Below are 72,089 nucleotides of genomic sequence, written 5' to 3'. Positions count from 1 at the left end.
TTAATATGAAAAATGTATGCCTTTGTTAATACAGACTTGGCCTTATTAAATAATCTATCATGTTTAATCTAAAATTTTAATTGTTTGATACTAATTATTGTAAGGAAAATGTTTATTTTTTAAGAATGTGTAATGACGGTCCTTAAGTTCAAATAAATAATAACATAAATGTATTATCAATTTACAATTTATATTAAATTTAATTATTTACATGTATTTACAAATTATACTTGCTTGTACTTTGCACGCCTTATACACTACTATTATTAGCAATCTCTTTTTGAGTTATAATACACATAGTCTAAATTAATTAATTTGTAGAAATTAATATAATGAGCTCTTAACTTAAAATTCGAGTATGTAAGATTTATTTCATCTTCCGCAGACTTTTAATAATTAGTTAAGAACATCATCTTTGAATTGGCATTTGAAATATGTTATGAAATTTAAAGTATATTTTAAAAATCGTGATTTATTCAATGAATTTCATTAGAAATTTTATTGTAAAATTTTAAATAAAATAAAATAAAATTAGTTTTTCACGAAAATTCTTATTTTATTAAACTTAATTAGTTAATGTTTAGTAGTATATTATTGTTAAATTAAGAAAATGAGTGAAATTTAATCATTAATGATAACAATGGATCAGAAAATTATTAATTAGAGAATAAATTATTTGTGATTATGAATTTTTATAATAAATTTAGCAAAAAAAGTGATATTGGACTGGACAAATGCCGTAAAATATCTTCTTTTGCTATATTATTGGTAATCTCTTTTTGAGTTATAGTTACATACTTTAAAATAAATAATTAAAAAGGCATTAATATAATCGACTCTTAACTTAATATTCCAGTATGTAGGATTTATTTCATCTTCTAAAGACTTTTAACAATTAGTTAAAAACGTCATTTTTATAAATACATAAAACAATAATGTTTACTTATATAGAAAGTTCGCTAAGTTAGTAGAGCTTGTTTTCGTATTACCGTAGATAATTAGTTTATAATACATACACACACACACATATATATATATATCTATATATAGATAATTAGTTTATAATACACACACACACACACACACATATATATATATATTGTGAAATAAAAACTAGGGTGTGTTAGTATTTAATGTTAGGGTTAGTGAGTTTCGAGTTTTAATGGTTGTTGTCGCGGTGAGTACTAGCTTTCCTCACAAGATGCCTACGTATCTCTGTGTTGTAGAGAATCAAACCAAAATGTAGTTCTAGGTTGAGGGGTAGAGCCCTTTATATAGAGATGTGTCTAAGGTTAGACTTGTGTTGAGAGACTTGGTGGACAAGTCTCCTACTTAGATGGTAATTAGGACTCCTGTAAGGGAAGGAATTCCAGATCCTTTCTTGTAAGAATTTGTGTCCGTTTTGGACACATGTCTCTATTCTTCTAGCCGTATTGGGCCTAATCCATGAACAACTCGTGCTCGTGGATCTTGACGACCTCTGATAGTGGGCCTTGACCGCTTGGGCCTTCTCTAGCCTGTTACGAGCCTAGACCAGCCTGGTCTGTATTGGTCTTTTGACAAGAATTCCAAGTATAATTAATGTGACATTTAGTGTGCATTTAGGATGTATTTTCTATCCATATCATTTGTCTCCCAACTTTTGGGGAAAACACTTGGGTTTTCCATGGAAGTTATAATAGTCTATTCGCGACTTGAGATACTTTCGATCTTTCCCGGGTATCGGCCCTTAATGGGTATCGACCCTTTCAGGCTATCATTGCTTTATCGTAAAGTGTGAAGCGATCTACACATTTACAACGACTTATATATTGCGAGTTCTCACATTTAAGGCCTTGCACAGCCTAATTGAATAGTGTTCGACACCAAAAAGTCTTATTCCGGACTAAAAAGTGAGCGTTTATGACCCTTTAACCTTCGTAAAGGTTAATTATAAGGCTAAAGCTGCTATCAGACCCTAATCGGGGCCAATCAGCCATAATCAGGGTTAATTTTCATGTATAAGCTGCTAATTAAGCTTAAAATATCCTAATTTAAAGCTAGAATTCACTGAATCGGCCTTAATCAAGGCTAATCTGCGCTAATCAGGGCTAATTTGTCTTAATCAGGATTAGTTAGTATGCACAAGACACTAATTATCCCTAATTCATACTAATCATATGCGTGATTAAGTAAAGCGGCCCTAATCGGGGCTAGTTATATTTCACGAACCACTAATTACCCTTGATTTAGGTTAATTACGTGTAACATACACTAATCGATCCTAATCGGCCTTAAATCTCACTAATCGGCCCTAATTGGGGCTATGTTTAAAATCTTGATAATTTTTTTAAAAATTGATTTTTTTTAATCTTTTTGCAAAAAAATTCAAAAAATTTCGCAGGAGGGTCACCAGAAAACTTACAAGACCCCCTGGACCATCCTCCCAGGAGGTCCTGCTCGGCCTCACTTCCCTAATAGCCTACTCGGATCCTCCTCGTCGGCTGGAGCTGAACCTCCTGCTGACTGGGAGGTGAACGTCCAAATTTTTTTATTTTTTGTTGCAGAAACTTCTACTCGATATATGCCCTTCATGTGGCCTACTAGGCTTTTTCTGCTCTTGGTGGTCCTAGAGCCTAGAGCCTCTTGTTGCTTCTACGTTCTTTCCTTTGTGAACATTCTGTACTTGTTCTAGTGGACGTCCTACTCTTTTCTAGTGGACGTGCTACTCTTTTCTTAGTGAACATTATACTTTTTTTCTAGTAAACATTCTGCTCCTATTCTCGTGAATGCTCTGTACTTCACGAAACTTTATTTCTTAAAACGACCCCTTAATCGAGCCGTGGCTATAGATGTCCATTTATATTGGATTAAGAGCTTGATCTTGCTCTAAACTTCATGCTTTTCACTAATTTTATTAATTAATATAATAAATCATTGAGTTAAGACTAACTTGTGCTTAGCCTCTGTCAGGCTTTTCTTGGAGGTCTGATACAATACGTGATGCTCTGCATCACTTTATTCATTTATTGTGCCCTTTCCTCTCACTTCTTGATTGTTTTTCCTACCATTCTTGGGTCTTTTTTTGAGGGATACCTGCTAATGCGAAGCAGGCAAAGTTATGACATGCTGTAGCAAGTACCCCTTCTCCTATAAAAGAAGATGAGAAGTGCTCATTTTCATTCACACTTTCATTTCTCTACTTCTCAAATTCTCTAAAGTTTGAAAAGCTCTCAACTTTTTAAATTTTTCAAGATGTCTCAAGGTGCTAGCAAGCCCTCCATCTCAACCAAGGAAGCCATGCACAAGAGAGCTACAATCCGATCATTGAAAGGTATAACCTTTGTTTATCCTTATTCTCTTAACATTTGTTCTAACAACTTAAAGAGTATGCTGGACGAGCAGTTTGATGGGTATCCAAACACCGATCACTTTGATGCATTCAAGCATAAGAGCGTGCTTGATGAAGATGACAGTCAACGAGATTCGGTCGAGCTACCCCTGGCCTGAATGTATAGAGGTTTGTAAGGTCAAGCCCAGCAAGAGGACCTGTAACCTGAGCACCAACATGTTGTATGTGTACAAGGCAGCTCTGAAATCCGGGCTTAGGTTTTCATTACACCCTTTCATTCTGAGACTTCTTGCCGAGTTGAAGGTTCACCCGTGCAAGCTCTATCCCAGTGGGTGGGATTTCATCATCGTTTTTATAGTGAGGTATAACGACTGGGGTATTCCATTGAGCGTGCCAATATTCCAAAGTATTTTCATGTTGAAGGCATCTCCTTCCAATAGGCCCGATTGGGTTCTTTTACAACACAGGCCTCGTGTTCCTCACATTCTGAACACATATTCTCTTCATGAATCTATTCTCCATTGGAACAAGAAGTTTTTAGTCTTGGAAAGGAAGGAGGGCGACCGGGGAGTATACTTCAGGCGTGACTTCAGCTGTCCTGTAAATAGTGCTCATTACATCCTTCATCTCACAGATGCTGAGCTTTACGACTGTGACCACCTTATTGATGATAATGGAAGAACCCCTTATTGAGAGTTTGTCTCAGGAGGCCAAGCTCGTCGATGCTGTCATTAGTAGCCTCTCGAAAGAGGGTATTCATTTATATTCGATCTCAAATTTGGCCAAGTTTGTTCTTATATCCATCTTTCTTTTATTTCGTTCCAGCTGCTGAGGCCCTGGATGCAATGACTAATAAGAGCGACAAGATTACGGGAAGGATGGCTAGGGAGGAATCCAAGCAGGTTAACCGTATTCCCAAGGTTCCGACGTTCTTTGAGGCCTCCGGCTCTAGCAAGACAAGAGTCAAATATTTTGATGGAAATGTAAAGATCCCCTTCGAACCTTCATGGGGTATATCTACTAACAAATCTGTATTCACGAGCTCGTCCCTTGCTCTTGAGTGGTTCAAGAAATGCATTACTCCTCCAGACCTTCTTCATGTCTCTTCGAGTGAGAAGTTGCTCGAGGCCAAGGTGTTAGGGACTCACGCCTTGTATCAGGTACATCTTAACTTGTTTATTTTTCGTTCAAGTGTACTTCTCTAAGAATTTTCATAAAGTTTTCCCAGGAAGGTCAAAGAAAATCCTTCAAAAGGCCATGGACCAAACTTAGAGGAGGTTGTAGTTGGCCTTAAGCCCTCCATGTGGCCTACTCGGCCCTTCCTGGCCTTGGTCAGCCAGGATCATTCTTTCGAGAAGGTTCCGGTTGACTGGGACTCTCTGTACCCTCTTGAGTCTTAGTCGGTCTTAATAGCTTAACCCTTATCTAAGTTATCCTTTTTATGACTCCTCTTTATGTTTTCTTTGTTAGGCCAATGCCTACTTTATCGCTTCCTCTACTCAAAGAATCAATTATGAGGAGTGACTATGCAGTGTTGCAGACTTCCATGAACAAGATGAAGATCTTCTTAGATGAATGGGAGTCTAAGGCTCATCAGGCAGAAGACAAGGTTGCTATCCTGGAAAAGAAACAGTCCAAGGAGATGATGAGAAGGAAGCTTGTGGATGTGTATCATAGATCCCAGGAGTTCACCCAGATGATGGACAACCATGATGACCTGATGTGCTCCGTGAACCTAGCCATAGGATGGCAAAGGGGCGTCAAAGACATTCACAACTTGTATGTGGACGTGGTCTATCCGATTCTCTTCTCTTACCTTTGGGAGAGTCCTATTATGGATCCATCTGGGCAGGACTCCGGGTCTATGCCCGAGACTTCCCCGTCAGTGGTCTCAATCTAGTTTAAGCCACAAGGATTCTGGTTCCAAGATTAAGGCTCCTTCAGAAAGTCCCAGCTCTAAAGCGACTCTCTATGGGAAGATCCAGGAGCCGGTTCCAGAGAGCAGCAGTTCTTCCACTGAGGCCGGTTTAGAGGAAGATGATGAAGAAGAGGAGGATGAGGTCGCTCGAGGTGATGAGAACGATGAGGAAGAGGATTATTCCAAGGAGTGATTATGATAGCCTTGCATGGCTTTAATTGCCATATGTGGCTTTTTATTGAGAACTTGTTTATTTGAACTATATTGGTTTATAACCCATCCGTCCTTTCGGACTAACTCATGATCCTTCGAGATCTTTATTTGCATATTATTTGGTTTATTTTCATATCTGTCTTTTATTTTCGGCATTTGGTCCTTCAGCATTTTCATTCTTTAAATAAATTGGTAGATAAGATGATAGAAACAAACTTGCATAAATAGATAATATCTCTGAAAATATGGGTTCAACCCTTACATAATATGGTTTCGTCTACCTTATTCATATATTATCTACTAAGTACTAGGGACACGTTACAGATGCCCTAAACATAATAAACATAGAGGTTTGAAATATGCCAAGTGCGAGTCACTTCATCACCGTTCAAGGACTTTAACTTGAAGGATTATCGTCCTAATGTCTTCCTAACCTTATAAGGCCCTTCCCAGTTTAGGCTAGCCTCTCTCCCCGACTCCTGACGCCTCAATATTCCTTAAGACCTAGTATCTTTGCTAAAAGAACCTTTCATTTACCCTTCTATCATAATAGAGGGAGGCTCTTTGTTGATATTCTGCATTGCGGGCATTGGCCTCATCTCTCTCCTCGTCAATAAGATTAAGAGCGAGCCTCATACCTTCTTCATTGGTTTCCTGGTTCATAAGCTTCTACCCTGTTAGGTCACACACACTGTAGAAGGGGGTTGAATACAGTGTTTACTACAATCAAATCGAATATAAGAACTCAAGTAACAAAACACAGATTTTATTTAACACAATAAACTCTGTTACAAAGAACTGTCCTCTCTCAGTGATGAACAAATTATCACGAGAGCTGCTAGAGTTACAACAAATAATAAACTCGATTTTGATAACACATATAGTGTAAACCCTATGCATGTGTTTATATACTACACAGTTACAAGATAATCTTCTAATTGATATCGAATATAATTCTGCTTCCTAATATATATCAATCAGTTATCTTTTCTTCCAAGTATTCTATTCTTTATAGAATTCTTCTTCATGCATATATCTTCTTGTATTTGTCTTGATCTTCTTTCCTTTCAATCAGCAGCCTTCCTTATCTGAACGTCTTCTTAAGTCCTGATATTATCTCCTGATAAATATCTCCTGATAACTTAAGTTCTGACAACTTAAGTTCTGATATCTAAGTCCTGACTTTAGTATAAGTACTGATTTCCAGTTAAGTACTGATTTGTCCTGTTAAGTAAGATTTGAAAACTAAACACAAATCATATTAGACATGACATCACAAATATATCTAACAATCTCCCCCAACTTATAAATTAGCATAATATACAAGTTTAACAGATATTTAATTATGTCAAAAACACTAAGTACAAATGCATGAGAATTTGACTAGATAACTACAACTTACAGTCCTTATAGTTTTACCATCCTCAAGGTCTGATTTCAGCTTCAGTCTGTATACACTTCAGAATTTAAGCAGTTGTAGATCTTTGACTTGGCTTCAATTTCTGATCTCTTTGATGTCAGGAGTTGTTCTGAGATAGTTCTTTAACAAACATCTCTCAGCATATTCAAGTTCATTGATCATCCTCCTTTTAGCATTCTTCAATTTAACTGTATCTTCACCAGTTTGAAAAATAGCAGCCCTGAGATCATTTATTTTAGCTTTCCTTATATCCTGATCTAGTCTGATGATATAGGCTTTATCATACTCTGGATTGAATTCAAGTCCCTTAATACCAGAAAATGTAGTGATAATTTTAGCAGTATTAGGCTTCATTTCAACAATTTCTCCACTGTGAGATCTGTACTTGGGACAGTATGGGCTGTCAGACTTTACAGAGTAAAGCTTCTCCTAGTCTTTGAATATTTGACTTTAAACACCCTGCAACACCATCTGTTGATCTGTTCTTAACTTGAAGTAGAAATATAACATATTCCAGTTCTTCAAAATACGTCAATGAAATTGCATTCCCCCTGATATGGAATACCCTCCCATCTTTCATAAAGTATAACATGATGTCTTCTTTCAAAATGGAATGGTAAACCATTTGTACAGATTCAAGTTGATTCAATCTCTCAGGAGTTGCTCCTACACCTGGTTCAGTTAAGGAAGTTGGATCATTGGTAGTGTTGCTTACTTTCTTCTCTTTAGAACTACCCAATCCAGATTTATCTCTTGCTTCCTTTTCTGTAACAACTCTTGCTTCAAAACCACTTGATATAGTCTTTAAAGGTTGAGTTTGTTGAGCTTTTGTGAATCCTGGTAGTAGCACCTTTGTAGGTTTAACATGAGCAATGTCAGAGGTTTCCTTTTCCTTATCTTCTGATATCAAGTCAACTTGAGCTATGTCAGAGGTTGCTTGCTTCACTGTCATATCAGAACTTACTAAGTCTTGACTCTGTACAACTTGAGCCATGTCAGAGGTTGGTTGAGAAATCTTCTTTTTCATCAGAGTAAGACTAGCATCTTCATTAGATTTATCTTCCAGATCCATGACTGGCACATATATCTTTACAGGTTCACCAATTTTTTCTTTGCCCTTGGATCTTGGATCTATCTCCACTTGTGATTTGGCTTTGGTTGCCTCAGAAATTGTCCTTTCTTTTATCACAATGCCCTTAGGCTTTGGAAGTTTCTTTTCAACAACATGAGCTTTAGACTTGGAGTTGACTTTTTCTGCTTTAAGTCTAGCTTCTTCTTCCTTTAGACTTTCAAAGTCCATTCCAGGATTTTCTTTAAGAAATAATCTCTTTGAAATCTCTTCATCAAGTTCCAGATGTTTGGTAGAACTTATCCTTTTACCAGTATCAAAACTTATTCTTCTCCCAGTATCAGAACTTGTTCTTTGACTTTTGCTTGATGAAAAACCTTTGCCTTGACCATGACCTCCACCCATTCCAGAGTTTCCCTGGTCATCATTTTTATCATCCTTACGCTTCAGTGCCTGAATAGATTTGCATTTGGACTTAATTACTTTCTCCCCCTTTTTGGCATCAGCAGGTAAAAGAAGAGAGACAAGCAATTCCACTGAGGATAGGATCTCATTGAGTTGAGTTTAATGAGAAACTTGATTCTTCAGAATTTCATCAAACTGAGCTTGCTGCTTCTCCTGAGTTTTTTCAATATACCCAATTCTGTCAAAGGCTGGCTTGAAAAAACCTGTTCTTTTCCAATTTTATATTCATATCTTGCTGGATCAAAGATTCTTGAATTTTATTCACCTTGTCATGAGTTATGGAGTGTTGACCTTGAAGGTGCCTTGTACTCATTGCAGTAACTCTCAGCTGTGCCTTGAAATCATCATTTATCAGCATTTCATCAGCTTTGGCAAGGTGCTCAGCAAGAATTTTTTCAGTAGGAACAAAACTAACTGAGTTCCATTCCTTAGTCCACTCCTTTCCTCTAGGAGTTTTACTCCAAGGTACTGGTGCATCCTCCCTAACAAACTTCTTGATCAAATCAGCTTTGCATGGAGCTTGTTGAGGTGCATGTCCTGATGGACCAGCTGTATCAGCATCTACATTTTCAGCAGCTTCACCACTAAGTTCAGCATTATCAACATCAGAACTTACAGAGCCTGCAATATCAGCATCCTCTGATAAAATAACAGTATGTGAGGTTATAGAGGCTTCAACATCATCCTCCAAGTTCTGATCTGCATCTAAGTTCTGATCAACAGCCAAATCTTGATGCCCACCTAAAATCTGATTCTCATCATCCAGATTCAGAATTGGTGTAGTTGGAATATCTTCGTTGAAATCAGCATCTTGAATTGGTGTTGCTGGTGGAGTGAATTAAGTTGTAGAGCTTCCAAGTACAGAACCTCAGGCACAATCAAGTTATGAATATCAATTTCAGCACTTTTACCTGGGTCTTCAGTATGTAATGGATCAATTATTGGAGACTCAGGAGGTGTAGACACTGTCTCTGGAATATCCTCTTGTTCTTGAATAGGAGACTTGTAAGCTGATTCAGCAGTAGGAAGTAATTCAATGACTATAGGTTATGTTGGGATCAGAGATTCCTGACCCCCTTCCGTAGCTGCTGCTTCCAGAGTGTCTTCAGAGTGTGATGATACACTTACAGTCCTCCTGGCTCTTTTCTTCTTAAGTCTCTTTGTAGAATTAGAGACTTTGGGAGATTCATCATCAGTATTTAGCTTTCTAAGCCTTTTGAGGGGCCTAGAACTCCCAGTTTCAGTATCTTTCTGAGAAGAGATCTTCTCAGCTTCTACAACAACAGGTTCTGATATTAGAACCTATTCCTCCATTTTTTTTCTCAAATCATCAAAAATTATTATTGACCATTATTAAATCAAAACATTCATCACAGGATAAAATTTAAAATTGATGAATTAAAGATTAACAAATTGCAATAGGTTACAGAATTTGAGAAACACAGATCAAATCTTGCAATTAAATTAAATTTCATTCACATATCAGATGATTACGTTTGATGAAATTTATCAATTACATGCAAAAAGTACAAGATAGACCTAATCTTAGAATCGTAACATCAACAGCCTTAATCCTAGTCTAGGAGGACCTAACGACTAGCTTCTTCTGCTGCTGACGAAGAGCACTGCAAGACGAATGATTCGTTCTTGCTGACGGAGAGCTTCTCTCCATTCCTCTTCCAGACGCTCACGATGGAGATGATAGTCCATATAAAAGAATAAGAGGTCTGTGTGAACCTCTTGTGGAACTGAGTTCCAGATCTCTTCAGGAATGACAGTTACATGCCACTCATGTCGCCAATCATCACATCTCAACTCGATATTAAAAGTGTCATAGTTCAGGAGCAAGTTGAAATGAACCATGTTTTTGATGAATATGTAAAAAGAGTGAGTTTGTGAGAAAATGAAAGATGTATTCGCTTGAATGAATAGTTGGTTTAAATAACCAATAGAATACCAAGAGATGCAAGGAGTATTTAATAGTTACAGGTAAAATTAATGATACCTCGTCTCCCCTAAACCAATGTGGTGTACTTAGATTGAAAAATTTCTTCAACAAATTTCTGGTGTACTTAGATTGAGAAATAAAAGTTCCTTCTTTATTCTGCTTGACTTGAAGGCCCAGAAAGTAGCTAAGTTCTCCCATTCATACTCATTTGATATATTGACTGCATTAGCTTGGCAAACCTTTTACAAAGTCTGTCATTTGTAGAACCAAAAATGATATCATCAACATATATATGCACCAAAAGTAAGTCCTTTCCATGGTTGAGATAAAACAATATTTTGTCAATAGTCCCTCTGTTAAATCCACTTTCCAGAAGAAACTGAGCTAATGTCTCATACCATGCTCTTGGAGCTTGCATAAGGCCATAAAGTGCTTTATCAAGTCTGTAGAAATGATTAGGAAATTTTGAATCTACAAAACCTGGAGGTTGTTCAACATATACTTCTTCTTCCAATTCTCCATTAAGAAAAGCACTTTTTACATCCATTTGAAAGACTGTAAACTTTTTGTGAGCAGCATAAGCCAAAAATATCCTTATGGCTTCCAATCTAGCAACTGGTGTAAATGTTTCATCATAATCAATTCCCTCCTGTTGAGAATATCCTTTTACAACCAGCCTTGCTTTATTCCTTGTAATTATACCATCACTATCAGTTTTGTTTCTGAACACCCACTTTGTACCAACAACAGATCTGTTCTTTGGTCTTGGCACTAGGGTCCAGACTTTATTTCTTTCAAATTCATTTAACTCTTCCTGCATTGCTTGTACCCAATCAGCATCTTGAAGAGCTTCTTTCACTTTCTTTGGTTCAGTCTGAGAAAGAAAAGAGTGATAAAGACATTCATTTGATGTTTCTGTTCTAGTTCTTATACCTGCTTCAGGATCTCCAATAATCGAGTCAGGTGTATGTGCTTTAGTCCACTTCCTTACAGATGGAAGGTTATCTATAGAAATAGATGCTCCCCCATGATCCATGCTGTCTTCATCAACATTTTCAGGGTCACACCTTCATCCTTCTCTTTCTCCTCTCCTTTTGGGGGTATTATCTCTTGCCCCTGACTTTTTGGTCATCAATGGTGCATTCGACCATAAGGTCTGCTAAAGCATGATCCTTGATGGTTGTTCGAGGCTTATACTTAATATCAAATCCTCTAAACTCAATTGCCCATTTTATGAGTCGGCCACTTACCTTCGTGCTGTGAAGGATATTCCTTAAAGGTTGGTTTGTCAGGACTTCGATCTTGTGCGCCTGAAAGTATGGTCTTAACTTCTTTGAAGCTGTGAAGAGAGCAAGCATGAACTTATTAGTGGTGGAATAGTTCAACTCCACTCCATGGAGCACCTTGCTCACATAATAGATAGGCTTCTGGAGTTTCTGTTCTTCCTTTATCATGAATGCACTCACGGTTTATTTAGATAGCGCGAGGTATAAGTAAGGGACATCCTCCAGACCTGGTTTGGCTAGCAACGAGGCTTCAGTCATGTACTTCTTCAGCTGCTCAAAGGCCTCTAGGCTCTTAGCCGTCCACTCGAAATTCTTCACCTTCTTCATGGTTTTGAAAAAAGGCAGGCATTTATCTCCAGACTTAGAGATGAACCTCCCTAGAGCTGTGATTCTTGTAGTCAGCTTTTGAACGTCCTTGATGGAGCGTGGTGGCTCAATATTTAGGATTAGGGCTGAGCATTCGGTCGGTTCGGTCCAAAACCGGACCGAACCGAATAGACCTAAAAACCGAATAGTCATTTTTTCTTGGACCGAACCGGACCGAAATTATATTATGGACCGGACCGAACCGAACCGAAATAATTCGGTTCGGTCCGGTTTTGGACCGAATAGACCGAAATGTTTTTCAAAAATAAAAATTGCATTAAAAATTAAATCACAAATTATGAAATTTAAAATATAATCAAAGTAATGTGATATGTAGAGTTCTAATACTCCATAAATGTAATTACAATTTAAAAATTTTGATTATAATTTTTAAGATATATGTAAAATATATATAATACAAAATTATAGTATTTATGATTTGGTCTATTCGGTCTATTCGGTCCAGACCGAAATATTTGTGAAAAGAACCGAACCGAACCGAATTTTATTTCGGTTTATTCGGTCCGGACCGAATAGACCGAATTTCTGAAAAATTTAGGACCGAACCGAATTAGCACGGTTCGGTTCGGTTTTTCGGTTTCGGTTCAGTTTTGCTCAGCCCTATTTAGGATGAGTTTGATCTTATCGGGGTTGGCCTCGATTCCTCTATTCAAGACTATGTGACCCAAAAATTTCCCAGACCCTACACCAAAAGGACACTTGGCGGGGTTCAACATCATTTTGTGGTGCCTCAGCACTTCGAATGCCTCTCTAAGGTGATTAATATGATCGGGTTTGGCTAGGCTTTTAACTAACATTTCATCGATAGAGACCTCCATGGTCTTCCCAGTTAGATGGGCAAATATCTTATTTACCAATCTTTGGTAGGTAGCTTCTACATTCTTAACTCCAAAAGCCATAACAAGATAACAAAAGACACCAAAATCAGTTATGAAAGATACCTTGGGGGTGTCATCTATGTGCATTTTAATATGATTTTAACTGCTAAAACCATCCATGAAACTCAATATCTCGTGTCCAGCGGTGGCATCGATCAAGGTATCAATCCTTGATAGGGGATAACAGTCCTAAGGACGAGCATCATTCAAGTCAGTGAAGTCGATGCACATTCTCCACTTCCCATTAGCCTTTTTGACCATCACGGGGTTGGCCAACCACTCAGGGAATTGCACTTCCTCAATGAATCCAGCTTCTAAGAGCTTCTCAACCTTCTGTTTAATGGCTTCCAACCTATCAGGGCATAAGTTCTCTTCTTCTACTTCACGACCTTCTGAGTTAGGTCGATGTTTAACTTATGAGTTATAAGGTTGGGGTCAATCCCAGTCATATCAGCTGCCATCCAAGAAACACGTCACTGTTCTTTTGTAAGAAAGTTGTCAATTAGCCCTTCAGGGGCTTATCCAAAAATGCTCCAATATATGAGACCTTCTCCAGGTCTGAGCCTAGGGGTATTGGGACCAAGTCCTCTGCTGGCTTTCCTCAAAGTTTTTCATTCTCTTGGACATCCATGTGTTCTAAGGGGAGGACCCGCCCCCAGTACCATCGGGCCTAAATGCTGCAACATAGCAGCTGCAGGACATTTTCTAGATTTCATTTTGCCTCAACGACTAGATATCTATTAAATAACATCGCTCATTAGACATCATTTGTTAGTGCAACCGATGTCAAATAGTACTAGAAACATCATCCACAGTAAAACCGATGTCTCCCAATTTCAAGACATCGCTTTATACTATAACGGATGTCTAATGTTATGTAAAAAAAATTAAAACCCGCGCCCCGTACCTTTCCTTTTCCCTCTTTATGTTTTTATTTCCCCCTTTCACCAAATATTCCCCCCCTTAGACAAAATTTTGTTCCCCCCAAATCTAACTCTCAGGATTTTGTTCCCAGCAAAAAACAAAAAACAAAAAATAAAAAACAAAAAAAATAAAACATAGAAAACTCAGAGCTCTCTACTCTCACCCCGACTCTCTTAGACCTCAAACTCTCTCATCCCCCGAATCTCAAAATCAAATATCTCTCAAATCTCAGAGCTCAACAACAATCAGGTTCTCAACAATCGAATCGAAGCTCTCAACTCATTTGTTCGAATTGAAGTAACAATCTAAACCCTAAGTATGTTCAAACCCTAATTTTGATTTAATTGGGGATATTTTGATTCAAAACCCTAATTTATTCTCGAAGCTTGACTGCTTATTTTGATAACTCATTGCATATTTTGATTTAATTGGGGATTTTTTTTAATATACTCACTGCTTATTTTTGATAACACATATTGCATGTCTCTTTGTATGAACACATATGCTCACTGTTTGTTTGTTTATTTGATTTAATCTTGAATTTTGTTTGTTGTTTATGATAACTCACTGCTTATTTTGTTGTTTATATTTATATCACTGCTTATTTTGTTGTTTACAGGTCAATGTTAAGTTTTAATATCCTTAAATTTTTTAATTTTAGCATGCCTAAATTTAAACAGTTTGTCAAGGTAGATTCACATATATATCACTGTAAAATATTGATATTTTGAATGACATATCAGGTAGGTTCAGATGGATAAATCATGGATTAAAGAAGATAGAGATTCATTAGCATATGATATAGGGGTCGAGAATTTCGTGATGTTTGATGAAGAAAATGCTAAAAATCCTAAGAAAAATCCTGAATTTGCCGAAGTATGCCAAAGAATTGTAAGTAACTTGTAATATTCTAATTAGTTTTGATTACTCTATTTTAAATTTCCTCGCAACTTTGTTGATTATTTATCATTTTCATTTCAATTTATAGGATAAACTACTGGAGTCCAAGAAGAAGGGTGAATTTCAACCAAGTGGAAGTAAAGATGTTCAGACCATCACACTGGAAACTCCAGAGCATTCGGGAAGGGTTCAGGGAGTTGGAGGTTTTGTTACTCCAAAAGCATTCTTTAATTTACCAAGAGAGAAAAAGATTATTTTAACAAAATCAGAGTTGATGGCCCGTGATCGAAAGATGATGGAGAAGATGACTAATCTAGAGGCGGAGCTCGCTCAATTGAAGGCAATCAATACTTCCCAAGGTACTTTCCATTCACCAATGCTTTCTAAGAAAGCAAGTGTGGACCAAGTGGATCAAGCGGCTCAAGTAGAAGAAAAGAGTAAACCAATAGCTGTGAAAGAACTGGACTTAAATGATGATGATGATGATATTTATTGTGTTCCTATTTAGACTCCTCTCCACCTCCTGAAAAATATGGTAAAATAATAGCATAAATAATAAATATAAGTATCGTTTAATTACTAGCATGTTACTAGTATAAATAGATGTTAAATGCTATCTAAAATTGCAGGATGGTAAACAATGTAGGTTGGCGGCTAATAGCATAGACATCAAGGTTGCTTTCGGGGTTGCTTTTCCCCGTGATGGAAATTTAAGTAGTTCTATACATGGAAGGACTATGCCTCCTGGATGTCTACGTGTTTGTGTTGAGGGTTTTATCAAAGAAGAGACACTGATTCCAGTTTCAGTACCTGGTGAAATTGAGATTGTTGAACACGCTGTTGGTTCGTATGTAGCTTGGCCGGAAAAATTAATCATCTACCCAGTTGAAGTGGTATGAATTTTAAATTTTTAATGCATTATGTGTAAAAAAAATAATGTGTCTTTTTATATAAAATTATCATAATTTATTCATGTTTAATTAAGTACAAATTTTGAAAAAAGAATCGAAAAAAGAATTGGCACTGCGTCATAAGAAGGTTGAATTGAACACATTGGTGTCAAATTTTGCGAAGCAAAGCCAACTGCCAAAGTGTCAAAGGGCTTCAATTTGTTGTTCAAGCATGTAACCAACTGGATGAAAACTACAGGGGTCTCGATACAAATTCTATGTGATGCGGAGGTGTTTGGATATGAAAAAGTGATTTTTTTGTTACATGAAAATATTTTGGGGTTGTTGGAGTTCAAAATGATTCGTCAAGCTACAATCTCAGCTTACATGCTGTAAGATACATTTTTTTCTAGTTATTCATCATTCGATTATAATGTTAAAATTTTTGTGCTGGTACTTGCATATTGGCCCGCGTGAGACAGCTGAATACGATACCTTTGCTTTTGGGGATCGACATTTCACTTGAACAGAGATTTTAAAGTTTATATTGTAAAATGGTTGAAAGAGGTTAATCCTGATCGTATATATTTTATGCTGCATAATCACAAGTAGTTGTTAGGTCCCAATGTGTTTGTAGAAGGGGGGTTGAATACAAACAATACCAAATAATCGAATTAAATGTGGAATAAAAATGTGAAACAAAATTCAAGTTAAATAAGAATATTATTAAACTTGAAAGGTGTTACAACAATTGTATCGATTACAAGGAATTAATCTCAAATTAATTATCACAAATCTAGAATAAATTCGACATGAACTTTTTCTATTTTTGTAATAAAAAGATTCAAATGCTAAACAGCAATTTGAGATTAAGTTCTAGGGATTTTGATCCGCTAGATAAGTTACACAAGAACAAGATAAAGATTTCTAGTGGTTTGGATTTAACTTTACAAACTAGAAATTATGATCTTGAAGTTTGCAGATGAAGGATAAAATATTTCTTCTGTGGCTGCTCTGTTTTTGTTCTTGTATTGGTTTCTGTATGTTTGATTTTTTTGTTGAATGGCTGCTTCTGTCTTTTAATCAATCAACAGAATGGAATGAACTGGAATGACAATCCCATAGCTGGCAAGACTTTCGGTAGGATAATGGATTGAACTAGCAAGAAAATCTGATTGAACTACAATGACTTTCGGTATGACAATCAGTTGAACTAGCAAGACTATCTCCTTCCCAGTAGAACTTTCGGTAGGACAATTGAAATGACTTGGCATGAACAATCGGTATGACAATCCTGATTGTCATGCTAGTTCATTTTCAATTGTCTTGCTGATTTAAGACTGTTTTTAATCCAATTAAACTTCTGAAAATTCTTAATATTAATTCTGAATTAATTAATCAATTAATTCAATTAATAAATAAATTAATCTTTGTAGATATAATTTATTTTCTTAATTAAATTATATGACTTAATTAATTAATAGAGAATTAATACTAACCTTGAGCAGCAACCATTCTTCTGAAAATCTTCTGAAAATCACTGAGAATTATGAATCAATTCCACCACTTCAATGTTGACACTCGATGTACTGTCTGGTTCATGAGTGACTAACTTCCGTGACGTTTCTTCATGTCTTGACTTTGATAATTGATTTTCTTCAGATTAAATCCTTGTAATTATCTGATACCCTGACGAGATCTCTGTCACTTGATTAAATCCACAATCTTGATTTATATCATTGAGGCATGATCAATTTCTTGAACTTCTTCCAGTGAAAAAATTCCTCAAGTCTGTAGATGAACCTTGTTTCTGAATCCTTTGACAGATATTACTTTGCGAGATCTCTTTGACGGTAGATCCACTATTTACTTATTGCATTCTTATTTGAGTTGAGTTAAATCCTCGAATATATAAATAGGCTATGACATATGCCTTACAGTAGTGGTCAGGAACAGAGCTAGATTGGTTGCTAAGGGCTATTGTCAACAAGAAGCAATAGATTTTGATGAAACCTTTGCTCCATGTTGCAAGACTTGAAGCCATCCGAATCTTCTTAGCCTATGCAGCCCATGCCAATTTCAAGGTCTATCAAATGGATGTCAAAAGTGCTTTTCTTAATGGAGATTTGGAGGAGGAAGTCTATATTAGTCAACCTCCTGGATTTGAAGATCCAAATTTTCCAGATTATGTCTACTATCTTGTGAAGGCACTTTATGGATTGAAGCAAGCACCTAGAGCCTGGTATGCCACTTTACCAAAGTTTCTTTTGGAAAATCACTTCACAAGAGGTACTGTTGATAAAACTTTATTTTCAGAAATGTTAATGGCTCTAGTATACTTGTTCAAATTTATGTAGCTGATATTATATTTGGCTCTACAGATGAAAAACTTTGCAAAAAGTTTGTCAAATTGATGCAAAGTAAGTATGAAATGAGCATGATGGGAGAACTAACTTACTTTCTTGGTTTACAAGTTAAGCAAGTTAGTGATAGAATATTCATTAGTCAAACTAAATATATTCATGACCTTTTAAAGAAGTTTGATCTAATGGATTGCACATCTGTAAAAACTCCTATGGCCACTGCAACTAAGCTTGAATTAAACACTACTGAAAAGTCTATGGATATTTCAAGCTACAAGGGCATGGTTGGCTCACTTCTGTACTTAACAGCTAGTAGGCCAGATATTATGTTTGCTACTTGTCTTTGTGCTAGATTTTAGGCCGATCCTAGAGAATCTTACCTAGTAGCTATTAAGAGAATTTTTAGATATCTCAAGGGAACACCAAAACTTGGCATTGAGTATCCTAGAGATTCTGGTTTTGATCTAACTGGTTATTCAGATGCAGATTATGCAGGTTGTAAAATGGACAGAAAAAGCACAACAGGAACCTGTTAATTTCTAGGGAACAAGTTTGTGTCCTGGTTCAGTAAAAAGCAAAATTCAGTTTCTACTTCTACAACTGAAGCTGAAAAAATATTGCTGCTGGTAGTTGTTGTGCACATATTTTGTGGATGAAAAACCAATTATTGGACTATGGTCTACAAGTGGATAGAATTCTCATTTTCTGTGATGACACAAGTGCAATTGCCATCACTGAAAATCCAGTGCAATATTCAAGAACAAAGCACATAGACACCAAGTACCACTTCATTAGGGAGCATGTGATGAATGGTACTGTGAAACTTCATTTTGTTCCAAGTGAAAAGAAGATTGCAGATATATTACCAAGCCACTTGATGAATTCACCTTTTCAAGGTTGGTAAGTAAATTAGGTATGCTTAATTATGAAGGATTTTTTGGCACATAAACGCAACGAAAACATAAATTTAAATCTTAAAATAATGAAACCCTCCGCAGGATCCATGCGAAAAATAATATTTAATTCGTAGTTCAGTATGTTTACCTTAAGAAGCTTTACGTTGATGGAAAGATTGAGGTCTTGAATGATCACCACGTTGCCCGTCCTTGGAACGATCTACGCCTTGAAGGTATCCACACGAATGATCGCCCGGAGGATGGGTGTGTACTAGCACGTTCTTGAGGTCGCATTCTTGCTCTCTCTATTTCTCTTCAAGCTGCTAGGGTTTATGTTTTATCAAATAAAACGTGTAACCCTAATTCTATTAGAAAAAGATATTATATAGGTAAGAACTAATGGGCCTCCAACCCTAAACTTAATTTTAGAGTTATTATTATTATTAAATTCGAAATTCTAATTATTGTATTATTAAGTCTCACTTAATCATCCAATAACTTAATTTCAGATTTAATATTAAATTTGAATTTCCTATTTATTTAATTAATTAAGTCACACTTAATTAATAACAAATAATTCGAATTACTTACATTTAATTTAAATCCGAGTTTAAATTAAATAATCCTTCAATCATTCTTTGTGCGACCCTTTAGGTTATTATTACGTTGGCAACAATTTTAAATCTAATTTAAAATCATAAATAATGAGCGGCATCTAGTAATACATCATTGTTACCCAAGTAACAATAATTAAATCGGTGATCGATTAAACCTTTTGTGTATAATGTACAATGTACTATAATCCTTTTAACCATATATTATAGATTAAACTCGAGGCATGTTATGTGTCATCCTCTTCATAATTTAATCCAGGTTTCCTTGATCGATGAGTAGACTATAACATCAAATCAACATTTGAGCATGGCCATGCATTTCATAGTCTAACTCAAACAAGAGGCCAATAATATCAATCCTAAAATGGGAGGGTTAAATCCTTTCTAGATCATTCATATTTCTCATATGATTCATAATATATCCAATATACACTTTATCATCATCCGGTCAAAAGTAACTTTTAATGCAACCAAAGTATATTAATTCTCATATAGAAATATAATGATTTCAAGTCTAAGGACCAATACATCATTATCACTAGTGAGAATTACTTATGACACAACAGACATGTAGAATCTCACATTGGGTCTTACAAGCACCATGTATATAATACATGTGCCTGTGTTTTGACTTTAGTATCACTATACCTATGATCAATGAGATGTGATCATTAGTCAACATTCACACTAGTCTTAATGCATTATTATTGTCCCTTAATAATAATACTCGACTAGGGATCTTTAGGAATATCGATACTATTCTCATAATCTCATTTCTAAGTCACGTAGTTAGAGATATAAAATTACATATCATATTCCAAGGACATTTATTAATCTAACATCTTATCGCAGAAAATAAAGATATAATAAATTACTAAAAAATAATCCATATAATCAGAATTAATAATCCAAATATTTCATAATAGTAGTTGTCTCTAGGGCACAAACACTAACAAATTATTCTTAAATTATTTCAAATATTTTTGCAAGTTTTAATGCAGCCAGAAAATTAATTGGTTTTTCAACTTTGGATGAAATTTTGGCTAAGTCAAAATTTACATCCCGACGGGTGCTCATTATCCATCGGGTTTGGTCATCCGTCGGAATGTTACTTGTTCACAAAAATCAATTACTTTTCTGGATTATTTCATAACTCGACGGATAACTGATTTATCCTCATCCGTCGAATTGTCTCAATCTTAGCCGGAAAATCTCTGCTCATTATTCATCGAGTATACTTATAGTTTATAAGCATGACACGACGGATAAGTGACCTGAATTTTTACAGTTTATTTATTTTTAAACGACTATTTTGGGCTATTTTGATTGGTCACTTTATTTCACTTTATTATTTGTGATAGTTTATTTCTGAGATAGTATAAAAGCAGAATTCATTTTTATTCTACTCTTTTATCATTCTCAATTCAATTGCTCTAACTTCCTTTCTTCTCCAAAGCAAATATCTTCTCTGCAAATTACTCAGTCTCTAACAATGGCACCAGTCGTCAAAATTATGTCTCAAACTGGATATATCTATTTAAAGAATAACTTCACAGCTCTTGTAAACAAGGAGATTCAACAGTCTGGAGAGTTTCACAAAATGATGGATTTGTGAAAAGCTGTAAACTCAAATATGCGATGCTAGAATCTCCCACAATCTACTGTGAGGTTGTAGAGGAGATATGGACAACTGTAATGTACTACTCTACTGACAAGACCATCACTTTCACTCTCAAAGGTAAACAGTTTTGCATTAACAGTGACATTGTCAAAGCATGCTTTAGAATTCCTAATAATACTGCTACAGTTCCACACATAGACACATATATAGTTAACATTCTAAATTCCATGGGCTATGCACTTTCCACTTCTAAGTTAAGTGAAATTAGGAGGTTAGGTCTTAGAAAGGAATAGAGCTTTTTGTGTCATGTGGTAACTAAGGTATTTTCTGGTAAGATTAGTAACTTTGATTCTGTTAACATTTCTATGCTTAACATGCTTTACATGCTAGTTACCGATAAGTACTTTAATTTCAGTGACTTGGTCTTGTTTGAGTTAGGCTATAAGTTAGAAGAACTGAATAAGAGAGGTAAGAGTGTCTACTATGCTAGATTTTTTATGATGCTTGCTAACCACCTCATTGAGAATATTAAAATTGAGAACCCAACCAACAAACTCAATTGTTGGGTTCAAGAAAGGAGGATTATTGCAGATCTCAACAGGACAATTCACCACAAAGAGGTGCCTCTCCTTTATTTTCCAATTATGGAGGGACCTCAGGTAAGTGAGGTAAATTCTACTGTCTCCACTCTTCCAACCTCACACATTTCTTTTCCTTCTAGTATAGCAATGGCATCTGTGTCAATGACCCAACAGATGCCTACCCAAGCTACTAAACCACAAATTTTCAAAATTCAAGTCTAAAAAAGCCCCCTCTGGTTTCTTTCAAAATAATCCAGTTGTAAAATCCACTAAAACCAAAGAGGGGAGTGTGAAGGAGGGTAAGCAAGGTGAGGGACAGGGTGAAAATCAAAGAAGCCCTAAGAATAAGGTAAGAAAGGTGAGTATTTCCCAGCCTAGCCATACTGCAGCTTCACAACAAACTGCAGTGCTTAAAACGGACTTAAGCTCATTACTAGTTGCATCCTCCCAAAAGGATGTGACTATTGAATAAAGCTCTCAGCCAAGAGCATAGGCCAAGAGGGTAAGGGACACTAGCTCACCCCAAACTTATGCCAGAAAGAAGAAATCTAAACCAACTGGGGATGCACAGGGAACATACACAGTGCAAACTGAAGCAATAGACTCAGTCACTGCACTTTCTCAAAGTCAGATTGATGTGACTCCAATAAATGTGGAGTCACAGCCAAAATCCTTAACAGTTGAAGCACCTGAAACACCAAATTCACCCACACACTCACTGGATGTTGACATGATCAATACATCACTTCCAAATTCTCCATCTTTAACTCTCTTGGAGAAGCCAAAAATCCAAGCAAGTGAGCATCATCTTTTAGATGATTTAGTTTTCTCACTTGCCATTTCTTTCTGAGTCTGTTGAGACATCTGTGCCTAAATATTCATCAATCTGCACAGAGTCTACAATAGTCTCCACTCCAAACTCATTCATTTCTTCTATTCTGATGGATATTCATCATCCGTCGAGTAGTGATTATATCCAGATAGATAAGCCTAACAACAGTCATTCTTTGAATAGCCATACTACTGTCCCGATGGATATTCATCATTCGTCGGGTGTCTCTGCACAACTTCAGATCTCCTCAATTCTAACAAGTGTAGAAGACTTAGTGGTAGTGCAATCACTCTCAGGACTGAGGGAAGGGAGTGAATTGAGTGAGAGTCTGGGTTGCTCTCAAGAAAAATGAGAGAAAATGAGTGATCAAATACAGACCATTTCTTCAGGTCTGGAAAAAGTGAGTGAGAGGAGTCCCAACTTAGATGATGAAGGTGAGGGTGTGAGGATGGGAAGCCAAGGGGAGCCCTTGATGCAAGAACTAGAGAGATCATGAGAGAAATGCAGGTACAGGAGAAATAAGGATGGACATCATTGTTAGTGAGTCAATGAATGTCAATGAAGCAAACAGAGAGGAACTATCTCAGCATAGTCAAGCTGTTACAGATTCCACCTCTTTGGATATTGAGGCATTTACTCATCCTATTCCAGCATATCAAATTTTGGCTGGACAGGGGCAATGAAAATGCAGAGATGATGCTCAATTTGGTGCACACTACTCAATCCATGCAAAGAGCAAAGGATGCCATCACACCTATGCCCTCTACAGCTGGTGATGACATAGATTATGAGGCTGCTGGGTCAAAAGAATTCTTTAATAATGAGGATGATGATTGTAAAGGGGAGTCACTGGATATAGGGGAGAATTAGGCCCTAGTTCCAAATCTGGTATGCCTAACTTGGGCATTTTCAAAGAAATGTGATGAACATTATTTCAAGACCACCCTCATTCAACTCATCAGTTAGACACAATCTGCTCTTCAATCAACAACAAATGCCAGCACCAAGAAGCTCCTACAGGCACACCTTGCTTCTCTTCAGTTACAACAAATCCAAGGCTTTCAACATAGTCAAAATGTCACTTCTATCAAAAATGAGGTTGATTAAATGAAGAAGGATATTTTTGACAGATTGGATGTTAAACTTCCAGAAGCTGCAATGATTGATATTAATAGGCAGCTAAGGAAGAACTCTGATCTTGCCACAAAGGTGGAGTCCTTGGACAAAAGGATGACTGCTATGGAAGCTTCTCTCACAGCTATACATCTACATCAAGCACAACAAGCTCAACTGCTGCAAGAACTGGTGGCTACACAATATTCTTCCTCCATTCTACTTGATGATAACAAAAAGGGGGAGAAATCATTATCTCAAGTCAGTCAAGTAGAGCCATCTAGTGAGGGGGAGAAAGTGGTAAATGTACAAATCAGCCAAGTAATTGTTCCAGAAATTACTCTGCCAAAGCCACCAGTATTGGACAACATTGATCTGATCCACATAGCAGCTTCTAAGCTTGAGTCAAAGTCAATTCTTAAGATACTTGATGTTGCAGCTGTGGAGAAGGAAATAGATGGTAAATGTAGAAAGATAGATGCAGAAATTCAACAAAAGTTTGGGCTAATTCAGAAGCCAGACAAAACATTCATTCATCACTCTCAAGTTAAGAATATTTCTGTGAATAAAATGAGTATGAATTATCTGGAAAAAGGCCAAACATCTTGTAACAAATCTTCAAAGGCAAATCTGATCATGAAGCCTAAAAGGAACTACTCAAAATTCTCAGACAAAAATCCTATGGATATTGAGTATGAGACACCTAGGCCAGATGAGAAGAAGCTGTTGGCTAGATCAATTGCATTTTACAAAGATCCAGCAGATTCAGCACTCAAAAGAAGATTAGCCAAGATTTACAGAAATGGTAAGGAAATTTATGTGATGGTTGGACATCCTATGTTTGTGGAAGCTAAAAGGGAAGAGAAGGAAAAAAATAGGAAAGAAAAGAATTAAGCTGCTCTGAATGCTAAGAAACTCAAACAAAAGAAGAAGCATGCTGATATCTTGGCCAAACTTCAAGCTGTAAAGACCATAACAGAAATTTTTGCACAACCATCTGTAATTGCTGAACCTCAAGATCAAAAAGTGTAAGATGAATCACAATAGAAAAGAAGATTCAGATACAAGCTCCACTACAAAAGAAAATTGGACTTCAGTGATGAGGAAATGGAAGATTATATTCCCAAAAAGCCTACAACTTCAACTCAGACATCAAAACCCTCAGTGGTATTTGAAGAATTCAAGGTGGTGGATCCAACTAGGAACATTCATGGTGAGACCATTATTCCTAAGGATGAGCCAGTAGACTGGGATAGTTTGCCAATTCCTGAGCTAAATTTTCCTATCTTCAAAAAGCCAAAGAAGACAAAGACTAGAGCAAGTAAGAAAGTGAAGCCTGTGACTCTCAGATCCAAGACCCTAACCAAAACTCAATCTACAGTCAACAAGGGAGATTTTTTATACATCTGTGACATCAAAGAGTTCTCTGACATAAACCTCTACTTAGATGAATTGGAAGAAGTAAGAGGGATTGATGCTCACAGACATCTTCCTGAAAGGCTGGTGTTCAAATATAAGGGAGGAAAAGAGATAATTTGACCACTTCACAGGATTCTTCTAAAGAGCCAATATGTTCTAATAAAGATCTACTCATCCTTCAAAAAGAACTTTGGATACAATGTGACTGCAAGGAGATTAGTTCTAAAGAAGATTGAGGAGCTGATGAGTAATAGAGCCAAAGATGCACTACCAAAAACTCTGTCAATTCCCTTCACAGTAAAGAGAGTGTATTTGAGGCCCTATTGGCTGATGGAATTCAGGGATGAAAAGGGAGTAAGAAGATTCTTCAGATTGGAGGACCAGTTGAGTATCTCTAGCAATGAGACTCTACTGGAAATGCAAGAAATGATAGATCTCTCAGAAGTTGATGAACTTGAGTTCCATAGACAACTCCAAAATCAGATAGAAGAGAACAACATGAGGCTTGGGAAGAAACCCAGACAATCAAAGAAATAGACTTATCTGCTCAGACTAGAGGAGTACCTTGATAATGATTGTGAGCAACTTCTTTGTATACTTGGCTTTTTTCAATTTTCAGTAAATATTGCAGCACTTATCAATTTCATCTACTATTTTTATTCTGTATCTTTTGGATGTTTTGTTATCATCAAGTTTCTCTTAATTTATGCCTACAATTCCAGTAGACATAAATTGGGGGAGATTGTTAGGAATATGTTGTGAACTTGATGATAAATTAAACAAAATACCTTAGAAGATTTAACTTAGTGATTTTACAGCACTCGACGAATGACCAAATATAGTCCCTGACGGATGATTCAATGTAGTCCCGACGGATGATGATTTGACATCCATCGAGTGAGTAGCTTATGTAATAATAAGTATTGTAGCACATTTATGCAAACAACTTTGTGTAGATTATGTAGGAGCATATGAGTTATGTTGACTACTAGTAGATATGCAGAATAGGTTGATTAATTGTAAATATAAGATGTCTTGTAATTCTGCATAAGTGAAATGGAGTCAAGTGACAAATAGCTACCCGACAGATGATCAACAAAGCTACCCGACAGATGACAAGCATGTACCCGACGGGTGATCAAATTCAAATATCTGTTGACAGTGATAACACAGTCACATACGTTGGGTGTTTGAAAAAGGAATGTGGCGGCCTGTTAAGCAGGAATTTGAGAACAAAGAAGCATTACCATTTCCATGCTATTATGAAGATATTCAAAGATGCTGAAATAGAGTAGTGAAGTAGCATGGAGTTAGACCGGATATGTTTTATTTTATTATCTTGTCTTGTTGTCATGTAAACTTGGTGATATATAAACCAAGTGTAGCAAGTGGAACAATTATCGAACTAAGCACACACATTTTCAGAGAAACATTTTCAAGCTGTATTCTGTAGCATTTCACTGTAAGTTAGCTGTTCATACTTGTAAGTAGGTGTGAGCTATTCAAGCTTCACAGAGTTCTCACTCGATATATATATATATATATATATATATATATATATATCTGGTGGATACTTTCAAATCCACCAGAAAGTTTTAAAAGCTTGTGTTTTTATTACTTTGTGTTTTGATTCATTTAAAGTATTTATTCCACATTCTGCAAATCAAACACTTATATATTATCAAGTAAGAACTGTCTTAAAAATATTGAGAAAGAATCCAGAATTACATTCAACCCCCCTTCTGTAATTTTTGTTGTATTGTTAGGGAATACCAATGTCATTTATAGCATCATTACACTCAACTTTAGATAAATATGCTAGATTAGTGGTGATTACCTGATTACTGGATGAACTGACTTCTGTTTTATCTGATTTGGCCATAAGTGCTAGATTGACATAGCTTGTATCCTCATCCTCTTCTAATCCATCAGCAGCCCAGTCATTTTCCTGAGTTAGAAAAACCCTTTCCTTTTGTCTGAGCAACTCAAAGTACTTCTTTTTGTAATCCACATGCTCAAACTTCTTTCTATTAATCATGCTTTCTGCATTCACTTGCAAAATGACCACTCAAGCCACACTTGAAACATTTAAATTTTGACTTATCAACCATGGTTCTGTTTGGATTGGATGCTTTAAAATTCTTCTTGAATTTGAGCTTGGTAAATCTTCTGGATAGAAAAGCAAGATGCTCATCTATGTCCTCCATATCATCTTGACTAAGATGGTCTTCATGTTCAGCTACTAGCCCTTTTCCCTTGCCTTCACAAACTTTAGGGTTTGGTGCAAATTCCACAGTTTCAACCTTTATCTCCTTCTTTTTCTCTTGCTCAGCAACCAATGCAATGGATCCTCCTTTCTTTTTTCTTTTCTCCAGCTTGTCATCTTGCTCTATTTCAAGCTCATAGGTCTTTAGAATCCTATGCAGTCTATCCAAGGTAAATTCCTTGTAATCTTGAGAGTTTCTTAGTTAGACTATCATATGCTTCGATTTCTTTGGTAGAGATCTAAGAAATTTGAGGTTTGAGTCCTTTGTCTGATAGACTCTTCCATGCAACTTTAGAGCATTCAACAACTTTTGAAATATACTAAAAATGTCTGTGAGTAACTCACTTTCTTCACTATGAAAATGCTCGTATTGCTGAATCAAGAGTTGTATTTTATTTTCCCTGATTTTCTCAGTTCCATCACATATAACTTGAATTGTATCCCAAACCTCCTTAGCAATTTTACAGTTTATGATGTTGCCAAACATGTCACCATCAACACCATTAAACAAAATGTTCATGGACTTCTTGTCCTTATGAACTTGTTCAATATCTGGATCAGACCATTTTGGTCTAGGCTTTGGGATAAAGGGCTCATTTCCTGTAGCATCTCTCATAGGGACATGAGGACCTTTCTCAATGCAATCCACATATTCTTCATCTTGAGAGAGGAGATGCAGGTGCATCTTCACCTTCCAATGGTGATAGTTATCTTTTTCTAGAGATGGAATCTTTAATCCAACATCTTTTCTGCTCATATTGTTAGTTGTTGTGATATTTAAACTCTTTGTTTTTCAAGAGCTTGCTCTGATACCAATTGTTATTCCTAAACAATCTAACAAATAATTATAGAAGAGTGTTTTGAATGTAATTCTGGCTTCTTTTTAATTTTAAGAACTGTTCTACCTTGAATATATAACTGTGTTTGATTTAGCTAAGGCGCAGAATGAAAGTATTGAAGAAATCAAACACAAAGTAATCAAATACAAGTATTTAAAAACTTTTTGGTGGATTGAACTTTTCCACAAGAGATATATATAAATTCGAGAACTCTTTGATGCAAGATTTGCTCACAGCTACTTACAAGTTGAACTTACAAATCAAAGAAATTCTTTACATATATAGCTTTATCTATTTCTTTGGTAATTTGCTTACTAACCTCCATCTTGTTCTACTTGCTACACTTGGTTTATATATCACCAAGTTACATGATAAAAAGACAAAAAAATAAGATAAATTTTTTCTTAGTCTAATTTCATGCTTCTTCATTTCTCTATCGATCATCTTTGAATATATTCAGTTTAACATGGAAATGGAAATGCTTCTTTGTTCTCTAAAACCTGTAAATAGGCTGCCACATTCCATTTGTATACAATCAACGCATATGACTGTCAAGTCACTATCAACTTCTTTTGAATTTGATCATCCGTTGAAACTCTGTTAGATCATCCGTTGAAACTTTGTTGGATCATCCGTTGAGAATCTGGTTGATCATCCGTTGAAGCTTTAGTTGATCATCTGTTGAAACCTTGTGGAACATCTGTTGAAAGCATCTTCATAGCAGTTAACTCTATTTCACTTATACAAGATTGCAAGTCATTTAATATTTATAGTTAGACAACCTATCTTGCATATCAATCTAGTAGTCAACATGACTTAAAACATTCTACAACATCTAGTTCTCTAAGGCATTACAGTATGCAGAGATGTGCTACTAAACTTATTAATACATAAGCTACACTTTGAACGAATGTTAAAGTGATCATCTGTTGAAAGCTACAAAATCACTAAATTAAATCTACTAAGGTGTTTTGTTTAACTTATCATCAAGTACACAACATATTCCTAACACAAATATTTATTTTAGCTAAGTTATTACTTTATTGATTAATACTTCATCGAAGTTCAACTATCCTAATAGCAGAGATTGGCCCGTTGAAGTGGGGACTCATAATTTCCCGGACTCATAATTTCCCTTAAATTATTTTTCTTAAATATTATGCCTCCATCCCTAAAATCGTAGCGCATAATTAACCCTTACTTTGGACATCATGTTATGCTTTTTAACATTATTTTTAAGCCTCAGTAACTTTTTAAACATTAGCTAAAATTCATACAAATCCTATAAGTAGGGGTGTTCATGGGATTACAAACCCGATCAAACCGACCCAATCCATCTATTTTTTCAGTTGATCAAACAGATTAAGAAAAATCCAACTCTCAATTGGTTTTAAAAAAATTAAACCGAATTAATGGATAAGGTATGGATTCTTAATTTTTTTGGCCAACCCAATCCAAACCGATTTAATTTACGAATTTCGTTCACTAATTTAAATATATATTCATATATTATACATTCTACAATATGACATTTATATATATATGGTTAAATTTCATATATATGCGTGTGATTTATGATATATAATACATTACTAAAATGATAATATTAACCAAATTTAAAATTTATAACTATAATCGTAAGTTAATTTATTTCAATTTCCATAATGAACGATGATATATTATATTGAATTTTTTTTGATGAAAAGTTCAATCCTTTTAAAGTAACCCAACCTGATGTATAAAGGGCAGGGGTGGTTACGATTTTATATTTTAGGATTGAAATTTACAATTAAAACTTTGATATTGTGGGACAAAAAATTGCAAAGAACCGCGCCTCCCATAAGTCATTTATTTTTCGCCGATGACAGTCTGCTATTTCTCAAGGCAACTACGAGATCACTATAATTAATCAAAAATATATTCTCCCTATACTCTGATTGCTCAGGACATTGCTCAGGACAGGTATAACAATATTTGGAAGAGTTATAATAGTATAATATGTTGAGACTTAAATAATATTGATGGAGTTTAGATTACCTAAAACCAAATTATAGTATTGAAACAGAGTTCCCCCTTAACCTGTAAGGGACCCTATTACATTAAAAGGTTGATTGATATTTTTTCCTTTTATTTGTAGATGATTAATTATAACTAATCTCTAATTCTATTCTCCCCTAATACCAAAGAATAGGTACGTTCGGTATTCATATCCAACCTGAATATGTAAATGACTAGTGTTATGGAAACATATTTAGGGCTGCCAATGATGGGAGGCTCAAATAAAAAGGTCTTGTTTAGATCTGTAAAGGACAAGATATTGGTACAATTACACTTGTGGAGCTCCAATCTATTCTCACAAGGAGGCAAGGAAATTCTCTTGAAAGCCGTAATCCAATCCATGCCTACATATTTTATGCTTTTTTTAAGATACCAGAAGTACAATGTCAAGAAATAGAGAAATTACTAGCACGCTATTGGTGGGGATCTTCCCAACTTAAACGAAAAATTCATTGGAGAGCATGGAAGAAGATGAGTATACCGAAAAGTGAAGGAGGATTAGGATTTTGACAATTCACGCAACATAATCAACTGTTGTTGGCTAATCAAGCTTGGAGAATACTAATAAAATCAACATCTCAAATTTTGAGGGTTTTGCAAGCTAGATATTTCACAAATTCAGGTTTTTTAGAATCTAAAGAATGCAGTTTCCCATCTTTTACTTGAAGAAGCATTTGTTGGGGTAAAATCTTGTTAATCAAAGGAATAAGAAGGCGCATTAGAAATAGAAAGAGAACCGGTGCTTCTAAAGACCTTTGGTTACCTCGACAACCATCATTTCTACCGATTACTCCACGGTTAAATGATGATATGAAAGTCTATGATTTGGTCCAACAACCAGGCAAGTGGAATAGAGAGCTAATTCAACAATGCTTTTAGAACCTGGATTCACAACTTATCCTAACAATTCCTTTTAGCTCTTTCGATCACGCGGATTCATGGCTCTAACACTATACCAGTGATGGTAATTTCTCTGTTAGAAGTGGGTAAAATCTATCCATTAGTGCTAAAATATATTAACCATCTTCATCATCAGAAGATTTCTCAAATTGGTGGAAAGCGTTTTGGGCAATTTAAATTCCCCGAAAAATTCTAATTTTTGTGTAAAGAGGTTTTCACGAAATCTTACCCACAACAAAATGATTATATTGAAGGAATATATCCACCAACAACAACTGCCCATTATGTGGATTTGGTGAGGATTCAAATGCACATGATGTGTTCTGGTGTCCTTTTGCGCAAGATGTATGGGTGCACTTTCATTTTCCTTTCCTGGTAGAACCAAAAGAAGAAATATCGTTCAGAAGCGTGTTACTCTATGTTACTGATCTAGTAACAGGAGAACTTCTTGAGCATGTGTTAATTACCATGTGGGGTATATGGACCGAAAAAATCAGAGAACTCATGGTCAATTATACATAACTCCTAAACAAATAATACGATGTTAATCCGCGTATCACGAGGAAATAAAGAATGTGAAAGAGTTAGAAACTGGACATTTGTAAGAGAAGATTTGATTCATGAAGTTCAAGAGGAAGTAAATTTAAACGATCTCGCACTTTTATGGATGCATCAATTTCCACACTTACAAATATGGTCGGATTTGGAGCGGTAATGTTTGCAGCAAACAAAAGAATGAGGGAAAATCTCGCAAAGCCTCTAGAAGGTAATCTATCAGTATTACACGCCGAAGCACTAGCTGTACTAGTGGGGCTATGTTGGGCAAAAGATATTGGCTTGTCGATCAAAACTATCTCATCCAATTCACTATCCATAGTACAAGTCTTGAATAACTCAAATGTGTACCATAATGAGTTAGGTATCATCATCTCCGATATTAAAATGGCATTGTCAAGTTTTCAGGGGGCAACTATTCGACATGTCAAGGGTGAATTTAATATTACGGCACATAAGTTGGCTAAGTAGGCCCTGCAGCAAGAGATCGAACGGTCATGGATAGAAGATCTCCCTCAACTCAATGAGATCTATAATTAACAACCTTCTAGATAAATTCAGGTGCATATATAATTATGTTTGTCACATAATTATTGACTTTATTATATTATTTAAAGTTGTTGGTTTGTTAGTTATTAAAGATGATTCTGGTCTTTTACTCTTATAACTGATGATATAGTTGTCGAACTACTGTATCAACCATAATTTTATAAAGGATGTAAGCTCATGACCATGGACATGTATTTTAATACCTTCTGATTTTAGACAAAATTGTAAAATAACCAGACATATTAATATCATGTCTAAATCTCTTAATAACGTTTGTAATTTTCAATTCTTATTGATGGGTTATGTTACTTGATCACCGATACCAACCCTCTTTATTTTTTTACTTAATGTTTTATTTCTAATTGAGAAACATCTTGATTTCTTTGTATCAAGGTCAGTATTTAAGGGCAACGGCCAACAAGAAATTGATGATAGTAAACACAGTATGGATAATGACTTAACATTTTAGGAGGAAAGTATTACTAAAATTTGAGAGGGCGATGAGAAAAGGTAAAAATGCAGGTAATGATATCTAAAATAAACAGATTCCAGACAACTTATTACATAACCAGAATCTTTTATCGTTTTATGCAAGATCTGTTAGATGAACAACTAGTTGGATGAATTATCAGATTGGTTTACAGTTTAAATTCGTAAAGAGTTATTTCACCTATTAGATGAACAATCAATTGTAAGGTTTTGAATGGTAAACTGTCAATATGAGTTCACATGGAGTTTTCTGCGGGGCAATATGCAATAATACCAAGGTAGAACAATATAGTGACGGGCCAGTGGCCACCATATCACCATTGATCCTCTTGACCTAGTGTATGGAAATGAGTGTTTTAGTTTAGGGTGAAGTGGAGAGAAGTAAAATGTAAGTAAAGAAAGAGGTAGTGGTAGTGATATCGTAATAGAATTACTGGTTAAGATTATTTTTCACTGTTCCAATAATTGGCTACAACTGAATTGACAATAAACTGCTAATATATTATTATCATATCGTTCAATTTATTATTATTATTATTATTATTATTATTATTATTATTATTATTATTATTATTATTATACTGATATTTTATTAATGATGTTACATTAATATAAATTTGTTAAACTAGTATCTAACCAAAGGAATAACCTTTGGTTAGATTTTTTTCTTTTCTTTAATCATATTTTTTGCTATTATTAGCTATTTTTCTATATTTTATGTACGTACATTTATGACAAAAGTTAGTGTTAGATTTTAATGTTGTTTTTGCAGGTTTTCACCCCGTTCTACGTTTAGATATGAATGTTTTATTGTTTAAATGTCCGGGAACATTTTACATGCTCGGGGATATTTTACATGTCCGGGGACATTTTACATGTCCGGGGACATTTTACATGCCCTTCGGTTAGATAATAAATTTTCTCGAATGAAAGAATTCCCTTTGTGACGGACATTGTATTTTGGTACAATTATACCACATGAAAGTGCTTTTTGACAAAAAAAGAAGAAAAAAGTTTGATGTTACAATAGAATTATACAGGTTGTTTGTTATGGGAAGCTTTATGCACATATAGTGGGTGTTTGGCAGCAACGTTGAGGCAACTTAAATGGGAAGAAATGCATTTTAAGTTTTTACGAACTGTTTGGGGTAAGAACGTAGACTGGACTTTTTAGCCTTTAAAACGTGATAATTAAGAAGTACCCGGAGTGGTACATTCCTGCTTATTACTGTATCTCCATTTTCCTTGTTCACTTTTTATTCATCAAGCATCGTTATGATGTATCATCATTAATTTATTTGAGTCAACGTTCTAATTAATTAAATCAGTTATTATTTTAGAAAAAATTGGATTATATTTTAATATTTTTCTTAAAATTTTATGTAATATCTCTATTTTATTACTTACTAGTATATATTTTGTGTGATGCGTGATTGTTTCATTATTTTTATAGTTATATATTATAAATAATAATTTTAATATGTTGTTGGTGAAATTCGACCTAATTCCTTATATAATAATTTTAGGTTTATATCTTATGATTCTCATCAATTTGATATAAAATATCTAACAGATCCGAATCGAGTGATTAGAGGATTACCAACAAAAAATGTTTCATTTTTAATATAATAGTTCAAATATATTAGTTATTTATAGATTATTAAATATTCAACATATTATATATTTCAAAACTATTTAATATTAATATAATTAATATTTTATTTTATATCTAATAATTTATTCAAAATATACGGATTAAGAATAATTCATACCTTGTAATTTTCACATACAAAGGTCATCCATTAATCAATTACAAATTATTTATGAACCATATCAAATTATTATATTAATTTTTTTTAATATTTTTTTTAGAAAAATTATAACTTATAAGTTATGTTTTACGAAACACGTTTTCAACTTATAAATAACTTTTACATAAAATTATTCAAACACCTAACTTTCTTATCAGTTATTATTATTTTCATATCACTTATATCACACTTTTCGAGTGTAAGTCATGAGTTATAATTTTTAAGAAATATCGGACGGGCGGTACAGAGGAAAATTTTTCTAGGCCCAAGTTTATGAAATTTTCAGAGTGTAAGTCATAAGTTATAATTTTTAAGAAATACCGGACGGGCGGTACAGAGGAAAATTTTTCTAGGCCCAAGTTTATGAAAGTGGGGAAGCCCAAGTAAAGATCCATTTAAAGAAAAAAGAGGAAGAAGCTTGTAAAACCCTAACGTGGGTGCTCATATATCTGGCTCTCAATTTGACATATCCCATCCAGCCGAAACCAAAGAGGAGGGAGGAAGCCGAGGAGCAAATCAACAATGGGTATGTATGCTTGCATTTTACTACTAATCAATAAATGAATGAATCAATCGTGTTGCTAATAATTAATAATAATGAAAAATTGGAAACAGGAGCATACACATATGTATCAGAGCTATGGAGGAAGAAACAATCAGATGTGATGAGGTTCGTGCAGAGGGTGAGGTGCTGGGAGTATCGTCAGCATCCTTCTATTGTTCGTGTCACTCATCCCACTCGCCCTGACAAGGCTCGTCGTCTTGGTTACAAGGCTAAGCAGGTCCCTTTCCTCTTTTTCCTTCTCTTCTCTTGTTGCCTCGTATACTATTAATTTACTCTATTGCCTCGTAATGTTGTTGTTTAAGGATTTCAACTGCGCAGATTTTGATTTTGTTGTTCCCGATTTCACTTTCTGTAGTTGTGAACAAATCGCTTGCTTCACCTTAAACATTCACTTGCCCCCCCCTCCTCCTCTACTTTTCTTCTTAATGCCTTGTTATACTTAACCTTTACAACAAACTGTTTCAAATGCATAACCACATTTGTGCTAGTGATATCTTAGTCTTTCCATGGATTATTCAGAATTATCTGCCTGGGTTATGTTGGGTGAGCTTAGCATTTGGAGTGAGATAAACAACAATCAAAAAAGTCCCACTCTTTGTCATTTTGCTAACATTTTACTTTGTTACAGGGAAGGCCGTAGAAAATTACCACTAGCATATCATAGATATTGTTATATAGATAACCCTTGCTAGTTAAACGTTTAATTAGTAGGTTTTTATTTTGTTTGTAATTTGTACAAATATCTTTGTGACCTTTAGGATTACTGATACGGATATTTGGCTACTGCAGGGTTATGTGGTGTACCGTGTGCGTGTGAAACGTGGTGGACGTAAGAGACCCGTTTCTAAGGGTATTGTTTATGGAAAGCCAACAAACCAGGGGGTTACTCAGCTGAAATTTCAGCGCAGCAAGAGATCAGTCGCTGAGGAACGTGCTGGTCGCAAACTTGCAGGTCTCAAGGTTCTCAATTCTTACTGGGTTAATGAGGTATGCCAAAAGTTCATTCCTATGCACATGAATCGATTTTAATGCTGGGTTATTTCATGTCCGGGATATATGCATTTCAGTCTCTGCTATTAAAGACATTAGTTGATTGGTCGTTGCTATAAATATCTGCATTTGTTATTCAGGATTCAACTTACAAGTACTTTGAAGTAATTTTGGTTGATGCTGCTCACACAACCATCCGCAATGACCCAAGGATCAACTGGATTTGTAACCCTGTTCACAAGCACAGAGAGCTCCGTGGACTCACCTCTGCTGGCAAGAAATACAGGGGTCTGCGTGGAAAGGGTCACCGGAACCACAAAGCACGACCTTCAAGAAGGGCTACCTGGAAGAGGAACAATACATTGTCTCTTCGTCGTTACCGTTAATGCGTATAGCATGTTGTCCGGAACTAGTGTCATTATCCTGTTGGATTTTAAGTTTATTTCTATTTTAAAGGCTAGGATTTATCATCAAGTATTTAAAACCTTTTCAGGATACTAAATTTTGCGTTTGTTTTAATGTTACATTTTATGATGGGCATGCCAGTCTTCTTCAGTGTGCGGTTGAAAGTTGAAGAAACCCCCTTGGGGATGATTATTTTTTTAAGTGCGAGCAAAGTGTGTCCTTGTGTTGTTTTATTCGAGCATGACTTCTGCTTATATTTACTTGAGTATTGTATTATTGCTTGGATCCGTCTTTAACCTTGGGCTTATTGAACTTTTTTCTTTTATCCAAGATTTTAAGGGGCCTGAATTAGGAATTGGTTTAAAATCTAATATCATTTGTTTGGTCAAGAGGGAAGCAAATATGTTTGATTAAAATATTTAGGAGTCATTAAATCTAAATATGATGTGATTATAATATTTTAAATTTTCTAATCTAATGTATATTAAAATTTAGTTAAAGGTAATTTAAGAATTATAATCTTATAAATCATCATAATTCATGTTTATTTTGCTGGATTAACGGATAAGATCAAACATTGGTTGAAATGAACCCACCTTTGGGTCATTTTTGCTCCGGATAACAATTAAGGATAACTAATTTATCAATATTAATCCTATGAATTTGAACTATCATATATTTGTTTTGAAGGATTAAATTGAGGATTGGACTATAATTTTTTAAGATTTTATCTCTTTTTATTGGTGAGATAGTCATTAGAATTGGAGTATAATTCTTTAAATTATATAATCTATGTTTGTTTCACATGATGAAATAATAAAGAGAGAATTATAATCTTTTAAAAGTTACTAGCATAATAGCCTTTGCGAAAATACCTGTTGACTGTTATTTTAGATGTGAGATGTTAAAAAAAATAAATTGTTTTGCAATAAAATTTCTACTTTATTCATCATGCAAGCTAAATGTAAAAAAAAAGGATGAAACCGAAAAATTTAAAGATGCAATTAACCATGACATACAATTACATTTATATATCTTTTACGAAAAGGAAAACAAATTGTAAAATGCAAAGTTCTAAAGTATGAATGTAGAATACATAATATCTTTTTATATTAAAAAAAAACATCTTTGTGGACGATTCAAGATCTTTCTGTTTTTTCAACTTCGTACCGGAATTATTATTGTCGTAAACTTTTGTAAGTGCTAAGCACTACAGGACACATGTGACAGTGTATTTCTTAAAGTGTTGGATAACGAAATTTATTTATGATTTTAATTTGGAATGCACAGGATTTCGGAATGATAGATATAACATCGAATATTTTTTTTATAATATTTCCAATGTGTTAAATATTAAACTAGTCACTGAAATGAGGCTCATATATCATTTTGTTCGCCGATTTCAACAATTTATCATTTGTAGTTACTTAAGGTGGTCTAATTATCTGTTTTTTCATCTTTCAATTTTAAAAATAGGTGTAAATTTATTTAAAAGTTTAAAAATAAGAAAAAAAATACGGCCATTAAAATTATATACAAAGTTTTGTTCTTAGATTTTATCATAAAAAGACAAAAAAGTTATTTTGTTTTTTTAAAAAAACTTCCATACGAGTTTTGTAAGAAAATAAAATGTATAATACTTAATAATATATTTGAATTGTAGTAAAAATATCACTTGAAACAACTTATACCCAATGATTGTTTAAACTTTTTAGCGATGAAATATTATGTAGTGTTTTAGTTTTTTTTCAGTGTTTGATGGTTCTGGATATGATAGATATTTTGGGTAGATGTAATCTTTGAGTTAAAGATTTGTCGATACTAATTGTAGTTTGTGTAGGTGCAATATTTATGGGTGTGCGGTAATTGAAACTTGTTGTATTTGGAATCAACAATGTCTCCGTCCAACTTCATTGATATCGTATTAAAGTGTCCGTACAGGATTGTTATATTCCTGGCGATGACATATAGTTTGTTAGATATATTTGAGATGCCATGTCTAATATGATTTGTGTTTTGTTTTCAGAATTTAACAACATGACAAATCAGGACTTACTGAAATCAGGACTTACTGGAAGTCAGAACTTAATATCAGAACTTAAGGTCATATTAGAACTTAAGTGCAGGAAGACTTTCAGTTAAGGAATGAAGCTGATTTACAGGAGAAGATCGAGACTAAAACAAAAGAAGATAAGCATGAAAAGAGTTAGAAGACTGAAAGACTTGTAGAAGATATCTGATTGATATATTTTAGGAAACAAAATTGTATTCCATATCAATTAGAAGTTATCTTGTAACTGTGTACTATATAAACACAGACTTAGGGTTTACACTATATGTGTTATCATTATCGAAAAGATTATACATTGTAACCTAGCAGCTCTTAGTAATATTTGTTCATCATTGAGAGAGAACAACAGTTCATATTGTAATAAAGTTTATTGAATATACCTGATCTTTGTTATATACTTGTGTTAAATCGATTTGATTGTATAAACACTGTATTCAACCCCCTTCTACAGTGTTGTGTGACATAATAATTGGTATCAGAGCTTTTCTGTTAACACACATACATTAAAGATCCAAACAATCATGTCTGAAGAAGCACAAACCCCAACTAAGCCCACCAAAACTCAAGAAACTCAAAACACCCAAACCCACAATCGATATGAGACTATTAGGGTTCCCATACTGAGACCTTCTGAGTATCCCATATGGAAAGTGAAGATGGCTATGTTTCTGGAAGCTACAGATCCAGAATACCTTGATAGGATTAATGAAGGACCATATAAGCCTACCAAGCTCTCTGTTGCAGTTGCTGATCAACCAGCAAAGTCCATACCAAAGGAGAAAGGTGATTACACAGCTGAAAACATCTCATCTATTGCCAATGATGCAAGGATAAGGCATTTGCTGCATAGTGCCATTGATAATGTCCTGTCAAACAGGGTAATTAATTGCAAGACTGTAAAGGAGATATGGGATGCTTTGGAGACAAGATGCCAGGGAACTGATGCAATAAAAAAAAAACAGGAGCACTATACTCACTCAAGAGTATGAGCACTTTAACTCAAAAGATGATGAATCATTAACTGATTTATATGACAGGTTTGCCAAACTCTTGAATGATCTGTCACTGGTGGACAAGGAATATGATCTTGAAGATTCAAATCTAAAATTCCTTTTAGCTCTTCCCGAAAATTGGGATTTGAAGTCTACTACCATTAGAGACAATTATGACCTTACTGAAACTACTCTTGATGAAATTTATGGTATGCTCAGGACTCATGAACTTGAGATGGATCAAATGAGCAAGATGCATGGAAGAAAGTCAAGGACAGTTGCTCTTAAAGCTGAGGAGGAATCTCCTAAAGTGGTTGCCTCAAAAAGGGGCAAAGGAAATGCTCTCATCATAAAGTCTGATTAAGAGTCATCATATTCTGATGATGATGATTCAGAAACTGAAAGTTTATCTGAAATAGATATTGATGCAGAGATGATGCAACTGTGTGCTCTTATGGTGAAAGGCATCACAAAGATAGCCTACAGGAAATTCAGAACGGGCAATAAGTTTTCCAGGAAAAGTGAAAGTTCTGATAAGAAAGGGTTCAGAAAGTCTGAAGGCAAAGGAGGAAAGTCTGACAGAGGAGAAAACTCAAATGTCAAATGCTACAATTGTGGTGAAAGAGGCCACATATCTCCTGGCTGCAAGAAAGGAAAAAGTGACAAAGACAAGGCACTTGTCACAAAGAAGAAAAGCTGGACAGACACTTCAGATTCTGAACATGAGATGAACTATGCCTTGATGGCAAATGCTGACAGCACGGGCGCGCTGGCTCACTGGTCAAAACTTTGACTTCTCTTTTTCCTTCTTGATTTGAGCTGGTCTTCCGCTAGCTTTATTCCATCACCTTCCTGACACCAAATTAGAACCAAAACAGTGCTAATTCACCTGATTAACTGGAGAATGCCTGAAAATGCAAAAATACTAGAAAATACATTAAAACACCAATAACTTGAGTACAAATACACCAATTCAAAGCTTTACGGAGCGTAGTAAAGTGTCATAAATTCCACTCAACAATAACTTAACAAAACACTCTAAGTAGATAAGTTAAATGATTTTGTAACCATCATTTAATAATGTAGCTTGAATTAAACAATTTGTAGCACATTTCTGTATCCAACAAACAACTTAGAAGCTTAGAAGTTGTAGTGAATTATGAGTCATGTTGACTACAAGAAAGATATACAAAATAGGTTGGCTAATTATAAATAAAAGATGTCTTGTAATTTTGTATAAGTAAAAGAGTGTCAACTGTTAAAGAATTCATCATCAACAGATAAACTTAAAGCTTCAACAGATGACTCAAGACACTTTCAACAGATAATCCATCAGAGATTCAACGGATAACTCAAGTGAAGTATCAACGGATAATGCTGAAGTCTCAACGGATAACATATTCAAATAACTGTTGAAAGCGAATTGACAGTCACATGGGTTCATTGTATATAAAAGAAATGTGGCAGCCTATTTGCAGGATTTAGAGAAGAAAGAAACATTTCCATTTCCATACTTAACTGAAGATATTCAAAGATGCTGGATAGAGAAATGAAGCAACACGTGAATAAACCTAGATTCTTGTTTTTACTGTTTGTCTTATTCATATGTAACTTGGTAGTATATAAACCAAGTGTAGCAAGTGTTTATAACCAATAAAAAAATGAGTGAACAATAGAAGTTGAATAGAGATATAGATAAAATTACATCTGTAAAAATTCTCTATGTTCATCTTTGTAAAAAACTTGTAAGCAGCTGCTTGCATTCTTGCATCACAGAATTTTCGAATCTATATATATCTCTGGTGAAAATTTCAATCCACCAGAAAGTTTTTAAACCGTCTTGTTTAATTACTTTGTGTTTGAATACTTGAATTCTTTTAATCCGCACTACTACATATACATTCACACACACAGATATATATATATATATATATATATATATATATATATATTCAAAAGAGATTTTAAATATCCAAAAGAAACCATAATTTCATTCAACCCCCATTCTGTAATTCTTTTTTTAGATTGTTAGGGAATAATAATTGGTATTAGAGCAAGGTATTGACACACTAAGAGTTTAAAGATCAAAACAAACTAAGAACATGAGTAGAAAGGATGTTGGAGTAAAGATCCCACTTCTGGATAAAGACAACTATCATCACTGGAAAGTGAAGATGCACCATCCTTAACTCTCTCAAGATAAAAGATATGTTGACTTCATAGAGAAAGGTCCTCATGTTCCTCGTAGAGCTGTAACAAATGTTGAAAGAGCTGTTGAAAATGAGCAAACAGTCCCAAAGCCAAAGTCAGAATGGACCGATGAAGATATTGAGCAAGTTCATAAAGAAAAAAAGGCCATGAATATTCTGTTCAATGGTCTTGATGGAGATATGTTTGACAATGTTATGAACTGCAATACTGCCAAGAAAATTTGGGACCAAATCCAAGTACTATGCGAGGGAACTGAGTGTTACGACCGATATTTCTAAATCTTATATGTATATAATTGTGTGTTTATAATTGAGATTTAAATTGTGTGGAATTATAAATGTGGGGTGATCTATATGTTGAGTGCCTATAAATTAAGTGTTTAATGTATTAGTTTATATAAAAATTTTTGAAAGGAAAATCTTATTATTTAGTATTTTTAAATGATAATCAAAAGTATTTCATTCTATATGAAAAATCGATTTTTAAAAATCTTTTAACAATAAATTTTCAAATCTTATATCATTAAATTTCTAAAAGCATAAGCTATTTTATAATACATATTTTATGATTTATGGAAGTGCATTTATATTTATAGAAATTGTTTTATATGGATTAGTTAATTTTTAATTTGCAATTTACTTAGTTGCCCATACATGCATTTTGCTCCCAACACAAGATAAGGGCAAACTTGGAAATTCCAACCCCACTAACTACTACTTCACTAGCCAAATTAATTCTTTATCCTTGCATGCAAATTGACACAAGCTTGCTAGAGGGTTACTTTTGTCAATTTTCAATTCCACTCACATTTTAATCAAATTAAAACCAAAAACCAAAGACAAGTTTTTATAATTCTCACCACCACATCACAATCACTCTCCCTCCCCTCCTCCCTTTTTCCTCTCTCGGCCCTCTCTCGGCCGAAGCCCCCACCCCCATTCTTCTTCATTTTTTTTATTCAAACATCCACCCTCAATTAAGTAATCTCACTTCCCATATATTGATCATTTATAATCCAAAGAGTTACGATGAAAAATCTATGTTTTAATCTTGCATGGTAGTGTTTTGTTAAACTCAAACTGAACACCCTTGATTCTTATGAATCTAAGGCTTTCACCATGAGATATATTATCATGGGGTTGAGAATGGATAGACATGAGTGTTTCACACTTGTGCAAATGTTGTTTTCACCCTAATCCATTCGACCATGACTTCTTAGGAGTAGAATGGACGGTGTTCTTGTTGCTTCGTTGGATTTTTGTGTGTTTATGTGATAATAGCTTGGATTTGAAAATAAAAACTTGATAAAACTCTTTGCATGCTAAGTGATCATATTAGTTATGGTTAATGCTAGGCTTGCATGATACATGCATGTATAGGTTCAACTCAAGATTTCTGAAAGTTCTTGATTATTTGGATTGATTTTTGTTAATAAACTCTAATTTCAGTTGAGTTAAGATATTAACTATGATTTGTTCTCCTTGCTATGTGATTTTAATTCCTATATATGGAGTATTTAAGTTGTTATTTTTGAAATTGTGATGACTTGTAATTAGTATATTATTTTGACTCTTGTTTTGCTATATTGTACTTTAGGTAAGGATGATCTCCACTAATCCAATATTGTGTGTGGGAGTGTTAGTTCAGTAGGTTACCTTGGTTGAGGTTTAGTTGGGTTTTGGTTGATATTTGGTTTGGTTTGTCAAGTGGGAAATCATGGTGGAAAGGATACATTAAATTCTGCAGATTTTCAGTTTGGTAACATGAGGTTTAGGGTGAGATTTGACCTTGTCATTGTAATGCACTTTGAGGCCCAAGTCACCAGAAGATCGTACTAGGGGTATACTTCAGATTTTAGATGTTTGTTAGAGGTTTTTAGGTTGTTTGGCTAGGTGCACGAGTGAAAACACTAAATCTGTCCAGCAGGGGACAGTTTTACTGCAACCTAGAAATGAGGAGTTTTGACCATGTCATGGGTAGGCCCTCACTAGGCCCTGGTTGGCCCTAGTTAGGAGGAGTGTCAGAGGTGTTTTTCCAGCCATAGTTCATAGGAATTGAGTTAGAATCATGTGTCACAAGTTAGTGCTAGACATGACACTTTTCTGTCTAGAAAATAGGGGAACCATGGACTTTAAGCTTAGGCCTAGAGAGGCCCAAGCTAGGCCTTTGAGTCACACCAAGTTTGGGAGTTACCTTATGATCAGAAGAGTCTAGTGTAGAAGTTTGGAAGGTAAACTTGAGGTATAAGGGTGTCAATTGTACTAAAAAACCCATTGATGTCATCCTGAAATCACTATAATGAGCACATTCACTTAGCATTTAGTTTTAGAGCACTTATGAGTGAGACCTAGGTTGACCATCATAGTTTTAAGATAGTTTAAGGTCAGTAGAGTGTAGGGCCTAGGTCAGGGTCAGTAGGAACTTGATGGTTTAAAAAAGGCACCTCGAGTTATGAGGTCAATATTAGGAGTTTTGACTAGTTTAGCATAACTAAGTGACTTGAGTAAGCGGAGTGAGATCATCCAAGCTTAGTGATGCAATATAGTGTGTTGATGTATTATTATGTCCTTAAATGTGTTTTGTGAGCATATGTGGCTATGTGAACTATTATGCTTATAAGGTAATTGTAAGCATGAATGTGTATATAGGCCTACGTGCCAATGTGCTTAATTTCGGTTTTTAATTAGGTTGAGTTGGAGAGAATATATTATAATGAGGTTATTATTATTTTGTGTAGGCTCTCAAGACGAGGGTAAAATTTCCATTAAAGTTGAGTAAATCTCCCAGTTGCTCCCACCTTCCAGTCAAGTCAAGCCTTTCTCAAGGCAAGTGTTTCAACCTACCTTTTTTTTATTTACACTGCAAATGTGTGTTAACCCAGCTTTATATATGATGCGAGTATTATAATTCACCTTGATATACATGTATACATGGTCCAAGTGGTTTCAAATATGTCTTTCATATTATATGCAAGTCCCATGAACCCTCAAGTATCTATTGCAAGTAGTTTAACTTTACTTGGAGATTGCTATGCAAGTAATTCAAAAGTCATACCATGCTAGTATACCAAAGTAATTGTGATGCTGAATCCTGTATAAGTTATATTTAGTAACCTTATCTTGACACCTAAAAGTCAGTGATTCCTCAAAGTTGTTCATATATGCTTGATAACTCTATTCTTATCCTTAAACCATGAGACCCTCTTATACTTTGAACTGATGCTCACCTTCTTTATATTTTAAATACCTATGTCTAATCTGGAACCACTACATTGAACCTGGTTTGACTTAGTTCCTTTATACTATTCAATAACCCTGTCAAACCTCATTACCAAATCCCTTGTGAATAGAAACTTTGGAATTCCATTTGATAAGGTATCAGTCTAGTTGATCACGGACTTAAAATTTATAGAACCTATTCCATGTGCTTCTAAATTGATCTAGAACCCTTGATAAAGATGTTCGCTGTTTAAGAAATTAACCGTCACTTGGCATCAGTTTTTATAATGAAAAGTTAAAAGTGGATTTTTCAGTCCCAAAGGGGGATGAATGTTTTCTTTAAATAGTGGACCTGGACTGAGACGTAAGTCCTTTCCGCTTTTAAATTTTAGGCTTAAAGGTTGCCTAGGGATCCCATTAATGTTCTAAAACCCAGCGAGGTTCGGGATTACTTCGCGGCTGATCACCGGCTGTAATCCGTAGCGTCATAAAATGGTTTTGATAAAGAAATGGTTTTTAATTGTTTTGTTACAAATTAAAGATGCCATCTCCCTGAAAGTTTATCTCTTGTTACTATATTGTTGAATCTTTCATTTCCATTGTTATTATTATTGTTTATGTATATTATAGCACTTGTTGAGCATTTGGCTCACTACTTGCTTTCACCCTGATATTTCAGCTAGCAGATATGGTTAGATTCAAGCAGACATCACGTAAGACTTGTGATGCCGATTCGTATGTTTGAGCTCAGGTATATTAGTGATCATTTTGTGTGAGGACTCGATATTGAAATCAGGTTGTAATAGTTAATAGTATTGGGCTGTTCTAAACCCTAAACTGTAAGATCTTGGATTCGGTGTATTTATTTCCTTTTGTTAACTATTGTGATTATTCATATAGTGTCTTTTGTTAAAATTGGGGTGTGACAGGTTTGGTATCAGAGCTACGGTTTAGAGTCCCTGGAAAACCCAAATAGGCTATAGGATATATAGATTATAGAATATTATGCGAGAGTGTGAGTATAGGTTAGGCGAATCCATTGTTAATAATTCTCTTATATATATATGCATGGTTTGGAAGCAAAGGGCGCATTCCTCATCATCCTCTGAACCGTCTGACACAATTGCTTTCTCCGTGTATGCTGAGTTGAGGCGTGAGTTCGACAGGCTTCAGGGCAAGTATGATCGACTGTTAGAGCGATTGAAGAACGTGTATCCGGACAACCAAAATTATGGAGGAAAGCCTAAGGAGTAGATGATTGCGAGACTTGAGACCTTCAGTACGTTAACACTAAGCTGGATGAGATGCCATCGCACCGAGACCGTACCAGCCAGTATACTATCCAGATGATTGTGGACGAGCTCCAGTGTATTGTGAAGATGCTTCGTAAGGAGAAGACTACCGGACCCCGTTCTGATGGAGTGGAGCCTTAGTTCTTTCCATTATCCACTTTTCATGTTGTGTTGTTGGACTTTGTAAAATTTCCTATTGTTTTCCTTTAAATTAAGCATGTTATCCCTAGATTCAGACTCTATTTTGATCTTGATGTACCTTGACCTTAATTTCGATAATTATGCACTATCGTTCTATTTGCTTTCAATTATTCTTACGCTTTATATGCATCACCCTTATTGTTTAATTTGAAACCCGATCGTATATGTGAATATAATGACTTGTGACACCTAAACCTTGAATTATCTGTATTGTTCATACCTGTTTTGATATAAATTTTATTTCAGGATCATGCCACCTAAAAAGAAGAACCCGACAACAACTTTTACCACATATCCTAATATTCTTCAATTGCTGGAAACCTTACAACAGCATAAAAATGCTATAGCTCAAAAACAAAGAACTCTTCAAGAACAATTTGAAAACCAAGATAACCGTGAACCACACCAACCACCTGATCCACCAGTACCACCTCGACAAGTTGTCACTTTCAAAGCTTTTCAGAATGTGAATCCATCTGCATTTCATGATACCACTGATCCAGTAATAGCTAACACATGGTTTAAGGAAATGGAAAGAGCTTTTGAATTGGTTCAGCTAGGAGAAGATCAGAAGACGCCATATGCTACTTACTTTTTGAAAGGTGAAGTCATCTATTGGTGGGATTCAGTGAAAGCTATGGAGGCAAATCAGCTGGTTTCTTGGGAAAGGTTTAAGAAGTTATTTCTAGAAAAGTATTACCGTAAGTACATGCAAAATCAGATGGAGCTTAAATTTCTTGAATTGAAGCAAGGAAGTATGTCAGTATTGGAGTACGACAAGAAGTTTACGGAGCTGTCAAGGTTTGTGATGAAGTATGTGAATTCTGAGGAGGAAAAAGCAAAGAGATTCCAACAAGGATTAGAGCCTTGGATCAGAGATAGAGTGGCTATGTTTGAGCTTGATACTTATGCTGGAGTAGTACAGAAAGCTGCTCTGATTGAGAGTAATGGGATGTAGTCAAGGAAAGAAAAGGATAACAAGAAAAAAGGTTCCATTTTATGGAGAGAAGTCAGAAGATGGAAGCTCACAAGAAAGGAGTGTGAAAAGGATTGGATTTCATAAAGGTGGAAATTTTCAGAAGAATGGAAATTTGAATAAGAGACAAGATCCTAAGGGGAACAACCAGTCAAGCTAAGGACAAGTTGAAGAAAATAGATTTCAGAGACCAGAGTGCAAACATTGTGGAAAAAGACACCCAGGAGTGTGTAATAAGCTAAACATGACATGCTATAGATGCAACCAGAAGGGACACCTGGCTAATGAGTTTAAGGTACCGAAGCCGGGAGTTACATGCTATAAGTGTGGAAAGACTGGATATATAGCTAGGGAATGCAAGTCAACCGGACCAGTCAAGGCTTTGATGAATGTGGCAAGTACTAGGGCACACATGCCAGCTGAGGTATTGGCATTACCTCCACCATCTACAGCAACTCCACAAGAAACAACAAGGACATTTGATTTAAAGATGAAGGACGCTGTTCAGAATTCTGAGGTGATAGCAGGTAAACTTTTAATGAATAATGTTGAAGCTAAGGTATTGATTGATTCTGGAGCTACTAGATCTTTTATATCAGAAACTTTTGTTGATAAACTTAAATGTGATAAAGTGACCTTGAACGAGGTAATATATGTGGTAATTGCGAACCAAGAGAAGATTCCTGTGAGTTAATTCTGTCCTAAGTGTGAGATTGATATTTCAGGACATAAATTTTCAGCAGACTTGATACTTTTCAAGTTAGGGGAGTTTGATATAATCTTAGACATGGATTGGTTATGAGAGAATAACGCTAAAGTATATTTAAAGACAGAGAATGGAAAGAAAGTGGTATTTAAGGGTCAGAGGCAAGAGCTACTGTTTCTTACAATCGTCCAGGCTAAAAAATTTCTTAGGAAAGGTTGCGAATAGTTCCTAGCCTATGTAGTAGATTCAGAAAGAGAGAGCCTCAGCATGGAAGATATTCCCGTAGTCAACGAATTTCCAGATGTGTTTCCAGATGAACTACCAGGTTTACCGCCCGATCGATAAATTGAGTTTGAGATCAACCTTGCTCCAGGAAGGGAACCAGTTTCGAAGGCACCTTATAGAATGGCACCAGCAGAAATGAAAGAATTGGCGAGCCAGCTACAAGAATTGTTGGACAAAGGAGTGATACGGCCAAGTACGTCGCCATGGGGAGCACCTGTTCTATTTGTAAAGAAGAAGGATGGAAGCATGAGGTTATGTATAGACTATTGGGAGTTGAATAAGATGACGATTAAGAACCGTTACCCGCTACCAAGGATATATGATTTATTTGATCAGCTGAAAGGAGCTAAGTGCTTTTCCAAGATTGCTTTAAGATCAGGATACCATCAACTGAAGATCAAAACAAATGACATCCCGAAGACAACATTCAGGATAAGATACGGACACTATGAATTCTTAGTAATGCCTTTTGGCTTGACTAATGCCCCTGCAACATTTATGGATCTAATGAACCGGGTATTTAAAAAGTATTTGGATAAGTTTGTAGTGGTATTCATTGATGATATTCTTATATATAAAAGGTCTAAAGAAGAACATTTGCAGCATCTATGGATAACATTGGAGATACTCCGATAAGAGAAGTTGTATGCCAAATTTTCTAAATGTGAGTTCTGGTTAAATGAAGTTCAATTTTTGGGACATGTTATTGGAAGTGAAGGGGTCAAAGTGGATCCGACAAAGATTGAGGCAATTATGAGTTGGGAGAGACCAAAGACACCTATGGAAGTGCGAAGTTTTCTAGGATTGGCGGGATACTATAGAAGATTTGTTAAAGATTTCTCGAAAATCACCACGCCATTGACTAAGTTGACTAGGAAGAATCATAAATTTGAATGGAATGCAGAATGTGAAGATAGTTTTCAAAATTGAAACAGAGGTCGGTTACAGCCCCGGTGTTAGTATTACCAGACAATCAAGGAGACTTTGTGATTTTCAGTGATGCCTTACATAAAGGTCTGGGTTGCGTGCTAATGCAACACAACAAGTGATTGCGTATGCATCAAGACAGCTGAAACCACATGAATTGAAGTATCCTACACATGACTTGGAATTAGCAGCTATAGTATTTGCACTTAAGATTTGGAGACATTACCTTTATGGAGAAAGGTGTGAGATCTACACGGATCACAAGAGTTTAAAGTATATTTTCACTCAGAAGGAGCTCAACATGAGGCAAAGGAGATGGTTAGAGTTGATTAAGGACTATGATTGCTCGATAAATTATCATCCGGGAAAGACGAACATGGTAGCTGATGCTTTGAGTAGAAAAGAGAGGTTGAATATGGTAGCAATACCAAAGGAATTATCTGAAAAAATTAAGAGATTTGAATTAGAACTTTGTGGTTGCTACTATGACTTTCCAGCCAACATTATTGGAAAAGATAAAGAAATGTCAGGAAGAAAAGATGAAACAGGAGAATAATCAACTGACCGGAGAAGAGAGTTGTACTCAAAGGGATGAACAAGGTATACTAAGGTTTTCCTCAAGAATTTGGATTCCTCATGTGATTGAATTGAAGAATGAGATATTGCAAGAAGCTCACAATTCTAGATTTTCAATCTATCTGGGAAGCACCAAGATGTACCAGGACTTGAAGCAGAACTTTTGGTGGCCAAATATGAAGCGAGAAGTAGCAGAATGGGTTGCGAAGTGCTATACTTGTCAGAAAGTGAAGGCAGAACATCAAAGACCAAGCAGATTAATTCAACCCTTAAAAATTCCAGAATGGAAGTGGGAAAACATTGCCATGGACTTTATAGTAGGATTACCACGGACGAAATCCGGACATGACGCTATATGGGTTATAGTTGATCACCTTAGGAAGTCGGCACATTTTCTTCCAATTAATGAGAAGTCTTCATTGGACAGATTGGTCCATCTGTATGTGCGTGAAATCGTATTACGACATGGCATTCCTGTATCGATAGTTTTGGATAGAGATCCACGATTTAACTCAAGATTCTGGAAGCAATTTCAAGAAAGACTTGGCACAAAGTTAAACATGAGTACAACGTATCATCCGCAGACTGATGGTTAAAGCGAAAGGACAATTCAAACAATTGAAGACATGTTGCGTAGTTGTGCGATTAATTTTGCAGGAAGTTGGGACGACCACTTGCCACTGGTAGAATTCTCCTATAACAACAGAATACGCATGTGTTAGGGCGAAAACACGCGCTAATATTCACGTAAGTATACGCGTTCGCAAGTAGTATAAGATATAAATCAGATTCGTTCCCACAGAGACTGGTTTAGGTTAAGTTCAATTTATGCACCTATGCAACAATGTATGGTTATCGCTCAATGCTAAGACAAATAACAAATTGGGTTTTTATTAAACTAAGAGATTATACTAAATAACATTAACTAAGAGAATTGAGGTTGAATTACTATATATGACAAACATGGGATTCTAACTTCATTACTACTTCATTCAATAGCCTTCTCGTTCTTAACCTTAGCATGTGATGGTGAGGACACTAATCGGATAACACGAAACTGATAAACGCCAACTTTCGTTGCACGAGTACCATTCTACCAGACATCCACAAAAGAGATAGAAGCTGAATACGCACCAATTATATTGAGACCCTATATATCTATAGAATTTGACAACATAACGGTTTAAGCACAAGTTATCTATCTTGATTACATAGGGCAAGTAAAACGGTTAGAGTTACCTACGAATCATACATACATATACATGAACCTATGCTAGCATGGTAAGTTCTAAACCTCTATATTCACTGTCGCTTCAATAGAGATTAACACGCTATCTTATATGTTAGCTACGCACATAAGACGAATAAGCACAACCAATACTAGGATATCAATCAATCACCACATACCAAGATATCGAAATAATTAACTATTAAAATCCATAAGTAAATCCGCTAGAACCCCATGACAATGATTAGCCCATAATCGAACTCATCGTCACCATGGGTTCCAATGAAAGCATGGTATAAACAAGGTCTTAATAAGCTGAATAAAAATTAAAGTACGAATAAACGAGATCTAGGTTCAACAAGAACGAAAACGAGCATCCAAAGTTACAACTAATTGAAAGAATCACAAGTTGAAAACAAGATCTTCTTTTTCGGAGTTGTTCTGTGCTTCTAGGCCTTCTCCTTGGTATCCCAATCTTCCCGGATGATGAAAACCCTTTTTTTAAGTATATATACGCCCCTAGTGGACCTGGACCCTTAAAATCGTCAAATTCCACTCAAAAAAGGCTTTTTCAGCGAAATCAGCGACCAGCCGCGCCCTGAGCGGCCGCTCAGCTCAGCTCCTGAGCGGGCGCTCAGCTTTGGGAAAATTTCTGATGAATCTTGTTTTGGCCATAACTTGAGTTCTACTCGTCAGAATTAGGCGATTTAACTGTCCACGTAAAGCTATTGAGATTCTCTACAACTTGACAATGGCTTTGGCTTCCAAATCTTATCACTTTTCATCATATTTCCTTTAAAAGCTCTTTTCTTCATATAACTGATACCTGAAATGCAATAACACAAAAACACATCAAAATACCAACAACTTGAGTCCAAAACACCAATTTAAGCTTGTAATAAAGCATTCCAAGTGGATATAAAATCCACTTATCACACCCCCAAACTTGAATCGATGCTTGTCCTCAAGCATAAACAAACTCAAAACTACAAAACAAACCTAATGCATGAATGCAACTACGTGAATGCAACTAAATGATAATGCAATCGATCCCCTCAGAATAACCATAACCAAATGAATAAGCCAATGCCTCTAAGAATGCAATGACTTTAAACAGAGCTCGAATAAATCCTACAAACCAACTCACAAACCAGAAACGTGCGTGTGTGGATGCTTAACAGATATACTCTCGATACTAGATCAATAAGCATAACTTATCTATCATCGAAACAATCAAAAGTTTATAAACAGAATAGACAATAAACGCGTTATGACTCACAACACTTCCTTTCTACTAGAGTTATACAAGGATTCACACTATTATTGAACACATAACAAAGATGCTTATTTGATCGTGCAATGAATGAGGTCCTAAAAGACTTATACAATAATACCCATGTAGCGAGCGTTAGGTTAGCGGATCCCAGACTATAAAAGCCTTAGGTCACTAGGCACAAAGTCCCCTAGAACTTAATAACTCGAGTATTAAAGAGCTCACTCTTGATCAATTATGCATAAACACATACTTTTTTTTTCTTTTTTTTTTTCTCTTTTTTCTTTTTTTTTTCTTTTTTTTTCAAATAATTTCTGAATGAGTGCGTTTCGCTCCATGTTATTCAACCCTAGACTACTCATAAAAATATGAGCCGGCTACTAGCCACAACTAGCAATGAAATCCAAGTTTTTCTCCAGATAAAAAAAATTAGTGTTTTTACGTCATTACGAGAATATCACAAATTCTAAATATAACCAAGTGATTAAATCTCAACAATAAACAAGTATGATCATAATCTAGATCAAAAGCAACCCTATAAGACTTTGTGAAAATATTTATTTTTGGCATGCAAATCAATTCATTAACACTTAAATATCCCTTTATTCCTCATTACCACACTGAAATCAACATCAGCTTATCAAATATCATAGTTCATCTTAAGGGATCATGCTAAATATGCATGCAAATGCAACTATATGAAATCACATAAAAACAAACAAATATGTCCTAAATGAACAATCATACAATAATATGAATGAACTACAACTAAACATGCAACATGAATCTATATGAATCTATATGGACACACACTACTAATCCTTACATTATCACCCCCAAACTTAAAATTTTCAATGTCCTCATTGAAGGCAATAATAAGGATTTCAGGAATACCTAATTAGCGGGAGATTCACCCTCGTCGGGTGGAGGATCAGGTGGCCAATCAACCTCGCCACTAGTGTCTCGGAAAATAGTACCGAAAGCGTGTGTCAAATCTTCAGCAAAATGATGGTGAATGTCGTGCATGGCCTCCATACGCCTAGTCATTCGCCTGTACTGCTCATCACCAACACCAGTCCTATCAACTATATGTGGCGTATGAGAAGAACCCTCTGTAGGCACTGGAAGATCCGTTCGGCTACCCTCTTCATCATCAAAGATATATCCCAACCCCTTGTCAGGGGGTGAATCTAAGAATGAATAACTCAAGTGATCTGGCTGTCGGTTGAGCTCAAGTATGGGAGCTTCTTGAGTAAATGGTTCAAAACGCTCCTGAGAAATTTTCAGCTCTGCCAACCCAAGAGAATCGAATGGCATATCCAACTTCCTCTTCCACGGAGGTGCATTCAAAACCTGAATTTGCTCTACTTTAAAGCACTCATCTTTAGCTGTGGGTAACTTTATTTCCTTGAACACATTGAAAGTGACCTTCTGATCATGAACCTTCATCGTAAGCTCTCCTTTTTGCACATCGATCATAGTTCGGCCTGTAGCCAAGAATGGTCTTCCCAAGATAATGGGAATCTTCTTATCTTCTTCGAAATCAAGAATTACAAAGTCAGCAGGAAAGAAGAGTTTATCCACCTTGACCAAGACATCCTCCACTATACCTCGTGGATAAGCGATGGAACAGTCAGCTAGTTGCAATGACATGTATGTTGGTTTTGGATCAGGCAGACCAAGCTTCTTGAAGATAGATAAGGGCATCAGATTGATGCTAGCTCCTAAATCACATAAACACTTGTCTAACGACAAGTTTCCGATGGTGCAAAGAATAGTGAAGCTTCCAGGATCTTTAAGCTTCGGAGGCAACTTCTGTTGCAGCACAGCACTGCATTCCTCCGTTAGAGCAACAGTCTCTAAGTCATCGAGCTTCACTTTCCGAGATAGAATACCTTTTATAAACCTCGCATAGCCAGGCATCTGTTCAAGAGCTTCAGCGAAAGGTATGTTGATATGAAGTTTCTTGAACACCTCCAAAAACTTCTCAAACTGCTTATCCAACTTCTGCTTCTGCAGCCTTTTAGGAAAAGGAGGTGGAGGATAGATCTGCTTCTCCCCTGTATTACCCTCAGGAGGAGTGTGTTCCACAGTAATCTTCCTTGGTTCCACCTCTGCTTCCTTCTGCACTTCTTCTTCAGCCACAACTGCATTTTCCGAATCTTGAGATTTTTCAGGCTCTTCGTCTTGCTGAATTTGGGGGCTTGCGACCTTTCCAGACCTTAAGGTGATGGCGTTCACATGTTCTTCAACTTCCCTCTTTCCTGGATTGGCTTCTGTATCACTACGAAGCATTCCTGGTGGCCGATTCAATAAGGCATTAGCAATTTGCCCTATTTGGTTCTCCAGAGTCTTGATAAAATTAGCCTGGCTTTGGCATATAAGAGCCTGGTTTTTGCACATAAGCCTCAACTCCTCCAATTCAGATTTTTCATTCGAAGATAGACCTGCATCATGAATTTGTTGTTGAATTTGGAGTTGTTGTTTTGGTGTAATTTGTTGCTGAAAACCAGGAGGGTTGAATAGCTTATTTCCAAACTGCTGGAATGGCTATTGCATCGCATTCTGATTGTTGCTCCAGCTGAAGTTAGGATGATTCCAGTTGTCAGGATGATAAGTGTCTGGAACTGGTTGCTGCGATCTCTGAAAGTTGCTCACAAACTGAGCTGAGTCGCTAGATATAGCGCATTGCTCTATCGCATGCGGACCTGCACACAGCTCACAAACACTAATTATCTGCTTAACACCATAGTTAGCCAGAGAATCGATCTACATAGACAACGCCTTTAGTTGAGCAGTGATAGCCGTAGCTGTATCCACTTCAAGAACTCCTGCTACCTTTCCCTGTGGATATCTCTGGGTTGGATACTGATATTCATTAGCAGCCATCAGTTCAATTAGATCATAAGCTTCCTCATAGCTCTTTGCCCATAATGCTCCGCCTGATGCTGCATCGAGCATGGGTCTGGACTGTGCTCCCAACCCATTGTAAAAATAAGTGATGATCATCCAATCAGGAATTCCATGATGAGGACACTTCCTAAGCATCTCCTTGTAGCGCTCCCAAGCTTCACATAGCGATTCTCCCGTTTGCTGCACAAATTGAGTAATAGCGTTCCTCATTGCAGCTGTCTTCGCCATAGGGAAGAATTTAGTAAGGAATTTCTGAGCAAGATCCTCCCAAGTAGTAATTGAACCAGCTGGTAGAGAGTGTAACCAGCTCTTAGCCTTGTCCCTCAGAGAGAATGGGAACAGTCTTAGCTTCACAGCATCTTTAGAAACACCGTTGAACTTGAAGGTGTCGCAGATCTCAATGAAATCCCTAATGTGCATATTGGGATCTTCCGTTGAAGAACCCCCAAACTGGATTGAATTCTGCACCCATTGAATTATGCCAGGCTTGATCTCAAAGGTATTAGCTGTGATAGCTGACCGGACAATGCTAGATTGAATGTCATTGATCTTGGGTTGAGAAAAATCCATCAAGGCTTTCGTTCGTTCTGCTGGATCTCCCATTGTAATGAGTACCTGAAACACAAACAAATAAACTGTGAAAGTAAAAGAATCCGAGTCAGTGAACTTTAACGACCACTGATGACAAGCACATAAACTAAAAATTAACACCGAGTCCCCGGCAGCGGCGCCAAAAACTTGTTAGGGCGAAAACACGCGCTAATATTCATGCAAGTATACGCGTTCGCAAGTAATATAAGATATAAATCAGATTCGTTCCCACAGAGACTGGTTTAGGTTAAGTTCAATTTATGCACCTATGCAACAATGTATGGTTATCGCTTAATGCTAAGACAAATAACAAATTGGGTTTTTATTAAACTAAGAGATTATACTAAATAACATTAACTAAGAGAATTGAGGTTGAATTACTATATATGACAAACATGGGATTCTAACTTCATTACTACTTCATTCAATAGCCTTCTCGTTCTTAACCTTAGCATGTGATGGTGAGGACACTAATAAGATAACACGAAACTGATAAACGCCAACTTTCGTTGCACGAGTACCATTCTACCAGACATCCACAAAAGAGATAGAAGCTGAATAGACACCAATTATATTGAGACCCTATATGTCTATAGAATTTGACAACATAACGGTTTAAGCACAAGTTATCTATCTTGATTACATAGGGCAAGTAAAATGGTTAGAGTTACCTACGAATCATACATACACATACATGAACCTATGCTAGCATGGCAAGTTCTAAACCTCTATATTCACTCTCGCTTCAATAGAGATTAACACGCTATCTTATATGTTAGCTACGCACATAAGACGAATAAGCACAACCAATACTAGGATATCAATAAATCACCACATACCAAGATATCGAAACAATTAACTATTGAAATCCATAAGTAAATCCGCTAGAACCCCATGACAACGATTAGCCCATAATCGAACTCATCGTCACCATGGGTTCCAATGAAAGCATGGTATAAACAAGGTCTTAATAAGCTGAATAAAAATTAAAGTACGAATAAACGAGATCTAGGTTCAACAAGAACGAAAACGAGCATCCAAAGTTACAACTAATTCAAAGAATCACAAGTTGAAAATAAGATCTTCTTTTTTGGAGTTGTTCTGTGCTTCTAGGCCTTCTCCTTGGTATCCCAATCTTCCCGGATGATGAAAACCCTTTTTTTTAAGTATATATACGACCCTAGTGGACCTGGACCCTTAAAATCGTCAAATTCCACTCAAAAAAGGCTTTTTCAGCGAAATCAGCGACCAGCCGCGCCCTTCCTGAGTGGCCGCTCAGCTCCTGAGTGGGCGCTCAGCTACTGACTGGGAAAATTTCTGATGAATCTTGTTTTGGCCATAACTTGAGTTCTACTCGTCAGAATTAGGCGATTCAACTGCCCACGCAAAGCTATTGAGATTCTCTACAACTTGACAATGACTTTGGCTTCCAAATCTGATCACTTTTCATCATATTTCCTTTAAAAGCTCTTTTCTTCATATAACTGATACCTGAAATGCAATAACACAAAAACACATCAAAATACCAACAACTTGAGTCCAAAACACCAATTTAAGCTTATAATAAAGCATTCCAAGTGGATATAAAATCCACTTATCAATATGCCACCATACGAAGCTTTATACGGACAGAAGTGCAGATCACCAACTAGTTGGGATAAAGTGGGAGAAGGAAAGATTCTAGGCCCGAAATTGGTGCAACAAATACATGAGATAGACAAATTGATTTAGAAGAGATTACTTGCTCCTCAAGATAGGAAAAAAAAAGTATGCAGACCCTGCTCGTAAGGACATCAGATCCAAGTAGGTGAAGCCGTATTACTGAAAGTATCACCGAGGAAAGTATTGTCTAGATTTGGCAAGAAAGGGAAGTTAGCGCCTAGATATATTGGTCCTTTTGAAATTCTGAGTCAAGTAGGGAAGATGGCCTATGAATTAGCTTTGCCGCCTCAGTATCAGCATGTGCATAATATGTTTCATGTGTCATTGCTTAAGAAGTATAATCCTGATGCCAACCATGTGATAGAGTATGAACCTATAGAGATTCAGGCATGCCTGTCATTTGTGGAACAACCTGTCAAAATACTCGGCTGGCAAGAGAAAAGTCTTAGAAATAAGTTGGTCAAGTTGGTAAGAGTACTTTGGAGAAATCCCAAGGTTGAAGAGTCAATGTGGGAACTAGAGTCGGATATGCGTAGCCGGTATCCTTACTTATTCTCCTAGATTCCGGGGACAGAATCCTTTAAGGGGGAGAGGATGTTACGACCACTATTTATAAATCTTATCTATATATAATTGTGTATTTATAATTGAGATTTAAATTATGTGAAATTGTAAATGTGGGCGATCTATATGTTGAGTGCCTATAAATTAAGTGTTTAATGTATTAGTTTATATAAAATTTTTTGAAAGGAAAATCTTATTATTTAGTATTTTTAAATGATAATCAAAAGTATTTCATTCTATATGAAAAATCCTTTTTTAAAAATCTTTTAACAACAAATTTTCAAATCTTATATCATTAAATTTCTAAAATCATAAGCTATTTTATAATATATATTTTATGATTTATGGAAGTGCATATATATTTATAGAAATTATTTTAAATGGATTAGTTAATTTTTAATTTTCAATTTACTTAGTTGCCCATGCATGCATTTTGCTCCTAACACAAGATAAGGGCAAACTTGGAAATTCCAACCCCGCTAACTACTACTTCATTAGCCAAGTTACTTCTTTATCTTTGCATGCAAGTTGACACAAGCTTGCTAGAGGGTTACTTTTGTCAATTCTCAATTCCACTCATATTTTAGTCAAATTAAAACCAAAAACCAAAGATAAGTTGTCATAATTCTCACTACCACATCACACTCACTCTCCCTCCTCTCCTCCCTTCTTCCTCTCTCGACCCTCTCTCGGCCGAAGCCCCCACCCCCCATTCTCCTTCATTTTTTTCATTCAAACATCCACCCTCCATTAAGTAATCTCACTTCCCATATATTGATCATTTATAATCCAAAGAGTTTAGATGAAATTTGTTAAACTCAAAGTGAACACCCTTGATTCTTATGAATCTAAGGCTTTCACCATGAGATATATTATCATGGGGTTGAGAATGGCTAGACATGAGTGTGTCACACTTGTGCAAATGTTGTTTTCACCCTAATCCATTCAGCCATGACTTCTTAGGAGCCGAATTGATGGTGTTCTTGTTGCTTTGTTGGATTTTTGTGTGTTTATGTGATAATAGCTTGGATTTGGAAATAAAAACTTGATAAAACTCTTTGCATGCTAAGTGATCATATTAGTTATGGTTAATTCTAGGCTTGCATGTTGATTCTATGATGAAATTTATATGGAAACCATATTGTTTTTGGCTTGTAAGTTCGAAAGCATGCATGTATAGGTTCAACTCATGATTTCCGAAAGTTCTTGATTATTTGGATTGATTTTTATTAATAAACTCTAATTTCAGTTGAGTTAAGATATTAAATATGATTTTTCCTCCTTGTTATGTGATTTTAGATTCTTATATATGGAGGATTTAAGTTGTTCTATTCGAAATTGTGATGACTTGTAATTAGTATATTATTTTGACTCTTATTTTGCTATATTTCACTTTAGGTAAGGATCATCTCCACTAATCCAATATTGTGTGTGGGAGTGTTAGTTAAGTAGGTTACCTTGGTTGAGGTTTAGTTGGGTTTTGGTTGATGTTTGGTTTGGTTTGTCAAGTGGGAAATCATGGTGGAACGGGTACATTAAATTCTGCAGATTTTCAGTTTAGTAACATGAGGTTTAGGGTGAGATTTGACATTGTCATTGTAATGCACTTTGAGGCCCAAGTCATCAGAAGCTAGTACTAGGGGTATACTTCAGATTTTAGATGTTTGTTAGAGGTTTTTAGGTTGTTTGGTTAAGTGCACGAGTGAAAACACTAAATCTGTCCAGCAAGGGACAATTTTACTGCAACCTAGAAATGAGGAGTTTTGACCATGTCATGGGTAGGCCCTCACTAGGCCCTAGTTGGCCCTAGTTAGAGGGAGTGTCAGAGGTGTTTTTCCAGCCATAGTTCATAGGAATTGAGCTATAATCATGTGTCACAAGTTAGTGCAAGACATGACACTTTTCTGTCTAGAAAATAGGGGAACCATGGACTTTAATCTTAGGCCTAGAGAGGCCCAGGCTAGGTCTTTGAGTCACATCAAGTTTGAGAGTTACCTTATGATCAGAAGAGTCTAGTTTAGAAGTTTGGAAGGTAAACGTGAGGTGTAAGGGTGTCAATTGTACTCAAAAACCCATTGATGTCATCCTGAAATCACTATAATGAGCACATTCACTTAGCATTTAGTTTTAGAGCACTTATGAGTGAGGCCTAGGTTGACCATCATAGTTGTAAGATAGTTTAAGGTCAGTAGAGTGTAGGGCCTAGGTCAGGTCAATAGGAACTTGATGGTTTAAAAAAGGCACTTCAAATTATGAGGTCAATATTAGGAGTTTTGACTAGTTTAGCATAACTAAGTTACTTGAGTAAGTGGAGTGAAATCATCCAAGCTTAGTTATGCAATATAGTGTGTTGATGTATTATTATGTATTTAAATATGTTATGTGAGCATATGTGGCTATGTGAGCTATTATTCTTATAAGGTAATTATAAGCATGTATGTGTATATGAGCCTAAGTGCCAATGTGCTTAATTTTGGTTTATAATTAGGTTGAGTTGGTGATAATATATTATAATGAGGTTATTATTATTTTGTGTAGGCTTTCGAGACGAGGGTAAACTTGCCATTAAAGTCGAGTAAAGCTCCCAGTTGCTCCCACTTGCCAGTCAAGTCAAGCCTTTCTCAAGGCAAGTGTTTCAACCTACCTTTTTTTGTTTACACTGCAAATCTGTGTTAACCCACCTTTATATATGATGCGAGTATTCTAATTCACCTTGATATACATGTATACATGGTCTAAGTGGTTTCAAATCTATCTTTCGTATTATATGCAAGTGCCATGAACCCTCAAGTATCTATTGCAAGTAGTTTAACTTTACTTGGAGATTGCTATGCAAGTAATTCAAAAGTCATACCATGCTAATATACTAAAGTAATTGTGATGCTGAACCCTGTATAAGTTATATTTAGTAACCTTATCTTGACACCTTAAAGTCAGTTATTCCTCAAAGTTGTTTATATATGCTTGATAACTCTATTCTTATCCTTAAACCATGAGACCCTGTTATACTTTGAACTGATGCTCACCTTCTTTATATTTTAAATACCTATGTCTTATCTGGAACCACTACATTGAACCTGGTTTGACTTAGTTCCTTTATACTATTCAATAACCCTGTTAAACCTCATTACCAAATCCCTTGTGAATAGAAACTTTGCAATTCCATTTGATAAGGTATCAATCTAGTTGATCACAAACTTAAAATTTATTGAACCTATTCCATGTGCTTCAAAGTTGATCTAAAACCCTTGATAAAGATGTTCACTGTTTAAGAAATTAACCGTCACTTGGCATCAGTTTTTAAAATGAAAAGTTAAAAATGGATTTTTCAGTCCCAAAGGGGGACAAATGTTTTCTTTAAAAAGTGGACCTAGACTGAGACGCAAGTCCTTTCCGCTTTTAAATTATAGGCTTAAAGGTTGCCTAGGGATCCCATTAATGTTCTAGAACCCAGCGAGATTCGAGATTACTTCGCGGCTGATCACCGGCTGTAATCCGTAGCGTCATAAAATGGTTTTGATAAAGAAATGGTTTTTAATTGTTTTGTTACAAATAAAAGATGCCATCACCCTGAAAGTATATCTCTTATTACTATATTGTTGAATCTTTCATTTCTATTGTTATTATTATTGTTTATGTATATTATAGCACTTGTTGAGCATTTGGCTCACTACTTGCTTTCACCATGATATTTCAGCTAGCAGATATGGTTAGATTCAAGCAGACATCACGTAAGATTTATGATGCCGATTCGTATGTTCAAGCTTAGGTAGATTAGTGATCGTTTTATGTGAGGACTCGATATTAAATCAGGTTGTAATAGTTAATAGTATTGGGCTGTTCCAAACCCTAAACTGTAAGATCTTAGATTCAGTGTATTTATTTCCTTTTTTAACTATTGTGATTATTCATATAGTGTCTTTTGTTAAAATTGGGGTGTGACACTGAGCAAGTTAGAGAAAACAAGATACAACTCCTCATACAACAATATGAACATTTTTATTTTGAAGATGGTGAGTCACTGAGTGACATTTTCAGTAGATTTCTATAACTGTTGAATGGTTTAAAGTTGTATGAGAGGATCTACCAAACTAAAGATTCTAACCTAAAATTCCTGAGATCTCTATCAAAAGAATAGAAGCCAATGGCAGTCTCTCTCAGAAATTCTCAAAAGTGTAAAGAATTTACTTTAGAGAAACTGTATGGTATCTTAAAAACCTATGAGCTCGAAATGGAGCAGGATGCACTATTGGAGAAAGGAAGGAAGAAAGGTGGATCTGTTGCACTAGTAGCTGAACAAGAGAGAGGAATAATGTTGAATGGTTGAAGCTGTGGAATCTGCACCAAACTCCAGTGTAATATCCGGGATATATCGTGTAATTATTTTTGATATTATTATGTGTGCCCAGTATCTATTCTGTGAGTTAATTGTTAAGTGTTATCTGTACTTGAATATTCAAAAATAATATTAATTGAGTATTTTAATTTTTTATATGTCCAAAATAAAATATAGATAATTGTCATATCTTCCTAATTATTTTTATGTTGATTTATGGATTTATAAGAATCATATGAAATTTCTAAAATCTTTTTCCGGGTAATTAAAATCTATTTTATAAAAACGGGAACCAACCGACGTCAACCGTTGTTACGTTTTTGGAACCCGAAACTCTTCCGAGAACTCCTTCCTAACCCAATTGTAATATTCCGAGCATTTTTCATGTTTCGACTTTTTCGATCCGGCTTACGGTTTGTCCTGCGCGGGTCCCGGCGCAACATTTTCGATACAATATTCGTTTCGGTAAATCAATAAAACCCGTATTTTCGATAAACGTGAGCTTTTTATTAAACTATCCCAATTATCACTTCGTAATACGTGTAACCAGGCGCTGAGACCAAGACCGCAGTACAAATTGTACTGATTTGGATAATTATCCCAAAAACCGATACCGTTTGGATCAGTTTTTACAGATAAATGTACTGTTTTATATCCAGAATGATCCAACGGGATACAAATTTTCCGTAATTATAAATAGCCTTTTACCGTATTTTATTTCGTATCAAAATCATTTGCAGATAGTTAATTATATAATTTTCAGAGAAAAACCCTAATTACATAAACTGTTCTAAGAATCAAACAGCAAAACGAAGGCGTTACCGATCTCTGTTTTTAAAGCTTGAGTAACCAAAACGAAGTATTTGAGGTGTTCTATCAGATTCTGAGCTTTATTTCACTGCAGAAATCAAGGGTATTTTTCTAAAAAATTATTTATTTTCGAATTTATTTTATTAAAAATATGAATTTTTGTTCGGATGATTGTTTGTATGATTTGATGATTGCATGTTGTAGAGCTTGTTTTCCTGATGATTTTCATATGTCATACGTCTGATTTGGAGTTCAATAACATGTTCAAATTTGAGTTTAATTTTCGAATTTCAAAATTAGGGTTTATAACCCGTATGAATGTTCTTACTTGAAATTTGGGGGTTTCTTATTCTGTGATAGATTGATGTTGTGTTATAGTGGGTTGTGTTCTCTGTGAAATTTGCAATCTAGTCGTATAAGTTTCATGAACCAACGAGGTATGTAGAGAAGGGATTTGTGTTTTGAAGTTTTCCGATGTTCACCGGAAACTGGAAAACTTCACGGCCAAATTTCGGCCAACTCAGGGATTGTTAGGTTGTTTTGATTGCATGGTTGTGTTCCTGGTAACCTGTAGATGTGATCTGGAGGTGTTGGTGGGGTGAGGACGCCGGGAACATGTTCTCCGGCCACTCCCGACTTTTTCCGGCGACTGGACTGCAAAATTGCAGTTTGGTCCCTGCAGTTTTGAAAACGATGCAGTTTGGTCCCTGTAGTTTCCAGATTTTGCAAAAATTGGATTTCTGTTTTAAAAATGTTTAAAAATCATATTTCCTATTTATTTTTATTATAAAAATTCGTTTTTAATTTCTGAAAATTCTAAAAATTATTATTTTAATTCAAAAATTATTTTTAATTCACAAATAAATCTGAATTAATTAGTTAATTAATTTCAGTTAATTTTTAATTGATTAATTAGTCAATTAATTCGAAAATTAATTGATTAATTGATTTAATTAATTATTAATTGATTTTAATTAGTTATTTAATTAGATTTAATTATTTAAAAATGATTTAAAAATTCTGAAAAATAGTTTCGAGCTTTAAAATATTATTCTAAATTATTTCCAAGGCTCGATAATTATTCTAAAATTATTTTGGAGCCAGATGGGCCAACCGAACCCTGTTTATTAACCCGAAATTGATCCAACGACCCGTTTTAATTCCGAAAAATATTTTAAAAATCATTTTAAATACCCGAAAGCATATTTATGACCCGAGACTTCTTTATAGATGATATGTCATTGATTACGTGATGTATTATGTGTTATACGTGACCTGTTGTTTGACTATCGGTCTATATATTCGGTGTTTACTTGGTTATTGCATAGATTTCAATCCGTTAATCGGATTTGGGTAAAACGAAGGGTAGATAGAAGTATGTGTTGAATAGAATCCTGTGAGTTGATGATTGATAGATGCTTATGATATGTGAGCAGAAGAGGCAAGGCATAGGAAAGGGAAACAGGTAGTTGAGGAGTAAGACGATTGTGATTGAAAGCAAGTGCAGGATAGTAAGCTAATATCAGGCAAGTGTTCTGAACTTTCTCGAGATATTGTAATTCTTGATAGTCTTGTTGACATTGCAAGTGCTTTGAAGCACGGAAACGTAAATCCTGATTTCAGTTATTGTTCTTGAGCTATGAACCATATTCTTTCTAAGCCATTGATTATTGTATACCCAAACACGAACCACAAATCTACGATACTACTCCACAAATACATACAAACTAAATACCAGACACTGAACTGAATTATTATATACTCAATCCATGATATCTTATGCTTTGAAAGACCAAATCCTTGAAACCCTGAAATGTTGTTTCCTTTGTTATCCAATTCTTTCATTACCCAGCATTCAAGCTTTGAAAGTACCTTGTTGATCCTTACAAGGATTGAAACCCTTTCATTGTTAAACATTTATTGTTGTTAATGATTTCGGTTATTGTTTATTATTGCATATTCTGTTATTATGTTAGAATTGGATTGTTTTTATAAAATTGTGGACCAGATTCGTGGTCAGACCATATAATGGTCAAGTTAGGCCAATGTGTGCTTTGGATCCAGTAGTTAGAGCAATGCTGTGTGCCTTGCTCGGGGTTAGTGCGTGACTGATCAGCAGCCTAACCTTGGTTTTAAATTAAAAGTATAATATCCAATTCTAATTCATAATCCATTGTTCACTTGATATCATAACCATATTCACCTGATGATCATTATTCTCAGTTTTGTCATTATGACTTTTTGAGCTAGTTAGCTCATTTGTGCGATGTTGTTTATATTCTTTCCAGTTAAAAAGGAACCAGTTGGTAAAGAGGATCCCCAGTCCAGCGCGAGAGTTAGGGGTTCAGGTTGAGAAAGCTGAGCTAGTAGGCTTCTTTTGGAATAATTTAAGTTTGTAAAAGTTTGTAATAATGTTTAATACTCAGTTTGAATTTGAAATAGTTGGGATTTGAACGGTTTGTAATATATTAGTATGTTTGGCTTGTGTGCATACTTTAACCTGTTGCGGTCCGGTGGTGGTTGGTAAGTAGGGTCATTGCATATATTATTATTATCTTTATTATTGTTATAAGCAGGTTATAATTAAGGTGTGTGTGTGGACCCCAAACTTCTGACCCGGGTTTGGAGGGCACCACATCCAGGGTTTGTGAAGGAAAAGGAAAAAGGCTAATGGCTGAGAATGAAATTTATCCTAGTCAGGATGAAATGGAGGACATAAATGAGCATCTGGCTTTCCTATCAATAAGATTTTCCAAGCTGTAATTCAAAAAGAATTTTGGAGCAACCAAGATAAACAAAAACATGGTGAACAAGTCAAAAATCAAATGTTTCAAGTGTGGCTTGAGTGGTCATTTTTCCAATGAATGCAGAAAGCCTAATTCTGAGAAAAGGAGGTTTGAGCCAGTGGATTATAAAAAAATACTTTGAATTCCTCAAACAAAAGGAAAAGGCTTTCTTGACTCAAGAAAAGGATTGGGAAACTGATGGGGAAGATGAAGATGAAGAAAAAGCTATGTCAACCTAGCCCTAATGGCCAAATCAAATGAAGTAGAATTCAGTTCCTCAAGAAATCAGGGAAACAGAAAGAGTCTATGGTATCTAGATAATGGATGCTCAAGGCACATGACTGGAGACTCTACCCTGCTCACTGAGTTCAAGGAGACAGCTGGCCCAAGTATTACTTTTGAAGATGACAATAAAGGGTATATTATGGGATATGGATTGATTTCAAAAGATAATGTCATCATTGAAGAAGTTGCTCTAGTTGATGGACTCAAACACAATCTCTTGAGTGTCAGCCAACTATGTGACAAAGGCAACTCTATAACTTTCAATACTGAAGCCTTTGTTGTTACCTGCAAGGAAAATAACAAAGTAGTTCTCACTGGAGTGAGAAAAGGAAATATGTACCTTGCTGACTTCAACTCATCTATTGCAGATTCTATTACTTGTCTTTTCAGCAAAGCAAGTCAAGATGAAAGTTGTCTATAACACAAGAAGCTGTCTCATCTGAACTTCAAGACTATGAATGAATTAGTCAGGAAAGATCTAGTAAGAGGCATTCCTCAAGTTGAGTTCTCAAAGGATGGATTGTGTGATGCTTGTCAAAAAGGGAAATAAATTAAAGAATCATTCAAAAGGAAGCTTGAATCGACAATTGAATAACCACTACAACTGTTGCACATGAATTTATTTGGACCAGTCAATGCGTTATCAATTTCAAAGAAGAGATATTGCCTAGTGATTGTGGATGACTTCTCAAAGTTCTCTTAGAAATATTTTCTTAAATCTAAAGATGAAGCTAGTGAAATCATTATCAATCATATAAGGCAAGTCAACAATCATCCTGATCTTAAGGTTAGAAGAATTAAGAGTGACAATGGAACTTAGTTCAAGAATTCTGCAATGAGGTCGTTCGTTGAAGAAATTGGGATCATGCATGAGTTTTCAGCAGCAAGGACTCCACAACAAAATAGAGTAGTGGAAAGAAAGAACAAATCCCTAATTGAAGCTACAAGAACCATGTTAGAGGAATCAAATTTACCAACTTATTTTTGGGCTGAAGCTTTCAATATTGCATGTACACTCAGAACATTTCTTTGGTCAATCAAGCAAAATGCATGACTCCTTATCAATTGTTCAAGAACAAGAAGCCAACACTGAACTTTCTTCGTGTCTTTGGCTGCAAATGCTATATTCTAAGGAATCAAACTGAGTAACATGGAGAGTTTGATGCAAAGCAGATGAAGGTATCTTTGTTACGCGGTTGGAAAATCATACAGAGTCTACAATCTAAGAACCAACATTATTATGGAATATCTACATGTTGTGTTTGATGATAAGAATATTGAAGGACTACAAGATGAAGGTTTTCATGAAAGCCTAAAAATTTGACAATGTTGAGATGAACTATGATGACAATGATGATGAAAATGATCAAGAAATAATTTCTAAGGAATATGCAGAAAGATCAACAAATGAAGCACAAAATTCTACATCCGTCGAAAGACAAAATGCTGTATCTGTTGAAAGATCAAGTACAACATCCGTTGAAAGACATGGTGCATCATCCGTTGACAAATAAACTGTATCATCTGTCGAAAGACAAAATTTAGCATCCGTTGAACCCTCAATAGGAGCTGAAAGTCATTCTAGATCATAAACTAAAAGAACTCCAACCTCAAATCAAAGATCCACAAACTCAGGGGGAGTTTATTTGAATCAAAACTCAGTCACACATCAAGATATCTATGAGGCCTCTTCATCTAGAGCTAATCTACCACAACAAAGGAAATGGACTAGAGATCACCCATTTGAATTAATCATTGGTGATGCATCTTCAAGAGTGCAAACAAGAAAAACAACTCAAGATGAATGTCTTTTTTGGCAGCTTTCTATCTCAGGAAGAGCCAAAGAAGGTAGAAGAAGCTTTGGTGGATCCTGATTGGATTTTAGCTATGTAGGAAGAGTTAAACCAATTTGAAAGGAATAAAGTATGGAAGTTGGTACCCAAACCTAAAGGCAAGAATTCTATTGACACGAAATGGGCATTCAAAAATAAGATGTATGAGAATGGCATAGTCATAAGGAATAAAGCTAGATTGGTTGCTAAGGGCTACTGTCAATAAGAAGGAATAGATTTTGATGAGTCTTTTGCTCATGTTACAAGACTTGAAGCCATCAGAATTTTTCTAGCCTATGCAGCCCATGCCAATTTCAAAGTCTATCAAATGGATGTCAAAAGTGCATTTCTAAAAGGAGATTTAGAGGAGGAAGTCTATGTCAGTCAGCCTCCAGGTTTTGAAGACCCCAACTTTTCAGATTATGTCTACTATCTTTTGAAAGTACTTTATGGATTGAAGCAAGCACCTAGAGCCTGGCATGATACTCTGTCAAAGTTCCTTTTAGAAAATCATTTCACAATAGGTACTATCAACAAAACTTTTTTCTTTAGAAATGTTAATGGCTCTAGTATACTTGTTCAAATTTATGTAGATGATATTGTATTTGGCTCCACAGATTAGAAACTTTGTAAAAGTTTTCCAAACTAATGCAAAGTAAATATGAAATGAGCATGATGGGAGAACTAACTTACTTTCTTGGTTTACAAGTTAAGCAAGTCAGTGATGGAATATTCATTAGTCAAACTAAATATATTAATGATCTTTTAAAGAAGTTTGACTTAATGGATTGCACATATGAAAAACTCTCATGGCTGCTACCACTAAACTTGACTTGAACACTACTGAAAAGTCTGTGGATATTTCAAACTATAGAGGCATGGTTGGATCACTTTTATATTTGACAGCCAGTAGGCCAGATATAATGTTTGCTACTTTTCTTTGTGCTAGATTTCAGACTGATTTTAGAAAATCTCATTTTGTAGCTATTAAGAGAATTTTCAGATATCTGGCTTTGATCTAATCGGTTATTTGGTACCCTAGAGATTCTGGCTTTGATCTAACTTCTAAATTAAGAATATGTTGTAGGCTTGATGATAACTTAACAAAACACTTTAAGTAGATAATTTAAATGATTTTGTAACCATCATTTACTGGAGTAGCTTGTATTAAACAAGTTTGTAGCATATTTCTGTATGCAACAAGCAGCTTAGAAGCTTAGAAGTTGTAGTGAATTATGAGTCATGTTGACTACTAGAAAGATATATAAGATAGTTTGGCTAATTATAAATAGAAGACTCTTTGTAATTTTGTATAAGTGAAAGAGTGTCAACTTCTAAAGAATTGATCATCAACGGATAAACTTAAAGATTCAACATATGACTCAAGACACTTTCAACGGATAATCCACCAGAGATTTAATGGAGAACTCAAGTGAAGCATCAACGGATAATGATGAAGTCTCAATGGATGACATATTCAAATAACAGTTGAAAGGGACTTGACAGTCACATGGGTTGATTGTATACAAAAGGAATGTGGCAGCCTGTTTGCAGGTTTTAGAGAATAAAAAAACATTTCCATTTCCATGCTTAACTAAAGATATTCAAAGATGCTGGATAGATAAATGAAGCAATATGTGAATAGACCTAGATTTTATTTTTACTGTTTGTCATATGTAACTTGGTAGTATATACACCAAGTGTAGAAAGTGTTTATAACCAACAAAAAAATGAGTGAACAATAGGAGTTGAACAGAGATATAGATAAAGCTACATCTGTTAAGAATTCTCTCTATTCATCTTTGTAAAACACTTGTAAGCAACTGTGTGCATTCTTGCATCGCAGAGTTCTTGAATCTATATATATCCCTGGTGGAAATTTCAATCCACCAAAAAGTTTTTAAACCGTCTTTTTTAATTACTTTATGTTTGAATACTTGAAACCTTTTAATCCGCACTACTGCATATTCATTCACAATTATATATATATTTATTCAAAAAAGATTTTAAATTTCCAAAAGAAACCAGAATTCCATTCAACCCCCCTTCTGTAATTCTATTTTTAGATTGCTAGGGAATAACAGAAGCGTTTGTGAAACGTTTAGCCTCTGACAAGATTGGACCAAAATTAGATATATGCTTTTTTGTGGAAAACCCAAGTGAGACTAAAGGATATAGTTTTTATAATTCTTCTGAGAATAAAGTGTTTATTGCTCTGACTGTTATATTTCTTGAGGGAGAACTACTTTCTAAGAAAATCAGTAGGAGGACAATACATCTCGGTGAAGATCGAGAACTACCTGATAACATTGAACCAAAGTTGGAACAAGATCAGGATGTACATCAAAATGTTGAAATTAATCATGTTCAGGTTCCAAAGGTTGTTCGTAAATCTAATAGGAATCACCATGAGCCCGAGAAAAATTATGGATTTCTCTTGACTCAAGATGGTGATGTGATGCTTACGGATAATGATGAGCCTCTCATCTACCAAGATGCTATGACCAGTCCAGACTCTGAGTGATGGCTGGATGCCATGAAATCCGAGATGGAACCCATGTATCAAATTAAAGTATTGACTTTAGTTGATCCACCTGAAGGGGTAAAACCTATAGGGTGCAAGTGGGTTTTTCAAGAAAAAAACGACATGGATGGTAAAGTACAGACCTATAAGGCATGACCAGTGGAAAAAGTTTTTCAAACATATTCATGATACAGACTATGGCGAGACTTTTTCACCAGTTGCTGTGGTCAAATCCATCAGGATTTTGGTAGTAATAGATGTTTACTTTGACCATGAGATTTGACAAATGGATGTCAAAACCGCTTCTTATATGAGAGCTTTGAAGATGATATATATATATATATATATATAATACAACTTGAGGGTTTTGTCGATCCAAATCTTGCTAAGATGGTTTGTAAGTTTCTTCTATGTATTTATAGATTGAAGCAAACCTCAAGGAGATAAAATATTCATTTTGAAGAAACAGTCAAAGAGTTTGGCTTTATTCAAAATGAAGATAAACCATGTGTTTACAAGAAGGTTAGTGGGAGCCAGGTGACATTTCTAGTATTATATTTAGATGACATATAACAAATGGGAAATGGAATACCTTCTCTACAAGCTGTAAGACTTGGTTGTGAAATAGTTTCTCGATGAAAGACTTAGGCGATGCTACCTATATATTAAGGATCAAAATCTATACAGATAGGTCAAGCATATTAATTGGCCTAAGTCAGAGTACATACATTGATAAAGTATTACATTATTTTAGAATACATGAGGAAAATAAAGGATATATTTCGATGTCTCATGGGATAGTGATCTCAAAGGATAATTTCCCCAATAAATTATTAGATGATAATGGTTATTTGAGAAAGTTCATTATGCTTCAGTATTTGGATCTATAATGTGTGCAATGATATGTACTTGTTCTGATGTTTCGTATGCTTTGAGCATGACAAGCAGATACCACTCTAATCCAGGTGAGGGTCAATAGATAGCTGTCAATAATATTCTTCAGTACCTAAAGAAAACTAAAGATTTATTTTTAGTGTATGGAGAAGATAGGGAACTGGTTGTAAAGAGTTACACTGATGCTAGTTTCTGAACCTAAATTTTAGGTTGAAAATGATGCTTATGTGTTTATGTCTGGTTTGTTTTTTTGTCTAAATATAAATGATGTTAGCTTGAATAGTTCACAGTAAGAACACTGATGATTCTATATTGGAAGCCGAATATATTGATGCTTTCAAAACAGTCAAGGAGACTGTGGTCATGTGCTTAGGCGATATCACCTTATTAATGAGATTAATGATCAAGGAGATATATATGTAAAGTGCATAGTAATGATAA

At 35.4% G+C, this 72,089-nt stretch overlaps 1 protein-coding gene and 1 non-coding gene across 2 annotated transcripts; both read left to right on the top strand.

Moving 5' to 3' along the window:
- The first annotated feature begins 34,906 nt into the window (after nucleotides 1-34,906).
- Nucleotides 34,907-36,776, top strand: LOC141713244 (large ribosomal subunit protein eL15). Its single transcript, XM_074516571.1, has 4 exons — nucleotides 34,907-35,061; nucleotides 35,151-35,317; nucleotides 35,890-36,087; nucleotides 36,231-36,776. The coding sequence occupies exons 1-4, from the start codon at nucleotides 35,058-35,060 to the stop codon at nucleotides 36,474-36,476; spliced, it is 615 nt and encodes a 204-aa protein (XP_074372672.1). The 5' UTR covers nucleotides 34,907-35,057; the 3' UTR covers nucleotides 36,477-36,776.
- Nucleotides 36,777-55,470: 18,694 nt separating this feature from the next.
- LOC141716499 (small nucleolar RNA R71) lies at nucleotides 55,471-55,577 on the top strand. The gene has a single exon (XR_012573207.1). It is a non-coding gene; the product is annotated as a small nucleolar RNA R71 (small nucleolar RNA).
- Nucleotides 55,578-72,089: the final 16,512 nt, after the last annotated feature.

Source organism: Apium graveolens, chromosome 3, assembly GCF_009905375.1.
Source record: "Apium graveolens cultivar Ventura chromosome 3, ASM990537v1, whole genome shotgun sequence".
NCBI classification, from domain to species: domain Eukaryota; kingdom Viridiplantae; phylum Streptophyta; class Magnoliopsida; order Apiales; family Apiaceae; genus Apium; species Apium graveolens.
Note: the sequence above shows the minus strand (reverse complement) of the source record. Positions and strands in the feature narration are given on the sequence as shown.

Coding starts and splice junctions, on each gene's coding strand:
- LOC141713244 (XM_074516571.1), top strand. Junction 35,318..35,889: donor TTGGTTACAAGGCTAAGCAG/GTCCCTTTCCTC, acceptor TGGCTACTGCAG/GGTTATGTGGTGTACCGTGT. Junction 36,088..36,230: donor ATTCTTACTGGGTTAATGAG/GTATGCCAAAAG, acceptor TTTGTTATTCAG/GATTCAACTTACAAGTACTT.